We start from the raw sequence: 72,089 nt of genomic DNA, 5'->3' as shown, positions 1-72,089 counted from the left end.
CTATATTTGATTTTTTCTTGTTTTGTGAGAAAAACTAACATTTGAAAATGTCCGTGGCAACTCAGGCAATAATGAAATATATAATATAGCAGGGATGTTTCCCCTAAGTCTCGTCAAAATTTAGATATTTCAAACAAGATGAACAAGATAAGAAAATCAATATTTTAAGGGAAGCAAAACTACTGATGGAGATTTTTTAAAAACAAGACCAATTCATCTTGGATACAATTTCAAAAAGTTAAATTATTATTCAATTTCTTAAATTTAAAAGAGTCAATATATTCTTTATCTTTTTGTTATTTTTTTCTATATCTTATTTCAGCTTCTTTTCTGAAAATGAGTGGGATGGTTAGTTTTATGTGTCAATTTGATTGGGCTATGGGGTTTGGCCGAACATTATCTAAACAGAGATTATTCAGGTGTGTCTGTGAGGGTGTTTCTGGATGAGATTAAGATTCCACCAAGTAGATAGAGTAAAGCAGGTTGCCCTCCCTAAAGTGGGTGGACCTCCTTCAGTCAACTGAAGACCAGAATAGATCATAAAACCTAATAAATAAGAAGAAACTTCTCCTGCATGACTGCATGAGATGGAAGATTGGTCTTTTCTGGCCTTTGGACTGGGACTGGAACTGAAACACTGACTCTCACTTCTTGAACTTGCTGTTATTTGGGTTGGGACTTAAACCACCTGGGACTTACACCATGGGCTTTCTAAATGGACAGCAAACTAGATTCAAAGGATCAGGCTACTCAATAGTACCAATTAAAGAGAATATCATATGCAAAGAAAAGAGAAGGTAAGAGAATGGGATTTTGCAACTGGAAAGTGTGAAAAGTCGAACTGCTCAGGAAGGCCAATAAATAATGAATACCCTTTGGATTCCATATGGTTAGTCAACATTGCAAAACTCATTAGTTGATAGAAATGTTTTTTAAAAAAATCATAACATATTGGAGGAAAACATCCCAACATATGAGATAATACACATATTTGTATTATAGTAGACAAAAAAATAAATAAAAAGAGTCTTTGGGACTAATTACTCTGAGAATTAACAAATGTTTGAGTCATATGCTTTTAATTACAGTGTAATTTAATATCTAAAATATTTTTGAAATACTAAAATACATACTATAACCAAATAGACAATGTAATATGTAACAACTAAGACATTGTTGCTTCTGTCATCAATGCACAGACCTCGCGCATAAAATGATCTCCCATGCAATTTCCAAATGGTCTCTACTCTAGAAAGCCTTTTTTTAAGGTCATTATCATAGCATGATAATTGTAATTTTCTAACACATATGCTTTACATATCAGAAGGAAAAAAATTATATATGTTAGTCTTTTTCATAGAACATATGTTAACATATCACAAGGCAAATTATCCTGCGAAGGAATCTGGGAAATGCTACTGTAGGCAATGGGAAACTTCAGTTGGGGGAATAATATTATCAAATTATTATTTTAAAGAGTTCAGTGCAATGACTGTGTTTAGAAAGGGTAAGAGGCAGCTGAGACTTAACCCTTGGGAAATTAGCTAGAAAAAAATTGGGCAAATCCAAGGAAAGCAAGGTGAGCAGCTGGATTTTTTGGTTGTAGCAGTGGAAATAAGGCAAGGAAAGACATTGGAGAGATACTAACAAGTTAGAATAAAACTGATTTAATAACCATTTGGATCATAATAAGAAAAAAAAAGAACTAGGAACACTCATCCTCAGGTTTGTGTTTTGGAAGATGGATTGTGTTCTGTTCCTGTGTTTCTTTGTTGATGATGATGTTTATTTTGAGTTTTTGAGGAGGTGAGTGTTGAAAGCAGGAAAGGGAAATACAACAAATTAATGTATGGATACACAGAGTTTGAACCCTTGTGGATTGCCCAGCAAATTGCAAATGTTCAATAAATGTTCTTTGAATATGTGAATATTTTCTTTTGTGCCCAGAAAGGAAATTGAGTTAGAGATACAGATTTGGGGATTATGAACACTCAGTTGATAGCTGAAATCACCAGTTTAGGTGCATGAGAATATAAAACAATTGATACTTTGTAGTTCTTTGTAGCATGCCCATTGTATTTAGTAACTTAAAGTAAGACCTTTTAATGGAGTGATGAAGTAGAAGCAAATTGCTGTTGAAAGAAGAATGAGTAGATACAAATGAGGGGGCAGTGACAAGAATGTTGACCTGCATCTCTCAAAATACTCTGTGAGATTCTCATCCTGAGACCTTGTGATTTAATGGGTCTCACAGAGCAGTGAAACTCAAATCATAGTGTCATTCACACTGGTATGTTATCAGTATTATCAGGAGTAGTATGAGTAATCTTAGCTAAAGCTCTGAAGTTCATGAATGATTTACTTTTTTTTGTTAAAACAAACTTTTTTTTTTTTTTTTTTCCTGTTTAGCTCAGAGAGCACAGATTTTTCTGGGCATGTCAAGGAGAAGAACATGCCCATGAGGAATGAAAGACAATGTCCTATTTTAATGCTTTCTGTTTCTCTACTTTAATATGAATTTTAATGTTAAAATTTTAATGTTTTAATATTAAAATTACATCTGTAACATTTTTCACTCTCTTCCTTTCCACAATGCTCTTGTAAGTACTAAAAGGAGCCCACTTAATAGGGACTGTGCCTGGGCTTGTGCTGGGTGTGCAAAGATCAGCTGCTATGTAAGACCTCGTCAGTGAAAGTTCAAGTACTGTGAGTTGAAGACAGGTGGAGGAAGAAGCTACTGTGCGGGTGAAGATCTCTTTCCATTAGGAAGGGAAAGAAGGAAGTGAGAATGAACATTTTTGTTGATAAGTAAAAAAAATTCAGTAAACACAGCTTCATAAATAAAATACATTTTGCATGCCTCAATGAATAAAATCATAAACCTATATAGAGTGCTGAAAATAATATATTTACTAAGGAGTTTATGTAATAAATATAAATGATTTGTAATTTTCTTTTTTTTTTTAAAGATTTTTTAATTTATTTGACAGAGAGAAAGGGATCACAAGTAGGCAGAGAGGCAGGCAGAGAGAGAGGGGGAAGCAGGCTCCCTGCTGAGCAGAGAGCCCAATGCAGGGCTTGATCCCAGCACCCTGAGATCATGACCTGAGCCGAAGGCAGAGGCTTAACCCACTGAGCCCCTGTAATTTTCTATTTAAAGGAAAACTGTTATTTTCAGTTAAAAGGTTTAATGGTTTTATATTTTTATTCACTGCTAAAAATGTTAAAAGTGTCTCTTTAATAAATCATGTCCAGTTATGGTCTAGCTTCAGGATTCTGTACCAGGGTTTCTAAATGTGAGAAATTTTTGCATTGGTTGCTTATTGAACAATTGAAACAAAGCCTTGTTCTTATTGGGGAACACAAGGCCTTGAGGACATTTCACCTAAAAAGAGAAACTTCAGGAAGAGTAACAGCAAAATACTGGTATAATCTGAAGCCTCCTTAACAACATTTTCTAGACTCATTAGGTAGGTGCAAGGGGACCTGTGGAAAAGAGTGAGGGGGAATAGAAATTTGCAAAATCCTCTCTCTATTATTGATGTGACATAGTATAGAAAGAATTTTAAGGAGATTGTAAAAGAAAAGAAGGAAGGAAAGGAGAAATGATGGGGCTCGGAATATGCCACCCTAAAATATGGTGTCTTGGCATATTGAATACTTTAAGCTGAAGGAATCTGAGAGATAACAGGTACAGGGAGGACTCTAACCTCCCTCTTTCTCCCGTGGAACAGGTGAAGGGGCTCAGGACAAGTCTTTCCAAACTATGCCACTTTGGCATGTGGATTGTTTTGAGGTAAAGTCAAACGAAGGCCCTTTGGGCTTCAGAAAAACTTTTGCCCCTTCCTTAACTACCTGGAAAAATCTAAATTGGGAGTCTTTCCAAGAATAAGAGTTGTTACCAAAGATACATTTTATCTTAGTGACACATCTGAATGGAAGAGCAAGCATCTAATTACCACGCATCTGCTCTTCCTCCGTGGCCCTGTGAATTGCCCTCCTCCCCTTTGAAGCCCCAGGCCCCTAGCCCTTCCTTGGCTAAAGATGGCATGTGTATTTCATTTTACCTTTTTGTCTCTGAACCTCTCAAGCATGATGAGGTTCCTGTATGTATGAGATTAAATCTGATTTTTAATCTGTTAATCTGTCCCATGTCAATGTAAGACTAGCCAGAAGAACCTTCAAAGGGTAGATAAAATTTTTGATTCTGCAACACAGGTCAAAAGATCCTTAAGTGAGAACTGTCCCTATTCCCAGTGGGAAGCAGTATCCCAGTCTTCAAAGGTGAAGAGGCACCAAGAGAAATCTGAATAAGTAGGCCTTGTGAAGTCTCCCCAGTTTATTCCCTGTAGCTCATATCCTTTTGCCCTATCACATTTTCCCATGACTTTTCTCTCTTTATCAAACTGAGTATTAAAAACCCTGAAGTTTAATTGTTCTTTTGGATTTTCATTTCCCTCTGGAAGCTCCTGTCACATAAAACATATTAAATAAATGTGTATTTTTCTTTTCTTGTTAATCAGTCTAATTTACAGGGCCCCAATCAGATAATTTGGAAGGGGAGAGAGCAAAAGATATTTTTTCCTTCCACACAGGAAAAAAAAAAAGACAAGCAAACCAAAACAAAACCCACAAACGAATGTATACAAATGTAGAGATTGGAAATGAGAAGGGCCGGAATATGCTACCCCAACATATGCCACTTTGGCATAAGGATTGTTTTGAGCTGAAAGCATTTGAGAAATAGCAGAGATAGGAAAAGCTGTAAAAACAGAGAATGAGTTGCCCTTTTGTGAAAAATTCAGCACGTAAGAAGGAAATTTCCATTTGTGGAGATGTCTTCTCACATAACAGAGAGAGAAAGACTCTTAATAACTCTTAATCAACAAAACAGACATCACCCTGAGTCTGCCTGTCGAACTTTCTACACAACCCTTATGCTTCACACAGTTCCTAGTCACCTTCTCATACTCGCTTCTTACTCTCGAAGCGCCACATCCCTTTCCTTTGTCCAGCCTCTTCTCCACAGACAGTGGAGATATTTTGTCTCTCTTTTGATATTATATAAAATCCCAAATTCTGGCTCTCTCTTTGAGCCCATTTTTTTTTTCTGTGAACTCCTGTGTGTATAATTAAAACTGCTCCCCCCCCTTTTTTTTTTTATCAGTTTAATACACAGGGCCCCCAACCACTGAACCTGGCAATGCTACTGTTGTCATCATGCTGTTGTTACTCATTCTCATGGGCAAGTTATCTACATTTTTGTCTGTTAAAGACATGTTTATTATGCTCTTGCAAGCCCTTTAAAAGGTAAAAATAATTATTTTCTAGTACGATCAGGAAATTTATCAAAGCTCTATGTGATATATTTTAAATGTATTTTACTTTGAACATATGAAATGGGACCTAGGAATAAAATGTCAAAAAGATCAACTGCTATCTTAATAAGCTCTGTCTTTGGCATTGCCTATGTTGCTTGATGGCATTGTAAGCTTTTTATCTAATTGGCTTGGCTAATAGATTCTTAATGTGTTTTCAGATTTGTTTCTTTCTAGCAAAACCCTCTTTGAACCAGTTGTTCCCCCCACCTCCACCCCTGGCTCATGTGTTGAGGTGGGGAGCAATTATGGAAGGTTACTAGGAAAAGCACAATATGTAGGAGTAAGGCTTGTTATATAGATTTATGTGGTAACTTCTCCATTGTTAAGAGTTTCCTATGATTTACAGTTTTTAATTGTCTTCTTTGTAAAGAAAAGTCATCCTACAAATGGAGATCTCCTTTATAAATTAAAGGTTGATTTCCATTCTATTTTTAGAGATTCTCCTGTGTCTGCAGTTTTTCAAAATATTTAGCTCAAAATAATCCTTATACTAGAGAGGCATATTTTGGGGTGGCACATTCTGCTATCATTAGTTTGGGAGGGGGAAAACCTCCCCAATAGTAAAACATTCTTGAACTCTCTGGTCTCCTACACTTTCCTCTTAGGATGGGGAGAGGAGGGTGAAAGCTTGTTCATGCCATTTTGAATTAAGCTTAAAACAGATAAGCCCAAACACACCCCTTTAGAAAAAAATATATTAAGTCGACAAGTTACAGCTGTTTTATGTCCTAATCAAATAGTACCAGAAATAATCACAGCATATAATGTTTAGATAAACTGACTAGGCATAGTGAAGTTTTGTAAGAGAACCAAGTCGGCAAAGAGTGGCCTAGAATTTGATGACTGTAAAGAAAGAATTAGAAAACAATTGTGCCTCTGTAGAGTTTGTTATGACTGACTTACTGCAGTATGTGTGTGTATAAGTGTATGTGTATGTGCATAAATTTGAATGTGTTGTTTTAATTCTGGGTGACAGTGTGCTGTAAAAAAAATTAGACAACTAATAATTGTATAGAATTCAGTTCTTCAGAGTTCATAGTTTAATATGTTTTAATAGTCTAATTAATTTAGGTATGTTTGGCATTGGGGTGGAGAAAAACAATAGCAAAAAAATTAAGTCAAATCTTTTTTCCCCTTTGGAGTCTGAAATAATTGTGAGACCTGTGGGATAACCAGCAAAAGATTAGAACAATTACTCTCTGTCATTGAAAGGCCTATGTATACCTGTGGTTAGAAGAGGTCAGGTTCCCTGGAGGGAAGTCATTTGTCCACTTCCATGCAAACTAGTCTTCCAGAAAGTGATGGAAGTTCTTTGAATTTAAGTACAATTTCAATGAATTGGCACAACCTGAAATCAATGCCTGAACACGAGCAGTCAACAATTCAAAGGCCTAGAGCAAGACTGAGGCTGTTCAGAAACCAAACCACTCAAGTGAAGAAAATGAGAACGAAAAATAAACTTTCTGTGGGTTGTAAATGCACAACTGAGAATTTCATATTTTTAAGGATTCTCTCTTGTTAAAAGAAACAACTCCACATTATTAAAGGATTTGATAGACTTTGGTCAGGAGCTTTCATTCTTTCCAAAGCATACTTGCGCCAGCCCACATGCCCAAGTGGCCAGATGTGACTGGAAGTGGTTCCATGTGTCTAAATGGTAGCACTTGCAGTCACAAGTCAATGATTGGACTAATGGTTCTTGGCATGATGTCATCTAATCCAATTGAATGGGTGTTCTTGTCCTGCTGTGAAAAGAAGACCTGCCTTATTATTTCACTTGTTGGAGTATCTTCCCATGAATTCAAAACAACAGTTGTCTGTTCTTACCAACTGCCATTTCCTAAATAAATATCTAGCTTTTTATGTTGAAGTCAAGATAAAATGTCATATATATGTATATGTATATAATTTTATTTATTGGATATAAGAAATACTTCTTTGATGCTTTAGATAATTTTTAATATTAGTAATTAAGGATTCATTAACATTCTAAGTGTTTTACTGACCCTAGATTCCAAATTGTCTTTTATAATATGAAATCATTTTAGAACAAAACAAAACAATTATTATATCACCATGATTAGAAATATTTGAAAAATTGCTAATTTTCACATCAATTTCTGGAAAAAAAAAGGGGAGTAGGATTTGGAAAACCACTGGTATTTTTAGATTAGTTAGTGACAATAAACTTTTCACATAAAATATTTTTTGAAATATAATCAGAAATTCCCACAGTAATGTTTGGTCCATTTTTCTCTCTCCTTTCCTATTACAAATATTGTGCCTATATGCTCATTTGATAATTAAAGAAGCTATAACACAAATGAATTCCTTGCTTGAATTTCCAAAGAATGTCATCAACTAAATAATGATCAATATTGGAATCTCTGTCTTTTTACTCATGAGCACATTATCTGTGGAAGACTACATTCTAGTGACATATTGTTAATTTGCTTTTTCTACTTGGTTTTCAGTGGCACATTTGAAAGGTTGAAAGTACTTTTATAATCAGAAAACCTCATTATTAAGAAGATTGTTTTAACTAATTTTATCCACTTATCCTATTTTTGTGGATCTTCATACTTGGGCTTCATAGCAATTATAGATATTTCTGGTTGTTATAATGTTTCTTCTGGATTTTGCTAGCACCAGGAAATCACCTATATTCTGTGAAAACAGCTGGACACTTTTGACATAGCTTTCGAACACTCCTTGTCTCTCCTCACTTTTAGTGGAATGCTTTTCCTTTCCTGAAAATGATTAGGACTTGATTGTGCACAGCACCCTCACTGGCAAACGCGTCCTTAGCATTTTGTGTAATTACAAGTGCATGAATGTATACAAAAAAATAGTGCTTATAAACATCACATATGTAAAGCCCATACCTACTGCTTTCATTCTGTGTCTGATTAAAATACATATTGCCCTTCCAGTAAGCTTTGGAAAGTTTCAAAGATACTTTATAAGATCAAAATTTGGTGGTTGCTTTCCTCAAAAAAAAGAGGAGGTTTTGCTCACAAGGTTTTGCTCACCCTGTGTATGAAGAAAATGTCATTATAAAATCTTCATTAATATGTAAATTGCAGCATTTTGATTAGCACTTGCAGACCCCTTTTGTTAAGAAAAAAGACGGAAGGAGCTAACCAGATTGCAATAATTTACATAATAAAAACTCAGTGGTGGCAATGCCACCAAGTAGAGAACCTAAAGAAGGCTAGAATGTCTTTTTTAAACAGCTTAATAAAGTATTAGAATCACAAAGTACAAAAGGAGAGAAAATATTTTTCTTTTAACTGACAAACTCTATTTTAGGGGAAAATTACAGGTACTACAGATTGTATTAAGATGATATCAATGAGCATGTAGCCAACAATGTCAACACATGTGCATTTTTTCAATTTAGAAGTGCATGTTTCCATCATGTTGTATAGGGCTTTAAATATAAAATACAGGCATCTACTCATTAATTTGGTTTGATAAAGAGAAGACAGCCTAGGATGAGGCTTCAGTTTGTGGTGCAAATAACCAATTCATTGAAGTGATCAAAAGTTACATTTCAGTTTGATGTGAGAAACTTAAAGACATTGCATTTTTTTTAAACACTAGAAGAATTAAGATTTGACATTCAGTATATGGTATGTATTCTTTGGTATTTTGTAATCCATCGGGCAGTTTATGATTAGGTCATCAAAACTGAGAAAGCCAAAAAGAAATACTGAAACAGTATTCTGGGTACTTGGATAGAAAAGAACTTTTCTTGGAAACACATAGATGGTATTATAGAGAAGGATAAAAATTCCTTTCCCTTTACTCCATCTTAGGGTCCTTGATTGGGACCTTATAAATTAAGCCAATAAAAAACAGATTGGCAAGAGGAAAATGAACAAACGTTTATTAACTTGTACATCTTTAATATACATGGGAGTGCTTGGTGATGTGTAACTCAAAGTGGTGGTTAGAACTTGGGCTTCTGGATCATCTTAACGAAAGAACAATGCATTTTTAGTGAAACAAACAAAACAAAGGTAAATGGATTTTGAGTTTTTTGATAAATCTTGAAAGGCAAATTAATGAAAGATAAGAACTAGTTAATAAGGTTTTTTACATAGATTCTTCTGGTGCCATCATTGGGCTCTTAAAGTTCTAAAGTTATCTCCAGTGATTATCTCGTGTTCTTCCTGGTAGGAAGGGGAGAGGGAACAAATTTACAAATTTACAAATTTAGGTCCTGCTTTTATTTTCCTCTTTAAAGGTTTCATTTATTTATTTGAGGGGGGCTATGGGAGAGGGCCAGAGGGAGAAACAGACTCCCTGCTGAGCAGGGAGCCCGATATGGGACTCAGTCCTGGGACTCTGGGATCATAACCCAAGCTGAAGGCAGTTACTTAAACAACTGAGCCACCCAGGCACCCTTAGGTCCTGCTTTTTGGACAAATAAAGGTGGGGGGAGCAGTTTTTCTTATATCAACTTCTTCTCTATGGCTTTTAGAGCTCAAAATAATCCTTATGCCACAATGGCATATTTTGGGGTGGCACATTCTGCTACCCTGCAGCACAAATAGGACTAATGCATAGATTTTTCATATTAAGTGCCTTTTTTCCAATTCCATTTTTTATTTGTTAACTATACCTACAGATATATTTGATGTATGTCAAACAAAAATTTGAGACTATGGCATGTATGGAAATATGTTGCTATATCAAAGTGAAATATGGTAATATTAGAGTTTTTTAAAAAAGACTTTCTTTCTGAAGACATTTGATAAGAGAAACTGTGGAAAAATAGAAAACAGTTAGCTGGGTTTGAAGATTTTTTAATGAGACTGTCTTCTAGTTGAATCCAGCAAGGCAAAAACCATACTCCATGGCAGTAATTTGTTTATTGTTCAAAGGAGTTCAAAAATTGCCTTTAACAGCTGATTGCTACCTAGAAGGGAGGTAATTCTGGTCTCAATGCTTTATCTTCTGTAATGTTCTTGTCTTTAGTGTCATAGCAATTAGGTTAGCACCAGAGAAACCTATTAATCATTTCTGTTACCGCTAAATTGCATAAGTGTGTCGATTTGGAATCTTGGGGTGAAAATAGAAGATTAATGAGCTGACTTCAGTTCAGTGTGATAATCTAAGAACTAAATACCTGGTGCCTGTCTTGCTTTACGGAGTTGATAATATAAATTTTATTCTCTCCGAACTCTACTTTAATGTCAGTTAGGAAATGGGGTGGGAAGATTGGTTCAGAGTAGGGAAATAAAGAGGGATAAAGGAGGCATTAAACCAAGCAGCACCCAATCAATAGAGAGATATATTTTTGGTAGAGACTAAAATTAATAATAGCTTAATGTGTCGTGGGAACTACAAAGCGTCTTCCCTTCCATATTTACTGAGGCAGTTTGATGAGTTTTCTGAATAAGGCTGTCTTTTGTATCTGTGACACGATTACTTTCAAGGGTACTTGTGGGACACTTGGATTCTGAATCTTCATTAGCCTTTGTCAAGTGCAACCTAAAGAGTCCAAAATCAGGACGTTGATTCAATTTTCAGAAAAGTTTTTTACGATTCTTTCACATCTTTGGTCTCCCAGTGCTAATGACAACATCTAGCACTTATATATACTATAGTCCCCCAAAATTTCAACTCCTTAGTTAGAAAACCATTCAAACCAGGAGAAAAAAGACAGTATGTGATAGACAGATGTCAGTTGCCTAATTATTATTATTATTATCATTATTATTATTGAGATTACTCTGAATGTATCTCTGCTCAAATGTGTAGACATCTTTAAAAGTAACTAGCTTTGGAAGGATTTTTATTTTGTTACGATTTTAATTTTTTTCTCAACTTGTTTCTATAAAGTAAATTCTGTTATAATACAAAGAAAATATTGGTATAATATCTAAGAATAATAATAATAACATCTTTTAATTTCCTTGAACCAAAGGGCTGCTCTACTTCATTGGAAAAATAGTCCATATGAAGTTGCGCAGCCATGTGAAACTCAATATATGTAACAATAAAATAAAGAGAGAAAGGAGGAAAGAAAGAAAGAAACCTGTAGAAAGGATTGTGCTTTAATGAAACCCTCAGACCATTTACCAGCATTTTTGACATCTTAGCCATAGCACAACATTAGCAAACCTTTTGTTCAGTGAAAATTACTCATAGTGTGACTTAAAACAAGACCTTAGACAGAAATACAGAAAGAGAGAAAGAAAGAGAAGACCCTGCCACCTCCATCATCCTAAAGTCTGGTACATAAATCAAATGTTACTCTGCAACCATACACTAGGAAGGTAAAGTATGAAACTGTTTATTTAAAAAATATTTAAGGGGTCAGCTGGGTAGCAGAGTTTTTAAGTGGTTAAGAGTCAGACTCTTGATTTCAGCTCAGGTCATAATCTCAGAGTTGTGAAATTGAGCCCTGTATCAGACTCTGCACTGGGCATGGAGCCTACTTAAGATTCTCTCTCTCCCTCTGCCCCTCCTCTCTCTCAGTCTCTCTCTCTGTCTTCTTACCCCCAAATGTTTAAGGATAAATAAAGTTGGATGTTTGATTTGCAGAGTTCTGTGTACTCAAAGGGAGAGTTCAGATTAAAGTACTTGTAATAACTAACACTAAAAGTCAAAACAAAAAAATAGATAAATAAGAATCCTTCCTCTTCCCGGATGTTGAAATAATTCTCTAATGTTTATATTTGTGACAGAATTAATTGGATGTATATTTCTGTTCTCAACTTCAGCTTGCATGTTTAAGCATAAGCCATGACATTTATGATGATTAAGTACAGAGTGAATATATAAGAAACAATGCTAACATTCAGTTCTATATCTTTGCTTCAAATTGTGTATTTCTTTGGGAGCATGAGCTCTTGATACATTTGGAAAATTAATGAAATAAGTTATGATTTTACATCAGTCTTTTGCAAATTGTAGGCTATGAATCATTACATGCATCAAATAACAACTAGTGTCCTCCATTGTACCATAGCTGGAAGGCAATAGCTAAATTTTAAAACCAGGTTTCTCTAACTCCAAAGGGTCCCATCCTAACTTCTGTATCTGTACTGCCCACCAGTGCAGCTCAGTAATGGGTTGTTAGGAAAGAAAGAGCAACCCTCTCCTCTTGTCAGTTTCTTGTTTTGTTATCAAGTTCTTAAATTTATGCTGCTTGATAAGGATGAGAAGTTTTGTAATATATTTAGAATGCATTTGTAATTTGTAGGTATGTTTGTTTTTAAGTTAAATCATTTGATAATTGTGTATTATAGATTGCTACCAAGTGATTTGCTCCTGATACTTGTTTTATAAAGTACATTGTCTTTGGAATGCTGTGATCAAAAGCTGTTATCAACAATTTCTTATTACGTTATATCTGTTGTAGATATAGAAAGGCACATACAATTTGCAGTTTAAAAAAGTGGAGTACAATAGGAAAGTCCACTAATAGAAGCCAAAATAAAGGAAATGAGCTGATTCAATTTGAAGTACTTTCCAAGGTGATGGGGCATAATTTCCGGAGAAGATCATTGTTGAGCTGGGCTCTGAAGGGTGGGCATGGTGGTAATAGGTAGAGGTTCAGAAACACCATTGCAAGAAGTAGAGATAGCAGTAGTGACTAAAGAGGAGAGTGGTAAACCTTGTTTGGAATTGAGTGGATAATAAGGTTTATGAAAACTAGTTTGAGCAAATGGAATTCTTGAGATTTATATGTAGATAATTGAAGAACAATTGAAAATTTCTAGCAGAGCAGTAATAAAATGAGAGCTGGATGCAAGAATATTTTTGAAACTTTGTATGGGATATATTGCTCTTAGAAGAGAGAAGTGTCAAGGAAACAAGTATACTAACTCAGAACTCAAAGTTTGCATCCAAAATATTCTCCTAAACCAGTTATTTATCTAGAAAGCAAATAATTTGTATACAGTTTTAAAAACAAATGCTATGTTATCATTTTAATGATTATCATAAAGTCCATCATAATGACACAAATATATATTAGGCATGCCTTTCTTTTGTGTGATTTCTCAGTTCTTGAAAGTATATACTTAGGATCTCAGGAAAGTGCTAAAGAAGGAGGGAGAGACTGTTTAGTTTGGATTTATTATAACATAGATCCATCATTAAACACAGGAAATATTTTATAGTTATTTTATTAAAATATATTAGTTTCCATATCTGGGATAATTATACTCAGATCGTGAATAGAAAAACAATAACAATGCTGCAATATTCACACAAAGGCAGAAATCTAGTTTTCTTGATTTTATGGGACATTTGTAGAAATGAAAAACAAAGTCACAAACCCCTATTAGCCTTAGGTATAGAAATGCACATTCCTTAACTCAGTCATGGAGTTGAACTTTTCTGACCTGGGAAAGAAAAATAATAAGCTGGAGTAACAATGTGCTCAGAAAAATTGGAGTCAGCTAATCAATTTTCAGTAACTCTCTGATTTATGTGTCTAATAACATGACTGGCAATTTATAGTCCCTATCACTAAATCTCAAAACACAATTTGCTGCAGCCATAAGCAATTTGTTTAGTGTAAATGGCCTTTAATCCCATTGATGATTGATTAATCTATAAATCACCAAAAGAGCCACATGAGCCTGAAAAAAGGATGCCTTAGCTTTCTTATTTATTTTTAATTTTTAAGTTCTACATGATTAACATTAAAAAAATAGGTCAAGTCTTCCAAACATCCAAGATAAAAATGTTAATTAGTAAAAAATGAAAACCCTAGTTATTATTACTATTAAATCATTTTGAAACAAACTCAGCAAAACACGGGATTGTTTGAAGGTTTAATAATACTTTAAGATGATTTAACCTACTTGAAAATCCAACAAAAGTGTATGTGATTAGCTAGGCCAGAAAAAAATCATCTTATTTCTTCTCTAGAATCTGAAAGTTTTTGTCATTTTGGTGGGGGTAATCAACTTAAGATACAAGTTTTTTTAAGATAAAAATATTTTTTGAGGAATACAAAGTAGGATATTCATTTAGAAGTACAAAAGGTGGTCATTTGTACATTGGCAACATATAATGACAACTCAGTTTATTATATTTAGAGAGAAAAGGTAACTGAAAGCACAGGGTGACTAAAAGGAGGAAGAACATATTAAATGACATTGTTTCCTTCCAAAGGGATGTAAAGCACATAGAGTGGTATGTACATGGGATTTTCTAATGGTTTTGAGGAATGAGCTTGTAGGTAAGGACTGTTATTAGAGGAATGACCATTATAAAATACACTCATCAACTTTTCTCCATATTGAAAATCCCATTATCTTGTCACTATTTTACTTAAGGTAATCTGCGCGGGCAACTTACCTTTCCATCTTATACTCCAGTACCAGGTCAAGGATGTTTCCAGTTTTACACAACAATTAAAAAAAATGTATTTGTGTGAAACATGACTTGTTCAGTTATTGTCTGTTTCATTGTACAACACCCAATGTTTGCCTTCATCTTTTTCCCTCTCCATCAGAGTGGCTTCAAGTTAATGTCAGACTCGATGATAGTTAAAACCTGGTGAGTTTGGTTATCATACTTTTCCTTTCTGCTGAAAGCAAGTTGGAAAGAAATTTGATTCTGTTGCTTTCTGTTAGAACGTTTCAAAATACTCAGATGTCAAAGGGGAGAAATTGATTTTGATAGAGTTCTGGGCTCAGCTTGCGTAGGCATACTTTTGCAGGGCTGTATTTACTCCCATTCTAATCTTTCCGGTGAGCTGACTGCTAAGGCATTATTCATGCATGTCAAAGGAAGTTGGTAGTTCCATTTAGTGATTTACTGGCTTGGTTGCTTTTTGTTGAAGCTTGAATAAAGTGACAGGAATCTTTTTTTTACTTGGGATTGTTCTTGGCACAGCAAATGCAAGATATTCAGCTAAAATAAATACCCACGAGAGTCATAAATGCCATTAAGGACTTGTATTCAAAAGGAATGCTGAAGTTTGGCTTGAATAAAGAGAAAAAGAGGATTTCATTGTTACAGTTGCTGAAGTTGGCAGGTATAATTGTGTTCTCAGATACATTCCCTTTACTATCTATATGTTGTCTGTTCAAGAGTGAGCAAGAAAAGAAGGGAAAGGTTTTGCCCCTTCCTCACCCCAACACCCACCCCCAGCAGAGAGAAAAAAATATCTGAGACCCAGATATGGTGGGAAGTCATAGGGCTCCTCTGGGTGCTCTGGGGAATAGGCAGACCTTTAGGGACTCATCTCTTCTCTTCTTCCCCACCCCCTTTCTCCCCCTTGGAGTCAGTTGGCAGAGTACATTTTACTGTGTAATTATTCACTGGTTTCTTGTCTCTTCCTGTGCTTTTAAAAAAGAGAAACAAAATATTATTTTCTAGCAGGTGGTGACAGATTTTCGACAAGGCAATGAGGAAAGTGACAAGATAGAAAAAGTTTTTGTTTTTTTTTTTTCTTTTTCTTTTTCTTTTTTTGGCCTGCAGAACCAAGACTTTGGGCCTTGTGTGAATATATTAGGTTGGCTGGCAGAACATTATATCCAGGACGCCAAACCAGTGTAAAGACCTAGTCTATAACCTCTAATCTTACAGACATGAACTCTATTATTTCCCATTAAAATTAGAGGTTACCAAATTGTAACAGATGTCCTTAATAGACACGTCTTTATTACTGGGGAACATTAGGTAAATGAAAACTGAACCCCGTATTTTAAGTAGCAGCTCATGAAAATACAAAGCCCCATGGCTGGATCTGGCATTTTAAGCCTAAATTATAGAAGCCTTTATACAATTTGCATTAATTGATTCATCAGCAATTTTTCTAAATCACCGCAAGTATGAAATAGTAGGAATTAAAAAAAACAATTGAATCCTAGCTACTCTAAGCAAACTACAATATTTGACATCCCCTAATTCATAGAGACCATATAGTGCATTTCAATAGCAAGAATAATTAATTAACTGCTAGGAGAATAGGGCTGAGGGTGGAAATCTTCCAATAGACCTATAATGAAAACAAGCTGAGGGATGAATAACTTGATATAAAAGAGCTTTATGACTGCATTTGTTGCAGGTGTCTGAATATTTTAAAATAGAAAGATTAAGATGATGTCTATGTGTAGGACAGTTAAGCTATAGACACAAAATGGACAAAAAATAAAAGACAAAACTGCTTTGCTAAAGTCACTGAAATTATTTATTATGTCGCTATGAAATTACTCTCATAGACTAGTGAAATTTAAATACATTAATATTCTACATTGCATTAAGCCCTGTTTACCTCCAGAGGTTTGTTTTTTAAAGATTTTATTTATTTATTTGACAGAGAGAGATCACAAGTAGGCAGAGAGGCAGGCAGAGAGAGAGAGGAGGAAGCAGGCTCCCCGCTGAGCAGAGAGCCCGATGAGGGACTCGATCCCAGGACCCTGAGATCATGACCTGAGCCGAAGGCAGCGGCTTAACCCACTGAGCCACCCAGGCGCCCAACCTCCAGAGATTTTAATTTCACAGTTTAGTTTTCCTCTTTTTAACAAATGGCTTTCAAAAATAATTGAGAGTAGAATTAACTTTATCATAGTGCCTATGCATAGGTAGGTACAGCATTTAAAGAAATGGAAAGTATTTCATGCCTATGAATAAGAAATGGTTATTAAGTACATAGGTTTCTTTTTTTTTTTCACTTTGATAAGTCTTTGGGGAAAAACGGGCCATATTTGTAGAATTTTTCCATTAGTAGTAGTATTTTTATGGTATTCAATATAATGAAAAAATAGCATGTTTAGGAAAAAAGAGTTTTGCCAATTCTAGAAATGGCGATGGCAGTTCTGGATCTTTCTGGAGAAAATGCAGGGACAACATACAAGTGGTAATGTTTCACAGTAAAATCACAATAAAAACCATAGGGGGTTTCCAGTTGAGCACATAGGGAAATTGGAAGTCGTTACTCTGTCCTAACAAGTAAAAAGCTAACAAACTGAAAAAAATGAACAACTCTTCTTAGATCCATCAAGTAAGTGATGTTATAGGGCAAACTGCCTTGTAGAGAGTTGGAAAGACAGGCAGATAGAATCACAATTTACCGGAGCAGAAACCTAGGAGCAGAAGCCTCTGTGGGAACTAGTATCAGAGTGAAAAAAAAAACAACAACAACAAAAAATAAAAAACAAAACAAAGACAAAAAAAAAAAAAAACCAAAAAACAAAAAACAACCCCATGAGCTATAGTTGACAAATTGCAGGGACTCTGTGTACATAAGTCTAGAGATTAAAAACTCCAAGGGAACTTCGTCCTAAGGGGTCCACACAGTTTTGTGAATTTTGCCTCCAGGAGCCCTATCAGGTTCTCAGAGTAATTATTGGAGAAAAATGCCCTTTTGCTTCCAGCAGGTGGAGGGAACAACAAACCAATTTGAAATATGTCAGAGCATTCTTTTCTTCTTCTTTTTTTTAAAAGATTTTATTTATTTATTTGACAGATAGATCACAAGTAGGCAGAGAGGCAGGCAGAGAGAGGAAGGGAAGCAGGCTCCCTGCTGAGCAGAGAACCTGATGCGGGACTCGATCCCAGGACCCCGGGACCATGACCTGAGCCGAAAGCAGAGGCTTTAACCCACTGAGCCACCCAGGTGCCCCGCATTCTTTTCTTCTTAAAAAGACCTGCAGTCAAGAGAGACTGCTTTGCCAGAGCCTAAATTATTGGGGTTCTATCAGAGCTTAACTGCCCTGAGGAAAGGGAAATACTCAACCTCAGGCCCCTTGAGCCATCCTGTTCTACCTGGGAAATACAGAGACACAGGCGACTAATGGCCTAGAACCTAATTATAAGACTACAAAAGACTTATCCTACCCCGCTTCACCACCACATTACTTAAAACCTATTTACAGTTGTTCCTTTTACCTAGTATACTGTATCTGGCTAATAAGAAAAATAGGGCATATAAAAGACAAAACAAAACCCAAAATGAAAAACAAACAAAAAACAGTTTGGAGAGATAGAGAAAGTATCAGATCAGAATCAGACTCAAATATGGCAGGAATATTAAATTATCAGACCAGAAAATTTAAAAAACACCCCGTAATTAATGTTAGTGCTCTGTAATGATGGTAAGGGGTCTAATGGATAAAGTAGACACTGTGCAAGAACATATGGGCAAAGTAACAGATTTGAAAATTGGAAGAAAAAATAACAAAAGAAATATGAAAGATAAAACACACTAAACGAAAACAAAGAATGCTTATGATGGACTCAAAGTAGACTGGATACAGTTGAGGGAAAGAGTCTCTGAGCTTCATGGGGGCACCATGGTGGTTCAGTGGCTTAAAGCCTCTGCCTTCAGCTCAGGTCATGATTTCAGTGTCCTGAGATTGAGCCCCGCATCAGGCTCTCTGCTCGGTGGGGAATGTACTTACTCCTTTCTCTCTCTGCCTTCCTCTCCACTTATTTGTGATCTCTTTCTGTCAAATAAATTAATACAATCTTAAAAAAAAAAAAAGAATCTCTGAGCTTCATGATATTTCAATAGAAGCTTCCAAAAGAAAAGCAAAGAAAAAGAGAGACTAAAAAAAAAAAAAGAAAGAAAAAAGAAAAAGAAAAAAAAATACCAGGAAAGAATGGCTAAGAACCATGGGACAACTATGAAAGGTAAATATACACCAGGATATGTATCCACTTGACTGGATTTATGTATCAATTTGACTGGTATCCAGGTATTTGACTAAACGTTGTTTCTAAGTATGTCTGTGAGTGTTTCCGGGCTGAAATTAGCAACTGAATGAAGTGAAGCAGATTATGACCCTATCCAGTGTGGGCAGGCAGCACCCAATCATTGAGGGCCTAGATAGACCAAAAAGGCAGAGGAAAGGAGAATTTACCCTCTGTGCCTGGCTGCTTCTGGGACATCGGTCATCTCCTGTCTGTGGAATGAGACTTAAATCATCAGCCCTCCTAGTTCTCAGCCCTTCAGACTCAGACTGAAAACTACAACATTGCCTCCCCGGGTCTCCAGTTTACAGAGAGTAGATTGTGGAATTTCTCAGCCTACACAATTGCATGAGTCAAGTCCTCCTACTCTATCTATTGGTTCTGTTTCTCATGGGAATTCTTACTAATACATATGATTAATGGAAATGCCAGAGGGAGAAGAAAGGCGGGGGGAGAAGACAGAAGTATTTGAAGCAGTAATGACTGAAAATTTCTCCAAACGAATGTCAGACACAAAATTGTTCAGAGAATATCAAGCAGGATAAATGAAAACAACAACAAAACACAAACAAACAAAAAACTGTGCTTAGGCAAATCAAAGATAAAGGAAAAAAACATTGAAAGAAGCTAAAGAAGAATAACACTTTACCTGTAAAGGAACAAAGGCAAGAATTACATCAGACTTCTTGGGAACCATGCAAACAGAAAGAGAATGTAATAAAATACTTAAAACTTTGAAAGAAAAAGATCCACTCACCCAAACCAGTTAAAGACCCCACCAAAAAAGAGAATTTCAGACCAATATCCCTGAAGAATATGGATGCTAAGATTCTCAACAAGATCCTAGCTAATAGGATCCAACAGTACATTAAAAAAGATTATCCACCATGACTAGGTGGGATTTATCCCTGGGTTGCAAGGGTGGTTCAGCATTTGCAAATCAATCAGGGTGATAGAGCAAATCAATAAGAGAAGAGAGAAGAACCACATGGTCCTCTCAATTGATGTAGAAAAAGCGGTTGACAAGATCCAGCATCCATTCCTGATTAAAATGCTTCAAAGTATAGGGATGGAGGGAACATTCCTCAACTTCATAAAATCTATCTATGAAAAACCCACAGCGAATATCATCCTCAATGGGAAAAAGCGGACAGCCTTCCCTTTGAGATCAGGAACACGACAAGGATGTCCACTCTCACCACTCTTGTTCAACATAGTACTAGAAGTCAGCAATAGCAATCAGACAACAAAGAGAAATAAAAGGTATTCAAATTGGCAGTGAAGAAGTCAAACTCTCTCTCTTCGCAGATGACATGGTACTTTACATGGAAAATCCAAAAGATTCCACCCCCAAACTACTAGAACTCATTCAGCAGTTCAGTAATGTGGCAGGATACAAAGTCAATGTGCAGAAACCAGTTGCTTTCTTATGCACTAACAATGAAAATACAGAAAAGGGAAATTAGAGAATCAATTCCATTTACTATAGCACCAAGAACCGTAAGATACCTGGGAATAAACCTAACCAAAGAGGTAAAGGATCTGTACTCAGGGAATTACAGAACACTCATGGAAGAAATTGAAGAAGACACAAAAAGATGGAAGACCATTCCATGCTCATGGATCAGTAGAATAAACATTGTTAAAATGTCTGTACTGCCTAGAGCCATCTATACTTTCAGTGCCATCACAATCAAAATTCCACCAGCATTTTCCAAATAGCTGGAGCAAACAATCCTAAAATTGGTATGGAATCAGAAGAGACCCTGAATTGCTAAGGAAATGTTGAAAAAGCAAAACAAAACTGGGAACATCACATTGCCTGATTTCAAGCTTTACTCCAAAGCTGTGATCATCAAGACAGAATGGTACTGGCACAAAAACAGACATATAGACCAGTGGAACAGAGTAGAGAGCCTAGATATGGACCCTCAACTCCATGGTCAAATAATCTTTGACAAAGCAGGAAAAAAAATCCAGTGGAAAAAAGACAGTCTCTTCAATAAATGGTGGTGGGAAAATTGGACAGCTATGTGTAGAAGAATGAAACTCAACCATTCTCTTATACCATACACAAAGATAAACCCAAAATGCCTCAGTGTGAGGCAGGAATCCAACAGACTCCTAGAGGAGAACATAGGCAGTAACCCCTTCGACATCAGGCACAGCAACTTCTTTCAAGATGTGTCTCCAAAGGCAAAGGAAACAAAAGTGAAAATGAATTTTTGGGACTTCATCAAGATCAAAAGCTTCTGCACAGCAAAGGAAACAGTGAACAAAACAAAGAGGTAACCCACGGAATGGGAGAGGATATTCGCAGATGACAATACAAAGGGCTGATATACAGGATCTATAAAGAACTCCTCAAACTCAACACACACAAAACAGATAATCTTGTCAAAAAATGGGCAAAAGACGTGAACAGACACTTCTCCAAAGAAGACATACAAATGGCTAAAAGACAAATGAAAAAATGTTCATCACTTGCCATCAGGGAGATTCAAATCAAAACCACATTGAGATACCACTTTATACCAGTTAGAATGGCCAAAATTAGCAAGACAGTAAACAACTTTTGTTGGAGAGGATGTGGAGAAAGGGGAACCCTCTTAACTGTTGGTGGGAATGCAAGTAGGTGCAGCCACTTTGGAAAATAGTGTGGAGATTCCTTAAGAAATGAAAAATAGAGCTTCCCTATGACCCTGCAATTGCACTACTGGGTATTTACCCCAAAGATACAGATGTAGTGAAAAGAAGGACCATCTGTACCCCAATGTTCATAGCAGCAATGGCCACAGTCGCCAAACTGTGGAAAGAACCAAGATGCCCTTAAATGGACAAATGGATAAGGAAGATGTGGTTCATATATGCTATGGAGTATTATGCCTCCATCAGAAAGGATGAATACCCAACTTTTGTATCAACATGGACGGGACTGGAGAAGATTATGCTGAGTGAAATAAGTCAGACAGAGTCAGTTTTCATATGGTTTCACTTATTTGTGGAGCATTCAGTGTATTATAAAATTATCCTTCAAAAGTAAAGGAAGAATAAAGACATCTTGATATAAACAAAAGTTGAGGGAATTTGTTACCAGTAGACTTCCCTTATAAGAAATGTTACAGCTCTTCAGTGAGAAGGAAATGATATAGGTTAGAAATTCAGGTCTATATAAATTAGGGAACAGCACTGGGAAAGCAATTGGTGAACATAAAATAAAAACTTCAGTTTTTCCTGAGGCACCTGGCTGGCTCCTTTGGAAGAGTACGTGACTCTTGCTCTTGGGGGTCATGAGTTTGAGCTCCATGTTGGGTGTAGAGATCACTGCAATAAATAAGTAAACTTTAAAAAAAAAAAACCCTTTAATTTTTCTTATTCTTAATTGATCTAACAGATAGAAGTTTGTTAAAATATTAACAACAGCATTTAATTATAGACACACATTTAGGTATAAGTGAAATGAATAACAGCAATGATACCAGGAACAAGAAAGTGGATTTAGGATTGTTTTGTTATTATAAGGGCCTCACACTATTTGTGAAGCATGAGTTTTAAGTGTATATTGCAAATTTTAGGACAATCAAATACAAAAAGAAGTTTAAAATGCTGAGAAAGAGAAAATGGAATCACTTAAAAGTGGTAAATTAAAACATTTTACGAAAGGCAGGGAAAAGTGAAAGATAAAAAATAGGAACAAAGAACTATACAGCAAATAGAAAATAGTAGCTAAAGCATAATAACAATACCTGATGTCTACTGAGTACTTACTATGAAGAACTACAGATTTTTACACACTTTTTCTCATTTAATCTTTCACAACCGTATAGGATAATGACGATTTTAGCCCATTTTGTAGATAATAGTTATAATTTATTATGACGAAGGTGGTGATGATAAGATTGTATTCTCTGCCTAGCATTGCTCTAAGTGCTTTATTTCAATAATCTCATTTAATCCCCGCAATGGTCTCATCAGGTTAATGGAGTTACGATTCAGTTTAACAGATGAGAGAACTGAAACAGAACAAGTAACTTGTATGACCATAGGGTCAGGCAGATAGTTCTGGAATTCATTCCTAGAGGAATCCAGTGTCCATGTTCTTTCCAAGTATGATGCATGCTAATACCAAGTCATTTGTGAACCTCTGAATGTCATTTCCAATTTCTATTATTACATGCATTTTTCTGGAGGAATGTTTCCATTACTTTTATTATATCCCCCATAAGATATGGGGTCTCAACATAAATGTGTGATGTTATATGCTACATTACACTGAATGAGGGTCAGGTGGAGCTAGGTAGGGAGAAATAGATAGGGGCTATGTGATCAGGCTCACGGAAATCTGGAAAATGTGGCTGGTGTGAGGAAACCAGAAATAAGGGAACAAACCAGACCAAGCTGTCTTAGGTATGTAGGGTGGGTGTCTTTTCTTATGATAATCACCTATGATCTAGAAAGAATAACCAGATCCTAAAAAGTAAGCCATTGAAGATATTATCACTAGTCCTTGCTCAATGGTGATAGCAATAGAGATGTTAAAAGAATTTAAGATCCCTGGTTAGTTTTTTTTTTTTAATAAAAGACCAACTTTAAAGGCCCTCAGTGGCAACTCTGTTAGGACCCCTTTTACTCCTGAGAACTTTATCTGTATCCTTGCTTAATAAACTTCTATTGCTTTACTCACTCTCCTTTGTCCAGAAAATTTCATTCTTTTTTTTTTTAAGATTTTATTTACTTTTTTTTTTTTTTAAAGATTTTATTTATTTATTTGAGAGAGAGACAGTGAGAGAGAGCATGAGCAAGGAGAAGGTCAGAGAGCAAAGCAGACTCCCCATGGAGCTGGGAGCCTGATGTGGGACTCGATCCCGGGACTCCAGGATCACGCCCCGAGCCAGAGGCAGTCGTCCAACCAACTGAGCCACCCAGGCTTCACAGAGAGATCACAAGTAGGCAGAGAGGCAGGCAGAGAGAGAGAGGAGGAAGCAGGCTCCCCACTGAGCAGAGAGCCCGATGCGGGACTCGATCCTAGGACCCTGAGACCATGACCTGAACTGAAGGCAGAGGCTTAACCCATTGAGCCACCCAGGTGCCCGCAGAAAATCTCATTCTTTGACTCTGTGAGACAAGAACCTAGCTCTCCCGCTTCAGCGTGGCACCATTCTTCCTAACCTTTGTCAAAAAATAATAGGTTGGGGGAAAAAGCATGAAATTTTGTCTATTATAAAATTTCACAAAATACATAAATATAATTCACCTACATGTTTCTTAGATTTGTAACTGCATGCAAAACAGAGTGTTTATAACTTATGGAAAAGTCTGAAGTAGTGGTGATTTGGCAGTTATGAAGGGAACAGTTTTTGCACATTAGGGGACAAACTACAGTTAAAAGTATAATTATATACTATATATCTATCTTGCCATGCTTTTTAAATAAAATTTCAATCTCTTGCAATGCTGCTTCCTTTCTAACTTGGATTGTAATTAGCTTTCTATTTTATAATGTGATAATATAAGCTGCATGGAAAGGGGAAGAAAAAAGGACAGATGGTTGGACAGTAGGAAGGGAAGGAGAGAGCGAGGGAGGGAAGGAAGAAGGAATGAAGGAAGGTTGGAAGAAAGGAAGGAAGGAAGGAGGGAAGGAATACTGCAGTATAGTTCACTGGGTAAATACGCAATAATTTTCTAAGGAAATCCAGTATTGCTTTCCTAACTCAATAAGCCCCTATCAGTTATAATATTGTTTCTGCTATACCGGCTTGCATTTTCCCTTCCCTTTTTTGTAACTTTTGAAACTGTGATCATATTACTGTATATTAATTAGTGAGCCTTTGGATTTCAGTGCTGTATCTTATTTATCTGTGTATCCCTGGTACATAGTACGGTGCCGGTCACACAGTAGGTGCTAATGAATTGTGTTATAGAACCTCTTTACTATTTATGTTGAATGAGTCAAACCTGTAAAGTCCACTAATTTTAAAGCCATGTACATTTACAAACAATATGCTATGATGCAAAAATATACATGCACTGGCCTCATTACTGGGATTCCAATCTGGTAATTCTGGAATGCAGTTTAGCCCCTATATTTATATTAAGCTCAGACAATTTTGAGGCACATCGACTTCAGAGAAAAACTGGACTATGTGTTCTTGAAGTCTCTTACAGTTTGAGTATGTTTTCTTTTTCCTTTGGTGATTTTAACATGTATATAGGATATTGAATCCCTTTTTATTTCTCAGACTCTTTAATTTGCTGAGGTCATTTTGAATTTTAGTATTTGGTTCTGCAACATGTTAATTTTCAGTCTGGGAACATTATTATATGAAATATGTTCTTTTATCCATACATAATTATTTAAAAATATATCACTATTATTATTATTTTTAAAGATTTTATTTATTTATTTGACAGAGATTACAAGTAGGCATAGAGGCAGGTGGCAGGGGAGCGGCTCCCCGCTGAGCAGAAAGCCGAATGCAGGGCTCGATCCCAGGACCCTGAGACCATGACCCTAGCCAAAGGCAGAGGCTTAACCCACTGAGCCACCCAGGCACCCCTTAAAAATATATTAAAATAGGTCATTGTGTGACTATCCTGTGGAGCAACAAGACTTACAATCATTCTCTTCTGAGGCCAGAACTGTCCCCTACAGATATTTTGGGTTGTTGTTAAGTTTCAAGATCTACAGGCAGTTAGTGGGCAAGTGTCAGTGATGATAAATTCCTGCTATGCTTGGGATGATCCTATACAAAAAAGACTTGTCCTACCCAAAGAAGCAACAGCACTGCTTAGAGAAACAATATTAGAATTAGTTTTAATCAGAAAGGAGAAACAAGGATTTGATATGTCAACAGAAGTACGTTAAAGGAATCAGAAGTCTAGTTGAAGAGCCACTGGTTATTTTTTATTAAACTCTGCATGAACCCTCAGGAAAGGAAATCTTAAGACAATGCAAATATGATGCCCTGTTGTTTGTATTCACCTACTTGAATCTTAAAGTCCATTTATTTCTGAAGTGGTGTTTTAAATGACTGTATCCCAAATCCATTGCCAGACATTATGCTGAGTTTTTGTGCATTATTTCACTTAATCCTCACAACAGAATTTCCAACATACAGATGACCAACAGATAGTTATTACTCGTAGTAGTAGTAGTAGTAGTAGTAGTATGTGAAATAATTTGCCTGTTTACACAGCTTGTGCATAGCAGACTAAAATGAAATGCCCAGATCTATCTGAGTAGCTAGAATTTGTAGGGTTCAGGGTGGCAAACCACAAGAAACCAATCCTAGCTGAGTAAGCAGGAAAGAAGTTAAATAGTTGGGTATAAAGTAAATTGTAGCATCTACAGAAAAGCTATAGAATCAGAATCAGCATTTGGACTTGAACCAAAGGAGCCTAGGCCAATGAGGACAGAGCCAAGATCATGCCTTTTGACATTAAAGCTACTATTGCTAGGGGCACCTGGGTGGCTCAGTTGGTCAGCTCAGGCTTCCTGGAATTGAGCCCCACATTGGGCTCCCTGCTCGGCAGTGGTCTGCTTCTCCCTCCACCTCTGACCTTTCCTCCTGTTCCTGCTCTTGCTGACTCTGTCTCTCTCTCAAATAAATAAATAAATAATCTTAAAAAAAAAAAAAAAGAAGCTACTATTACTGAATACTTAGTACCACCGCAGCTCACACCACTAATACAGACACTAGCATCAGCTGGATTCTTAACCCCGCCTTCAACTGCTATGAGTGTTCTTTCTTTGTGACTTTGCTTTATTGTTTTAGGATTCACAACCCTAGGTATAAGTAGGCAGTTTGCTAGCTCAATGTTCCCAAGCTTCCAGAGAAGGAGGGACAGGGAATAAATACCTCCATTCTTCAACCTTTAGCTTCTTTCAGTGTCTGACATGAATTTACTTGCCACAAATATGGTATTTTTCCCGGACAGAGTGTTGGGATACCAGTAGTCTTAACACCCTAAATAATGCAGTAGGATTGGTTTGGTTATGGAGACATGATCTTCATTTATACTCTTCTGCCATTTTTTAAAGTTGTCACATTAGTTTTAAAATACGCATAAATATGTCAGCAGACTCCTATGTAAGAACAGGTGTATTAGAAACTTTTGTACTGAAATAGGTTGTTTGGAACACAAAGTAGGAAAGAGCTAGTAAATTATACAGGTCAGTTCACAAATGTCCTACTTAATTCTAATGCAGGGATTACTTCAATAATTTTTTATGTATGTGATGCTCCACAGTTACAAAGCTCCTTTTCACATATTATTTTTAGCTAGGCAGTCTTCTAACTTCTCTGCTTCCTTACCATTTTGACTTTTAAAAAATGTGGAGGATCCCAAGGAGTTTGTGTGTATGTAGGTTATAGTTATTAATAATAACTCTCTTAGAAATTTAAATTGAGAAATTTAAAAAATAGTATTTCATTCAAAAGAACTAATAAACTTATGACATATTAATAAAAACATAAATAAATAATAAAATAATTATGTTTTTATTACTTTAAATAATTTTAAATGATTTTCCAAAAGAAAAAAAATTCCTGAGAAGAATGGAATTTTTAATATTTGGAGAAGTTCTGGCTTAGTAGCTGGCTTAAAAAAGTAGCTGGCTTAAAAAAGACACTGTCTGGATTATCATCTCCTCTGTACTTAATCTGTTGTGATATCATGTGTCAGATAAGTTTCTAGAAAAATCTACCATACGCTCATGAGTGAATGAGTGAATAAGATAAACAACTCTTAGTGTGTTATTTTCAAAATAGTTTTAACCGCATGGTTCCCTACAGGGGACGGAGAGCCAACAAGGGTTGGCTTGGACCACAAGGGTTCCTGGACCACACTTTGAGAACTACTGTGTTAGCTGAACAGTTACGCTGGGAAGATTATAAGCATTGTTATTTCCAGTTTTTTAGAATGAAAGAATGGTTAATTTTTGAATGCTTTGTATTTATGTACTATTGTTAATTTTCAAATTAATTTCATATACATACTTAAGCCTTATGTTAACATTGTTAAGTAAACAAGAAATAGTATTATCCCTATTTTACCGATGAGGGAAATGAATGTTAGAGAAGTTTAAAACTTGCCTATTATCCGTTAGCTGTTAAGTGCAAGAACAGGAATCAGAACCCAGAGCTTTTGACTCCTGAGTTAAGATACTTTCTATACAGCGTATTAAAATTTGTAAGGATACTTCAAGTATATCCAAGAATTCTTAACTGAATCTATGCAAAAGTGTAGGTTCCTGTGAAATCCACATTCCATTTTGGGATAGTGGTAATAGGAAGGCATTGGTGGTGGCTCCTTCAAAGGGGAATTTGGGAATGTAGATAGGGAAAGCTGGTTTCTTATTGATGGTATGGGCTGTCCTCATGAGGAGTTTGTTAATTCTTTAGCCCAAGTAAAGGTGGACCACCTCCTTCTGGGTGTACAGAAATGGGAAACAAAGCAACATAGGTTTTGAAAGCTTCAGACATATTCTACAATTAGTTCTGCTTAGTTAATTACTTGTAAATTGGGAAGTGATGGCATTTTCTCATGAAAGAGAATGTTAGCTTCATGAGGCAGTGCCTGTCCTTGTTTACCATGGATTGCCAAACCTTGGAGCTCAAACCAGAGAATCAATAGGTATTTGCCTCATAAAGAAATGATTAGTAAATGTAATAGTCCATCCATTTTCTTCTGTGGAAGGAAAGCAAATGTGAACCTCTCTAGCCAACCCAACTGCTGAGTATAAGATGTGTCAATTAGGCTGTTTCAACCTGCTGTGAGCTAAGCCACACCTCCCTTTTACTCTGAAAGGCTTCACAAAAGGTGGTGACCCCAGGATAATTAACAATTCTGTTAACACCTAATTGGTTTCAAGTGGTTTGCATACACCTAGAGAGAATGAATAGGCTACTCTGTTCCTTTCTTTTTTAAAATACAGGTTTCACTCACATTATGAATTAACTGAATAAAAGTGAAAATGAATGAAGATTAAAGTGACACCCTTTTTCTCCTCCACCCCCCACTCCTGGGAACATGGCTGAAACTTCCAATGGGGCGGCAAATAGACTTTGGCATCTGAAATTCTGGATTGGTTCATTTACCAGTAGAGAGAGTGAGAGAGAGGGAGAGAGTGTTTAGTGTATGTGAATATATATATATATATATATCATACTCAGTAACCCAATATATCTTGAATTAGTGTTGTCTTTCAGGTGATATTAAATCATACTACTACTTTTTAAAAAAATTAACCTATAATGTATTACTTGTTTCAGGGGTAGTGGTCTGTGATTCATCAGTCTTACACAATTCACAACGCTTACCATAGCACATACCCTCCCCAGTGTCCATCACCCAGCCACCCTATCCCTCCCCCACCCCTCCAGCAACCTTCAGTTTGTTTCCTGAGATTAAGAGTCTCTTATGGTTTGTCTCCCTCTTCAGTCCCATCTTCTTTCATTTTTCCCTCCCTTCCCCCCATGTCCCTGTACCCTCCCAAAAAATTCGTGTCAGAGAGATCATATGATATATTCTTATCTCAATCTTGTCCATATTGCCAGATACTGACAAATAATTGACAAATAAAAAACATAAAATGTTTTAAGTCTGTAACAAAAATTCATATTGACATTAAGGGAGGAAAGCTCTACAGGTAAAGAAATGATTTTCTTATAAAATTCTATCAGAAGAGTAGAAGCAGGAGAAGAATCTGGGAGTTGCTCTTTGATAGTAAAGATATCCTATGAGAATTGTTCTTAAGAATTAAAGATTTTATCACTCATTACATACACCCTAAAAACAATATTGTGAAGAATCTTGATTATAACATTAAAAAAAACCCAACATTTTTAGATAGTCAACTTTATGATAAATCACTTTTCATATCCACAAAAATGTGTCCTCCTTTGATTTTGAACTTTTTTCTCTGTACAGTTTTTCTATATAAAGCATTAAATATATCAAGTACATAATATTGTATTTAAATGGCTTTTTATGGGACGAGGATATGAGGGTTTATAGAAATGTTTGGGGAAAAATGTGTTCTTTCTATAAATATAAACATTTACATTCAAATATATATTACATATATTTATAAATTGGAAGTAGGATTTAGGTATGCAAAGTATTAATGATTGAAATATTTTCTAGAACTAATCTGTACATTTTGTAATAAATATGGTCAATAATCATTTAATTGACTTGATATATTCTTATTTATGACATTTAAAAATTACTAATAGTTTTTTTTCTCTCATTTAAACTGATAATGTTCTTTATTTTGCCAGCCAAGAATAATTATTTCAGAACTTGCATACTTACTGGCATAAATATTGATCTCATGTTGAGATTGTTTAACATTGATGCATTCTATGAACTGCTAGGTGCAAGACAGCAATTCTAGCATAGATGGGTATTTTAAGTTAATTCTGTTAGGAATATCCTCTAGACAAGCATCTTCTAATTCATTTCTGTAACATGGATCTGAGTTTCCCTTTATCCCCCTGGCAATTCCAGCAAGTGTTCTCACACCTACATTTATTTTTTACTATTTTCTCCTTCTCATTAGTGAACAGTTCTCTGTATGTCACAGTACATGGAATATTTTGTACTGAATGGTTCTTGTTACCAAGTCCTCTGAGGATTTTTGACATTCAAAATGATGTTCTACTACAACACTGAAATCTTTCTTTATGTCAAATTCCCAGTGTATAAATTACATAGTTAAAAACAAGATCTCCAATATGTTAAGGTCCCATTCATTACAGACATTTTGTACATAAAAAAAAAAACTTTTAGCATACAGTGTTCAGTGTCTGATATATACTATACTGTCTTTCAGAAACTAAGCTTAGGAGAAAACAATTTCATTCAGCTCTGATACAGAGTTTGATATTTTAAAAAGCCTTTGTTATAATTAAACTCTTTTCCCATGCTGCGTGTAACCTTCATTAAATTATTTGTACATTTATTCACTTGATTCATTTGCCCAAGGTGATATGGTGGCATTAAAACAAAATTTTAAAAGACAAAACAAAACAAAACTTAAGAAAAAAACCCTCCCTATTTTATACTACAACATTATTTTCCTTATCTGTGGAGACATCAAAAAAATTTCATTGCTTTGGTCAACATAGCTTTGAAATTCCTGTGCAAATGCATCCATATTTGATCTTTTTTTTTTTAAAGATTTTTTTTTTAATGTATTTATTTGACAGAGAGAAATCACAAGTAGATGGAGAGGCAGGCAGAGAGAGAGAGGGAAGCAGGCTCCCTGCTGAGCAAGAGCCCAATGCGGGACTTGATCCCAGGACCCTGAGAACATGACCTGAGCCGAAGGCAGCGGCTTAACCCACTGAGCCACCCAGGTGCCCCACATCCATATTTGATCTTAATTAATGAAAGAATATTCTGAAATTCTTAGAGAAGTTTATCAGATTTCATTAGGCCCTTGCTAAGTAAATCCTTTTGTATTTCTGCACCCTTTTCATTTGGTCTACTTATGCCAGGGTTCTTAGGCCAAAGGAATTTCTTCCCGTTCAGGTGGAAATTAATAGAAAGATAGGCACGAAAGGGAACCACTACCTGCCAAGAGCAAGTAAAGAACAGAGAAGGTGAAATGAAGGTTTCTATGAAGGAAATGAATCAAATTAGATTAAGGTCAGTATGTGGGGCGCCTGGGTAGCTCAGTAGGTTAAGCCTTTGCCTTTGGCTCAGGTCATGGTCTCAGGGTCATGGTCTCAAGGTCCTGGGATGGAGCCCTGCATCGACTCCTTGCTCAGCAGAGAGCCTGCTTTTCCCCTCTCTCTAACTGCCTCTCTGCCTACTTATGATCACTCTCTGTCAAATAAATAAATAAAATCTAAAAAAAAAAAGAAGAAGAAAGTTGATATGTATTTCTGAGTATTTGTTGATTTTTAATTTGTTGCTGTTGTGATAGATTTAAATTGTAAAACTCATGCAGCAGGTAAAGCCCCAAAGAAAGCAATGGCTATTTAAGTTTTCAAAAGTGTCATTTCTCTTTTTTAACTCAATTTGATTTGCAGTGTCTCAGGACCAGGTTAGGTGAGCACTTATGCTTCCAAGGTACTTTTTCTATTTTTGCTCATTTTGCTTACCTACTGTTTTTCCTTTAAAAATCGGTGGATGCTCTGGGTATGCCTGCTTTATTATTAAGACATTTTTTGAGCTACTTTAAAAAGCTAAGACATGTAGAAAGATATAAACCCAAACTTTCCTAAATCTCACTAACAGAGCTATAGAGCTCTGCAAGGAGAGCTCCAACATCTTTGATTGAAAACTTAAAAAAACAAAAAACCAAACACAAAACACAAAACACAAATACCCTACCCCCTATTTTAGGGACATGTAAAGGGTTAATATCTATTAGGGAATTTGTTAGTATACAATGATCCCATGAAGAGTTATTTTTAAAAAATAAATGTTAGCCATTAACTCTTTAATGTGCCTTTTAAAACAATGATTTTAAATCTAAGACAGAAGTTTTAGATTCTTTGATACTCTGTGTCAAAAGGAGAGCTCGTACGATGTTCTTACCAGGAAAAGTTTATGCTGTAGAATGAAATATAAATATTAGTTTCGAGAGAAAAAGCATTTCAGTATTCCAAATTTATTTTAAATCCCATAAGAATAAAAGTAGGTATAAATGACCTTAATATAGAAAGAGCAGTGGTTGTAATCTCCAGGCCCCTGTTTTGGTAATGACTTCCGATAGTCACCCCTTGAAATTCAGGGAGCATTTTTTTATTCCCTGGATCATCTGCCTTTCTAAATGTTTGGAAATTTTGACTCTAGCTATTTTTTTTTTTTTTTTACCAGACTTGTGTTCTCAAAAAGGCACATGGCAATGTTGGGAAAATAGATATTAAAAATACAATTTTACTTAGCTGAGAAACTCCACCAATCCTTTGTACCTAAATTGTATACTTATATGTAAAAGCAGAATAAATATAGTTTCTACAAATATATTTTTTAAAAGAATGAAAAGCCTAATTTACTTGTTACATTTGCTTAAACATGGATGTAATTACTTGAACTCATATAAAAACCTTTATACTAAAAGCAAAGTCATCCACGATTAAAAATCTGTAGTTGCTGTATGTTATCCCCTCCAGGCCTCCTTTCATTTCTGTGCTCTATTCTCCCTTGCATAATGGTGCCACCAGAGAATTAGTTTCCATTTCCTCATCCGTGAGAAGACATCATCACATCTACAACATAAAGTTGCTCTGAGGATTAAATTAGACAATGCATATGAAATACTTAGTGCAATGCCTGGTGTACAATGGAATGCAATAAATGATAGATTTTATCCTCTGTTGTCCTACTTCATTTTAAGGCATAATCCACCATTTTTTATTAAATATATATGAAGGAGAGACATTCCTTTTGCAGACTTAAGAATTCCATTCTTTACCTATAAGAATAAAAAATATTGTGACGCTGTAGAGATACAGCTTTTAAATAGGAGTGAGTATTTCAATAGGACTTGGGGAAGCAGAACATTAACTTCTGGGGATATGATCAGTTATTTACATTTAAAAAGCAGCATCATAAATAGCACTGCCATTCAGAATTAGACTAAAATTGTGTTTCTTGCATTGTCAATTCAGATGTGTGCTAGTATAGCGCAACTTATGTTATTTTTGCATCATCTAAAAAAAGACTTTTTCAAGAGCAGCATTTCAGTAATATCTTAAAACTAGATACTGGTTCCTTATGAAATTGAATCAGCGTTTCTACAGAGATGGTACTATTAGAAAAAAAAAAAAACAGAAAATTAAATCCAAATTCTGGAAAATCTGTTGTATCAGTACCAGTAATAAGATATCTTGATTTAACTTTAGGTATTGTGTAAGACAAATCAGGGATTGTATTTTTATCTATAATGGTATCAAGGTGGCTAATCATCACTATTAAATTGAGGGCAGATGAGTCATGTGTGTGAAATGAACATGTGGACTCATTCCAATTCCTCTGAGAAAGACCCTGTAATTGGCATCAATTAGTCCTCTTGTTGGCAGTTTTAGTAAACCATCTGAAATTTAATAAACAGAGACTGAAATGCATTCTCAATGAAAGACCGTCATCTTGGACATTGATGAGAGCTGATTAACAAATTGGCAGTTGGTATTCACCCTCCCTCTTCAAATATTGACTTAGTTGACTTAATGTTTTTCCCCCTTTATCACTATAAGAATTCATTTTTAAGGCCTTCAGAAAAAAAATTAAGGTCCCCTAAATAAATATTTATGTGACAGTTTTCCTTGGCCCCTCTGCACATACACTGATATTAATACAAGTGTTGCAGAGAAATGGAGAAACCCCAGGGTCCCACCTACTACATTGATGTTCTGTATACATTAAACAAAACTATGACCTTAAAGTGTTGATGCATTATCTCACGTACTTAATTTTGTCAAGGAGAGTAGGGCTATTCATTGGGAAGTTCAGGGCAGCATTTCATGTTAAACTTGGAACTTTTTAAAGTAGGAGAGGATGATGGTTCCCTAACCCAACTGTGATGTAATATGAGGTGTCATCCGTAAGAGAAATTAGATCAAGAAAATACAGCAAGCTGTTTGTTTTAAAAATTAATTTTCTTTTTTTTTTTTAATGTCACAACCACGAAGTCTATGTTTTCAGACTTGACTAAGGTTCTTTAACTTAATATTAAGGTTAAACACATGTACATTGTATCAGTTTGAGAGGAATCATAATAATATGATTGATATGAATCATATATGAATAATATGAATCATAATAAGACAATAATAATATAAGGGTGAGTATGTAGTAAAAAGTATTAAGAAAAGTAATAAAATAGCTCTCTGACATGTTTTCTATTTTCATAATGTTGATTATTGAATAATTCAAAAATCTTTCTCTTGACCATCTCACATCTCTTTTAATAAACATATTAATTTATGATTTTCTGCGTGTTTTGTTTTACTTCCCTTAAAGTTTTATTCCCTCTTTTAGAAGTATAGATGCCAAAAATAAATCTGTTGAAATTCATATTTAATATTCACTTTTTAAAAATATCTGCTGACTATTGAACATTAAAAAATATGGCATAATGTGAACTAGTTTGGGATTCATTTGCTTCAGATATTTTTAATAAGGCATCATGGTGTTTATCAGTGGATAATATTTATCAAAGTTTTTGTTAGATATTGTATGTCCCAGGTACTTGTATTTGTACTAATCATATTCCAGAATGTTCTTCAGTTTATTCACTAGCCATTGCAGTGAGACCCAGGATACAGAACATATGAGTTGAAGTCCAGTTGAGGAGCCATTTTCTTTAAGTGGTTTTGGCCACATAAATACTTAAAGTTTCGACATGTAGGATAGTGACAAAAAAAAAAAAAAAAAAAGCCATTGTTAACCAGAAAGTAGCATAAAATATATAAAATATGATTCCCAATAATGCAGTGATATCCCAACTTAGTTAAAATTTTCTAGAGTGAAATAACTCTTCAGGAAGCTTATAACATAGAATGGTAATCTAGATATCACTTGAAGTCATCTTATCCTATGAAACTTGAATAAAATGAGCTGAACCCACTACCTCAGTAACATGGGAAGGTTCTGTCTAAATATATGTGATTTCTAGAGGCTCAAGGTCACAAGGACCCCTTTGACTCCAGGTTTTGACTTCCATTCCACTCCATTTTATTTCCATTTTATCTTCCAGGCTGTTATCCCTTCTCTTCCTGGATGCAGATATGGTAGATGCCTTTGTTTTGATTCTGCCCAAGTATTTGGCCTCATTCTTAAATCTCCCAACCTTCTTCTCTGAGATCTATCTCAATTTAATTGTGCGAAGTTCCTTAACTATCTCACCGTATATAGCCATAGATTCACTGTTTTGCTCATAGATTCTAAAGATTTCCTCCAGGGTTCTCAGAGGAGAATAAAAATGTTGATCTTTCATTTCTTAATTTCTCCACCAGTAACTGGAAATGGTACAGGAGAGAATTATAAGACAGAGTGACCTTCATCAGCTTTAGTTTTAAATGGTGTCACCCCACCCCCACCCCAAGATATCACATTGATTTTCAGAAGTTCCTCTGCTGTACCACAGAGGTCAGATTTCATAATAAGTGGCAAGTTATCATTTCTGTGGAGGGTATATTACCCTTTCATATGACAAAATCAGTGCTTCCTGTATTATAGCTTTGGTGATAAGAACACACACAAAAGGTTGCTAGAGTAGCTTCCACAAGATAGAATAAATCCTAAGACAAATATATCCATGGTATCACCAACAGTAAGATCCCGGAATTGGAGATAATATTACATTGTTTTAAGTTACTGAGCTTGTGGTGATTGTATATATAGCACTAGATAATGATTTTTTTGTTTTATTGTTCACCAATATAATAGTTGTTTCTCATTGGACAAATATTTACCAAGTTATACCTCCATTTCCTGGGTCAGCAGCTTTTTTATCTTTAATTTTTAAATTCTTTAATTCTAGTTCTTTTCATATTATGTCAGGTTTTTTTTCTCTTTATCTCCATGTACTCCTTTTCTTCTCTCTGGAACTGCCTCTCTTGTTCCTTGCAATCTTCTCTTCTTTAGGAACACGAGCTCTTTCGGTTTCTGAATGTATTTCATCTCCTGCTGCTTTGTTTTCTCTCTTCTGCCTGCCTCTGCTGTTGCTGTTCCTTCTCTCTGGCTTCCTCAACTTCCAGCCATCAGGATTTTTCCTCACCGTGAGACTTCTTTTCAGCCACCTTTAACCCAGGGGCAGTCACTTTGGCCGACCCGGCTGGGGCCAGAGTTGCAGCAGGGTTGGTCTCTGATTTGATGGGGGATCATTCTTCAACTCTGGCTTCTTTTGCCTTCACTTAAGAGCTGTTCTGCTCTTTAAGAGGTCTCACTGCCAACTTCCTTCATTTCTTTCTCTCAGTTTTCTCTCTCAGGCAACACTCTGACTTCTCTCTTGTTAGGGCAGATGCCTGGGGAGGGAGCCAGGCCTGAGAGGAAACAGCTTTAGCTGAGTTCAGGGCCAGGAGAAGGTTGGTCTGGGTGTGCCAGGCAAAGGAGAGAAGAACTTGGATGGGAGGCAGCTGGTCATCTAGCTTTGGGATTAAGTGGGATTAGACAAAGCCCGTCTGATGCCAGATGTAGAATGGAAGGGCATTCTCTCTGTCTCTCTCAGTCCTCCAACTCACAGATCCCTCAGGTCCTGTTAACAAATAGATTAATTACATTTGGGAACATGATGTCAAAACTGCTGTGAGGTCCTGCATCCCCAGGAAAGGTGGTTGTGTGCTTACCTCTGGCCAGGAACCAATCTGTGGGCACCAGGAATATATTAACAGCCGGAGGAAGAAAGCATGGGGTCATGGTGTCCGAAGTGATGCAAGGAAGGATACCGGCCATTGGACAGGAATTGGAGATTTTTCCTTAATCCCTCCTCTCATGTTCTCATAAGGTTTTGTGAGGACTGAAACTATGTGTCTCTTAGAATAGAGCCAGCATGTAGTAAAGGCCCAGATATTTAAGATGTTAATATTTAGTGTTGCCTACTAATAACTGTGGGAAAACAGAAAATCACAAGTAGCACCTCTCCCCCAAAAGTGAAAGTTTAATAATTTCTTCTGAAAAAGATTCCAGAGATTATAGTTCTTTTACTTGCACTAAGGTGGTAATTGGAAGCTTCTGGGGTTCTGGTCTAGGCTTTTATTACTGAAGATGAGATTTCTCAATCCGTTCACGTCACCTTTACGACACAGTTTACTGGGGTCAGAACAATGGATGTGGCTTTGTTTTGAGAGAGGAATTTGGATTTCTTTCATCTCAGCAGTACCTTATTCATTAAACCTGGGATAAGACCAGGAATGATTTACACTCTGTACTTACTTTAACTGAGCAAATGCTCAGTTAATTTAATTTCTTTAATTAAAAGAAAGATATTTAAAAGATTTTTTATTTTTTTGTTCTTTTATTACTTTTTTCCCATTTTTTGGAGTGTGTTGTATATGTTTGCACTACTACTAATAGATGCTGTTTGTGTACGTCAAGGGAGGAATGTGTTAGAAAAAGTTCACGCTAGATTAAGTATACCCTCAGGGACAGGAAATCAACTATCATTCAAAAAAAGTTTCTATATTTTGTGTTTTTAGCCAATTTAGTTCAATTTGAGGATGTACGTTTGGATCCTATGTCATGCAGTAAACCAGATGCTATTCAGCCTTTTTATTAAGTATTACATTAAAGAACTGGTTTGTATGTGAAGAAAATGCTTATAACTCGGCAAATGCTTTTCTGCCTTGTATATAGCTTAAAATGGAGTCATATTGTTACTGGTAAAATATAGTACAAATTAAGTCCATATGATTTATTCATACTGAAAATAGATGTATCATTTTCCCTTTACCTAAGGACATGTCAGTGGGTACTTTGTTATAAAATAAATATGTAATCCCATAGTAAATATTAAACCATTTTTACTTTTTCAATGTATCAGTGCTTCCATAGACTGAACACTCCAAATAGTAAAATATCAACATCAGAAATTCATGTTACTGAGATAATGCACAGGGTAAGACTTTGCAAGGGACTGGCATGTTCTATTTGTTTTTATTAAAAATGAATGTTCTTTATTACTGCACTCCTTAAGACCTTCCTTTGGGTTAGAGCTATAAATCGAGTAAATAAAACTGCAGGTAGCCCTGACTTTCAAAGATTTTGCAGTTCATTTTTCATCTTGTTCCAGGCTGCAGAGCAGATCAGAGCTGAAGCCTACAAAAGTACACCACACAGACCCCAGCTTCAGAGGGATCAGGCAGAGCAACAAAAGATAAGCAACTTTCGGAAATGAGATTCACCTAAAAGCTTAGACTCACCTTAGAGCTTAGACTGTTGATAAAAAACCTGAGTACATTTTAAAACTGCACCTAGTTAGAGGAGACAGCAGTAGTCAACACATTTTTTTATAAATATTTGCAACAATGTGTTTTTTATTTTAAACCTGTATAAGTTAGCATGTGTATCATATACCTGCTATTACTAAACTGTGAACTCCAGGCAAAGGGGAGGAACTCATTGCCCAGTCTTTGGATGCAGACAGTAGGTCTATTGTGACAACTGATCATGTCAACTAAAGAAAACCTAGTAACTTAAGGCACGTTCTCCATTTCCACCCTGACTAGGAGTGGAATGCTGGCTGAGACCTAGAAGATAATTGGCTCAGTTCTGAAATTCAAGTGCTTGGAATCTTACCATGGGAAGTAATAATTCTAAATAATCGAGTAGATGCTTTGTTTTTGGCAGGGTAAACATGACCCTAATTAGCAAGTTGGCTAATAGCAGGTCTCATTTTGTGAAAGATTCGGTAAATCTGTACAGGAAAACACACACACACACACACACACACACACCCCAATGATAAAATTTTTGACTGAGTGGCTTAAGGGAATTTTAAATGAAAGACCCAAATATATGCCTATCTCTTTTTAGGTTACACATTAATTGATTCTTAGGGTAAGGCCATGGGTGAAAGGTAGTCAGACATATGTTTCAGTAAAGTCTATTTTATTCTCAAGAATTAATAATAAAATTTTATTAATCTATTAATCCAAACGTGTAAGTTAAGGATCTCCAACACTGTGGTTAAAGCACATAGTCTGAGGCCACACTTTTTTGGTTCAGTTTGTAGCTTTATCATGTCCAGTTGTATGATTTCAAAGTACTTAACCACTCTGTGCTCAGGTTTCTCATATCTGAAATGGAGAAGTTAGTAGTATCTATTTCAATGCAAAATTAATCAGTGATGTAGGAAGAACTCTTAAGTGTCAATTATTGTAAGTAACACATGGCAGGCATTATTTAGATCCATGGCAAAATGATTGACCCTATCAAGACAAAAGAAACAAACAAACAAGGGCTAATAAAACGTAGGTTGGGATAACTGCTCTAAAGGAAGATAAAACAGGGATGAGTATGTGGTATGAGATGGGTGTGTGTGTGTGTGTGTGTGTGTGTGTGTGTGGTGGGGAGGTATGGCTCTAAGTTATTTACATTGGAGAATGAATTCTTCTCTGGAAAGATGGTATTAGAGAGGCAAATGGAGGAAGTGAGTCTTATTAATGCTCAGGTTAAGATAGTCTTTACTTCTTCCTTCCCTATCATTTTATCTTTGGCCATCTTGTACAGTACTTTTTAAAAAAGTGATGATTGATTTCTAAGTTGATTTATATCACAAACTGAATGAAGATTGATAGGTGTCAATGGAATATGCACGGATTTCACTTGAAAGCTCAAGGGAGAAGGGATGTGAACTTTAGTCATCTAATAATAATGAAGGGAGAACCGACACTTTCTTAATACCTCAGACAAGTAATGGGTAATAAAATGTGGAGTATGATCTATTTATAGAATCTCTCCAAAAGTTTTAGAAGAACAGTGCAGATGTACTGGTGGAAGGAGAGCCAATTAGAGCTGCCATGGTGGTCCAGTTCCCCTATGAGGGACACAAGAAAAGTATACTTGTCATGAGGACCCAGATTCTGTGACTGTTCCTATGATTTTGTTTTATTTGTTGTGAAAATTAAGTAAAATTAAAATTGTGAAGGCATGTTACAAGTCAGAGTACGTTCTGTATAAAAGTTACTTATTTAAAAAATGGAAGTCCAGTTATTCTTACTCATAAAATGAAGAGGAAAAAGGAGCTGGAAATCTTTTCATTTCATGCATCATTCAAGCTTAGGGTAAATTATCATAATGCCCTGCAGGTGGAGAGAATGTATAGTTCTTCCTGAAAGATAAAATAAATATCATCTCTTTTGTGTTCCTTTTCATGGCCAGAAAAAAAAAATTACAAATCAGGGTAGAATGTGCCCTATAATCATTCTTTCCTCTCTGAATCATTTTTGTTTCACTCCTATATCCTCGATAAAGCTGTAACCACGACAGAATATATTAGCCACTGAAATCTGAACAGAAGGGCAATTCCTAATCAAATTGGCACTAATTTCTTTCAGTACAAATTATCATCATTCACAGCAAATTTGCTTTCAGTGGGCTGTGCCAACTTGAGGTATGGTTCTCAGCACTTTAATCTCTGCCCACCGATACAACCGATCAGATAATTCTTTAATGGCTATGTCTTTTTTTCTTCTCGTTTTTTATGATGACCACTAAGGAGGAGTATCATTTTTTTCCAATTTATGGTAACTTTGTTCCACTTTAAAGAAAGCTACTAAAAGTGTAACTCTTATTCTTTATTATTATTATTATTTTGTTTAAACTAATTTGGATGAAATATGGAAACTTAGAAATTCATACTGAAATATTGCAATAATATTAAAAAATATGTTTGATTACTTAACCTATTGGGTCCTTGTAATATTATCTAGTCTAACCTAACACTTTGATCCAAAATGATGTGTGTGTGTGTGTGTGTGTATCAGTCATACTACAGATTCATATGTTCCCAAACGTTATGCTACTTTATATAAATTGTACAGACTTCCAGGTATCATCATAATATTTATATATGTTTCTCTGATTCCTCATCATCTACACTGTTGTAGTTTGCCGTGCCATCTGCTCAAAATATACATTTTTATAGGTTTATAATAATGCCATCATCGAAATAGCTTGCCAAATGACGAATATTGTTAAAATATATGAGAAAGATAGAAACACTAGGCAGTGCTCTGTGATTCTGCGGTCTCATCCCCGGAGGCATCTAATTACCTTTTGTTGTTGCTCAGGTGGAGAGCAGTCTCATGTGCAAACCTGTGGCTAGGAAATTTTCGTAATTATGGTTTTATTCTTTCAGTTTTGTAGTTTTAACCACAACAAGATGAAACACTTCATCTGAAAACAACCATCTTTACCAGTAAAAAGTGTTAATTACAACATAAATGATGTCAGTAAAAATATTGGAAAATTTCAGGTTTAATTAGGTCTGCCACAGAAATAGAACTGTCACAGACTTGGCATTTTGGCAGTTTTAATTCCTGTATGAGTTTTCCTCTTTAAGAGGATCACATATAGAGGGTGAGAAAATGAACGTGTCATTTGTTTAAAACATATTGTTCAAGCATGTTCCCAAGCTGAAGTGTAATATCCATTCACAATATGTTATAGTGACAAAATATTTTCAACCAAGGTTTCCACAGAGATACGTACTCATTCCTTATGCATTGCTGCCTTTTCTTTCCTTCTCCTATGTTATAAGAATCGGAGCCCATCTAGATAAAAACAGTTCCTCAGACACATTTTGAAGAATTGTGCCTTCTGTATATTACTAATCTTATGTTCAATAATTTCGGGATGGGAATAACCATAACCCAAAGAGTGGGATATATTCTAAGCCCAGTGGAATCACAGAAGCAAAACCTCAAGACTGCAAAGCAGTAGTCTTCCTGCCAATAAGAAGATCTTAATTGCTATAATTAAAAATAAGAGTCACTTTTATTAAAAACTGAACCCCCCGCTGTGCAAATCATTCTAGTAATGCTTTGCATAACACTCAGGAATTTATAATGCCTAAGGATAATACCAAACGTAACTTTCTCTGACTGCTTGCAACTGTAAATACATGGTTTGCCAGTGACAGTTTCAAATCACCAAGTAGAGATACTAATTAATAAGTTAAATAATAAAAGCCCCAAATAAGGATGAAGGAAAAAAGGGAAATTGGAATGTGATTAGGTAAGTATATTTTAAAAATATATGAGATTTCATTTTGCTTCCATTCCTAACAACAAAGCAATTCTAGCAGAGAAGCTTGTAAGATGCTACCATTGCCACAACACTAGCATTCAGCGGGAGCCATGCCAACGATTAAATGAGTAACCAGCAGGATTCCCCAAACAAAGCCAATGATGTGATGAAGAAAGTCCCGTTTGTGACATGGAACCCATGTCTTCATGATGCACAAGGGAATGCAATGTTGCATATGGATTTTGGTGATATTCCTTAACTCTAAAATGGCTTTGTTGTATTGTACACAAAATGGGGCAACCTTGGAAAGATTGGATATTGACAGCCCACGCAAGTAGCTGGTACCGATTATTAAGGCAGTATGCTCCCCAGTTCCCGTTTAGTTGTTTGTTTCTCACCCTAATTCTGTTGGGAGCCACTGCTTTCACTAAAAACATTGAACCTACTCCTTTCTGTTCTGTTCCAGTGTGCAAACGATAGCTTCTTTATATTTGCTCCACACCTAGTTTATTCTTCTTCCTGGTGAAGAAGTAGCCCAGTTCCCTCCAAAAAGACAGGGAGGAATCCTCCATTTTCTCATCAAAATAAGGCAGAACTGGCCCTGTTCTTCTTACCATTCAACCCTTCTATGTCTAAGATAAGGAGGCACCTGGGGAGTAGGGATGCAGAGAGGAGAACCAGAGCCTGGGGGCATCTGCATGGAGGGAGCAAAATTGTTGGGAAAGTATCTAACCTTTCTAACCCCTACACTTTCACTAGTCAGGGAAAGTTATACTCAGAATTACTAAGAGTGTTTAGTGACTCTTGGCCCCCGGCTGGATCTGTTTTGCAGTCTGCTGGCCCACTCGAGTTACAGCATGGAGGAGCAGGATGAAGAAGTTCTTGAGCAACTTTGATAGCTTTCCTTGGAGTTAAGTAAGTGTGTGTATGTGTGTGTCTGTGTGTGTGAGAGAGAATTTAGAATAGTATTTGTACGTCTCACCCAAAGATCTTACAGCCAGGAGGGCTACAGGGAAATTTTTCCCCTATTGTTTGTAACTTGGTGTAGAGCACTTGGGGAGAAAAGAATGGCTTTCCCACATCGTGTTTCTTAAAAAGATCTTAACAGCTGACATGTTTCTACAGGAAGGAGCATAGTGCATAAAGAAGGAAGCAAAAGCTTTTGAACTCTCTTGGTGGCAGAGAACAAAGCAGCATAATATCCATGAAAGGCTTGAGGGTAGACAGACTATTGTAGGGTCCCACAGAGATGTGGTTGCCATTCTCTCAGTGAATAACCAATTTGCGATGGGATTGAAATGAAGATGAATCATCCCCCAAGAGCCACCCAAGGCTACATGAGGCCACCATATTGGTAGAGCCCACCAGAGGTAGATGAAAAGAGCCAGTGTGAGACCAGGAATGAAATCCATTCCTAATACAGACAGATGACCAGGAATGCAAGCCAACAACTTCCCTCTCCTTAACACCATCCACTAGCTGAAGATACAGGTCTTGGAAGGAGAGAGCTTGTTCTCATTCTAAAACCAAACCAGGATGGACTCTGTATTGCAATGCAGTGATATAAGAGGAAGAATGAAATAATTGCCTTCTTTCCACTTCTGATCCTCTTCAACCATCAGTGCTTCATCTTTGTATAATATGCACTTCTAAATAAACTGTTGAACTCGATATATTATAGGTGTGTGTCAGTTAGGTGTCGGGTGCTGTACTACTTCATTTACATTTGCTTTATTCTCATCATAATCTAATGAAGTAGTTACTTTATTATATCTGTTGTAGAGCTGAGGGAACTGTGTGGAAGTGAAGTTGTATTTGAACACAGGTTTGTTTTTACTTATTTCAAATGAATTTTCCTTGATTGCCCATTGTTTCTAGGAACAGGTCCCAAATCCCTATAAAGGCTTAGAGGATTCTTTGTAATCAGTACCTTCTTGTCCTCTATGACTCAACAAGTGCCCCTGTCTTATTTTGCTATTTTTTATTCTAAAAATCTGGTACAAATACATAAAGGAAACCCAGGTACATTTTTTTTTAACCATGTTTGAAAGAACAATATAAAATTCATGACATTGTAGGGAGAATGATTTCTTTTCAATCTTGTGATCATGCAAGAGACTTTAGAGGTCAAAACATGAGCAGAAACATTTGTATGCTTAAAGTCATCTGCACAGTTGAGAAAGGGACAAAGACAAAGTGTCATCGGAAACCATTAAGGATCATTAATTCTTTTTTGGATGAGATAATGAGATCCTCTTAGGAATCTAAATGAATATGCATGAAACATTTTAGGTTATGAAGGGAACATCATCTGTTTTGAAAAAGTTCTAACCCAAAATACAACCAAGATTAGTACAAAAAAAATTTTTTTTTTTAAATAAGGAAAGGTTTCTATTTTACATTTTGATTTTCAGGTTTAGGCTCATTCTTTGACATCACATAAATAGCATGTTTCAGTTTCATTCAAACTTTTTTGGGGTCATGGTCAAATTTTTCTCTTTGCTCCTTAAAAAAAAAAAAAAAAGCCCATGCTCAATATTAGTGCTTTTTAAAATAATCTGAACCATATGTCCTCATCTCAAATAAGAATTTATAAGCAATTTTCAAAATAATAGGTATGCATCTTATATACAGACTTTTGACTTTTTTCATCTTTTTCTTCTACTATTTACATTTGTATATTAAAAATCAACCAGGTGGAATTGTTGGAGCATGGATGATTCATAAATCAGTGAATATGTTTTGAGACCTAACCTACGCCAGGTACTTTGGCATAAAGGAGTGACAGTCTAGTGTGGCAGATGGACATTGATCACATAATTAGAATATAGACCGATAAGTGTGTTAATGGGACATGTGCACAGAGCTGTGGACATGTAAACTTCAGCTGAATCAAACTGCCGGCATATTGAACAAAAACCCTGCTTTTTCTATGGATATGATAGAAACTATTCAGTAGATTTAGTGATTAGCCAAATCTGTCTGATTCATTGAGAAATTTGTTTAAAAACTTCAATTTGTTGAAAAAATGTGCAAAGAACTTGAAAATAAGCAAGTGATTTAAGGTAATCCCTTAAATGACTGACTCAGTCAGCTTGAATTACTTTCAATCTTTGGTTGGTCTGAATTAGTTCCAGCTTAATATTTAACCAAAAAAAGAAAAAAAAAAGGAATCGAAGCTTTTATTGCTCTAAATTATGGTGCTTTATTCAGTGATTCCAGATTACAGTGCGTGTGCATGCATGTGTGTGTGTAAAGACAATGTTATCTATATTTAATCCAAATACTTTTATAGGAACACTCTGTTACTGCAGCTGTATCTGAGAAACGTGACTTTAAGTCACTGTTAGTTTTGAATTTCTGCACATCTGTAAATGTTGTAATCTGTAAAAGGACTTTGCTTTTGATACATCCTCATGGGTCCTTTCTCAAGTCATTGCATATGCTTTGTCATTGTGGTCTTTTTTTTTGTGAAGATTTTATTTATTTATTTGTCAGAGAGCGAGAGCGAGCATGAGCGGGGGAGGGAAGGGGGTAAAGGGAGAAGCAGGTTCCTCTTCACCAGGCATGGAGCCTGATGCGGGACTCAATCCCACTACCCTGGGATCATGACCTGAGCTGAAGGCAGATGCTTAACCCACTGAGCCACCAAGGCATCTCTGTCATCATGCTCTTTATTGGGAATTATTTATCATTCATTTGAGGAAGTCAATATTTCTTTCTTTCTTTTTTTTTTTTTTTTAAAATAATAACTGTTCGCTTTTGTCTGTTTTAAATTGTTATCTAATGAAAAAGGCCTTTCTTGCTGGGAGTTGGCGGGGTGGGAGGGAAGGGCAGTCGAGTGCGTCTATGAGACAACCAGAAGAGTTAGCTGGATGAATTGGAAAGACCTGTCCTAAACAGCGCTCGGCTAGTTTCTGCTCTGAAAATGACTGCAGAATTGCAGTCAGTCCTCATCCTGTGAAAAGAAATTCTGCAGGAGGTTTCAGTGGAATAAAAGGGAAAGACAAGGTATTTGGACTGCTCTGTAGGAAAGGAATATTGCAACTACATTGGCCTCTGGGATCAGGACCCCATGACCTCTGGGAAAGATTCTGATATTACTATAGAACAACTGGCAAAGAAAACTGACATTTTCTAAGAGCAAAACTACTGGTGATTATACTAAAAAATGAAAGGTCAATGAAAATCAGTAATAGAAAAAGTTTACTTCCAAGGAACCAGCACTGTAGTTTTTTAGATTGATGGATTTGGCTGGGATAATAGTAATACCATTTATTGGTATCGGCACTCAGTATGTGCCAGTCCAAGACACTGTGCTGAGAATTTTACGTGCATCGTGTCAACCTTTTGCTGTAGATACTGTTATTATTATTTTTAATTAATGGTCAGAAAACTAGGCTGTAAGAGGTTATGTAACTGATCCATAGTAAGACCCCTAATCAAGGTTGAAACCAGGTAAAAAATCCAGGATGGACTTTAGAATGTGTAATCTTACTTGATATTAAATATTAAGAGTAATTTGATTTAAAATTTAGGGTACAGATATCAATGTCTTTATCAAACAGGAAGCCTAAGAACAAGAATTTAATTTCTAGCAGCCAAATCAGTGATTTTTCACCTGGAGCGGACCCCACACCCCCCTTTTCAGGGAGCACTTGAAAATGTCTAGAGACTTTTTTTTTTAAGATTTTATTTATTTATTTGACAGAGAGATCACAAGTAGGCAGAGAGGCAGGCAGAGAGAGCGGGGGAGACAGACTCCCTGCCGAGCAGAGACCCCGATGCGGGGCTCAATCCCAGGACCGTGAGATCATGACCTGAGCCAAAGGCAGAGGTTTCAACCTACTGAGCTACCCAGGTGCCCCTAGAGACATTTTTGGTTGCCACACAGAGGAGGGGCTCTTGGCCTCTAGTGGACATGGGGTAAGGATGCTTCTTAAACACCCTGCAACTCAGAGGATCATAACTCACAGCTAATCATTATCTGGCTCAAAAATGTCGAAAGTGCTGAATTTGAGAAATCTTGAACTAAAGTATCAGGGCCGGGGTGCCTGGGTGGCTTAGTCTGTTAAGTGTCTGCCTTCGGCTCAGGTAATGATCCCAGAGTCCTGGAATCAAGTCCTGAATCAAGTTCCCTGCCTGCTTCTCCCTCTCCCTCTACCTGCTGTTCTGCTTACTTGTGCTCTCTCTCTCTCCCCCTGTCAAATAAATAAATAAAATCTTAAATAAATAAATAAAGTAAGTAAGTACATATGTATGTACCAGGGCCAACTACATAATTTATAGGGCACGATACAACATGAAAATGTATGGAATGGCCAAAAAGCAGGGAAAATTTCTTTTTCCTTCTTTCTTCCTTTCTTTCTTCCTTCCTCCTTCCTTTCTTCTTTCTTTCTCCCTTCCTTCCTCCTTTTTCCTTCTTTCTTTCTCTCTCTCTCTTCCTTTCCTTCTTTCTGTAGCCGTCATGGTTATTTTTTATTTGCTAGTTAATGTCATGTTTCCTTGGGCAGGATTAGTGGCTGAGCAACCCAGATTCTCAGATGTGTCCGGGGAGCTCTCTCTTCATCCACTTCCAGGAGCTGCCAAGGGAGAAAGATGGTACAAAACACTGGGCAAGGATGGGGAAGCAGGTGACAGAGAACCCATCTCAGAGAGGTAGAGAAGCAACAGAAATCAAGATGAGATTGAGTCGAGACTCTAAGCCACCAGTGCATGCTTCAGTTGTCCCATCAGATTTTACTCACAGATCATAAATTCAAAGGTGGATTATAAAGATTTCAAGATGGTAACCACACAGCATTTAACCTCTAACATAGGGTCCTCTTCTCAGTGCGGCACCCTGTGTGACCACACTGGTCAATCATCCATGAAATTAACCCTGTAGATAATGACAACTGGGAGGGATTAAATAAAGGGCTGCATGGCTCATGCAGGAATCTCAAGAAAGAGAGTTTAGAAGGCAAGATAAGAATTGCTTTTTTAAGCACGAGTTTAGAAACCAGAGCAGGAAGCCAAAATTTGACTTTCAAGATTAATATTCATTAGGATTATACAGTAGATCATCAGAGTACAGCACCCGCTTAGAGTAACCAAAAAACCTGAAGGAGAAGAAACCAATAATGGAAAGCTAAATGGGGATTTGACAAGGTAGTCAGAAGGAGGCCATCGTTGGAATATAATTAGCCACGAGCTCTGAGTCCAAGTTGGGACAATAGAGATTCAGAATAGTTCCAGGAAGGAGTGGGGATTCTTGAAATATCTAACTTAAGAGATAGTGTGGCAGTGGCTTCAGAAGTGTATATCCCAGATCTTAATAGATTGAGGCTGAGTTGGGTCATTCCAGGGTGCTCTCTGAAACAAGAAAAGCAAGAAAAGAGGCAGAATATCTGATAACTTTGTGTCAGTTGGGTGCTCCCAGGTATAAAGTGCTTGTGTTAGTCAATAACAAGTGGTAGGCAGAATAATGGTCCCCCAGGATGCCTACCCCCTGTCAGTCAACTACCTGATGTGGCAAACGGGGTATTACAGAAGTTATTAATTTATAGACATTGATATCAGGAGATGATCCCAAGTCATGCAGACATGCCCAATCTGATCCCATGATTTCTTGGAAGTAGAGAACCTTTTCTGATTACAGTTGCTCAGAGAGATGCAAAGAGTGAAGGACTTCACCAGCTCCTTTCTGACTTTGGATTAGAGAAAAGGAGCAGGAACCAGGGGAGACTGTTTCCCTCAAAAGCTGGAAAGTGCAAGGCTATATATAGATCCTCCCCTAAAGTCTCCAGAAAGGACCGAAGCCCTGCTGGCAACCTGATTTTAGCCCAGTGACATCAGGTTGGACTTCCATTAGTACTGTAAGAGAATCAGTCTGTCTTGTTTTAGCCATTGCATGTGTAGTGGTTTGTTACAGCAGTAACAGGAAACTAATGCACAAGTACCGAGCGTGCTCGGTGGACGGAGTGCTGTGGGAAAGGGCAGGATCAAGGAGAAGTGGAGCTGGCGTCATCACTGAGATGATGGAACCTAATACAGCATTGTAAAGAGAAGACACTTGTTGTGTATGCAAGTCAGTTATGTGCCAAAGGTCACACAGTCGGATCCCTGTCAATAAAATCCCCACCGTTTCTAATCTACCACACATTTCCTGATAGGGGGGTTCCTAGGCAGGAGGTGAGCACTGATGAAAGTAGATGCAGCATTCACAATCAAGAGAAAAGCTGTAAGATTCAGGGAGACAATAAACAGAAATGAGGGGGGAAAAATGAGAGAGAGAAGTAAATCTTTTTGGTTGGTTCAAAGACAGGTTCCAACTAGCACTGGAAATACTTAAAGCATAGCATGGGGAGGGAAGAAGACAAATCGGCCCCCAGAAGAGGAGGAAAAGCATGAAAAACGATCCAATGAGACAGGAGGGCGCCTGCATTTCTCCACCATCTAAATCAGAATAGTTTCTTTTTGTAGTTGCTCCCAGAGTCAGCTTCTCTTTGATAAACTAGGTGGTGAGTCCACGAGGGGGCTAGTGTTTCAGACCTGTGTGCCTCATTAGTCCCACGAAGGGCGGCCGGGGAAGATGGACCCTCCCCCAGAGAAACGGGGCTGCCCTTGGGGAGTAATTCCACCTGAGTGGCTGACCGGAAAACAGACCTTTTCTTATAATACCACGTCTCAGAGGAGAGCTGCCTTTCTCACGACATTCTTTATGGGGCTTCTCTCGGTTAGAAATTAAAGAGAAATATGTCAGGTAGAGTCTAGGAACAAAGTATAAAACATGACTCTTACCAGGTTACTAATAGTGATCGTGCCACTGGAAATACCCAGACAAGAGCAAATTGTCAGGATTTAAAAGGTCACCAGGATCTTCAATCATATAAGTCTTGCTCTTATTTGCTAATTAATTCCTTTCACAGGAAAGAGTACACCTGAAATCCAGTAGTGGGCATTTTTTCCAGCAAAGATGCAATTTGCGTAAGAGGGAATTTGTACCCACACCATTGGTTTTCTGCCTCTGGCGATTAAACAACCAGAGCATCAGTGTAAGTGGATGCACATCATTAGTGAAGAAAGAACATTAGTTTTCACAATAGGTTATTTTGTATTGTTCATTTTGTTTTTAATTATTTTGGTTTTTTAAGTTCTAATCCCAGTACAGTTAACGTACAGTGTTATATTAGTTTCAGGTGTACGGTACAGTGATTCAGCAGTTTTGTGTATCTCTCGTGCTTATCCAAATAAATGTACTCTTTTCTTTCTTTTTTTTCTTTTAAGATTTCATTTATTTATTTTGACAGAGAAAGAGGAAGAGCAAGAGATAATCCTCAAGCAGACTCTGCCCTGAGCGCAGAGCCGAACTTCCCGGGCTCGGGGCTTGATCTCACCACCCTGAAGTCAGGACCTTAGCCCAGACAGAGATGGGACTGACCAGCACCCGGGAGTCCCAAGAGAGGTGTGCTCTTAATCCCTTTACCTATGTCACCCCTTCCCCCACTCCCCTCCCCGCCTCCCCTTCCCTCTGGTAACCTTCTGGTTATTGAGTATAGTTAAAAGTGTGTTTTGGGGGGACATCTGGGTGGCCCAGTGGGTTAAAGCCTCTTCCTTCAGCTCAGGTCATAATCTCAGGGTCCCAGGATCGAGCCCTGTATTGGGCTTCCTGCTTAGTGGGGAGTCTGTCTCTCTCTCTCACTCTTCCCCTTCCTGCTCCCCCAACTTGTGCTCTCTCTCAGATAAATCTTCAGAGAGAGAAAGAGAGTTCGTTTTTGGTTTTTCTTTCTCTTTTTTCCGTTGTTACTTTGGTTTGTTTTTTAAATTCTACATATGAGTGAAAATATGGCATTTGTATGGACAATGTTTGGTCTTTGTACGGTATTTATAGGGACAGTGAATGAATATGTATATATACACCAATTCTTTTTTTTTTTTTTTATCTTTTTTTTTTTTCCAATTTATTTATTTTCAGAAAAACAGTATTCTATACACCAATTCTTTATTCATTCATCCATCAGTGGACACTTGAGCAGTTCTGTAGTTCGGCTATTGTAAATAATGCTGCAGTAAACATAGGGGTGCGTATATCCCTTCGAATTAATGTTTTCCTATTCTTTGGGTAAATACCCAGTAGTGTGATTACTAGATTGTAGGCTAGTTCTATTTTTAACTTTTTGAAGAACGTCCTGCTGTCTTCCGCCGTGGCTGCCCCAGTCTGCATTCCTATGAGCAGGGCGCGAGGTCTCCTTTTTCTCCGCATCCTCACCTCACCAATACTTGCTTATTCATCATGATAGAGTATTTTGGTTATACTAACATAATACTCATATCTGGAAAAGTCGATGATGCAAACTTTAAAAATAGCATTTATCTTTGCATGTGTCTATCTTGTCTGGTTTTAGTTCAGTGACCTCACTTGCCATATGCTCTATGTCTTCCTTTTACTCTTTTCTGTAGCTTTTCTTCAGAATGCTGTTCTGTATTTTCCCCATCCCACCCAGTTGCGGTAGTGGAGACCTTGTGGTCTAAAACTGTCTCTGTAATGGCAATACAACATCTAGAAAATTCACAGTCTGCTCAGAGAAGAAAAGCTTTCTTCTGACAGGATTTCCTCCCACTTCCCGGCCAGCACCGAAAACCTCTGTTCCCAAGCCAGAGCTGCCGAATTTAACGTGGTGTGGACAAACCGTCAGTCAGACCAGTGAATCATCTCTTCTCCATGACATTCTGGGAGTCCGATTTTGGATAGGAATGAAACTCTTTCTCCTCCTGTCCAGATTTTACCCCTGGATTTCCAGTGTAGGAGCCAACGGCAGGCCAGCCCCAGTTGGGCCACTTTGCATGAAGATAATTCTGAACTGAAGTCAGTCAAGACCCTCTGGTCTTGAGAGAAACTTTTGCGCCTTCACTACCCAGAAGGATCTAAGTGGGAGGAGGGAGTCTCTCCCAGAATAAGGGTCATTAGCAGAGATCAATTTTATCCAAGTGACCTATCTGTATAGCCGGGCAAACATGTAATTACCAAACATCTACTCTTCTTTCCGCCGTTGAAGTGCACTCCCTTGCTCCCTACCCCTTGCTTAGTTCAGAATGGCACACGTGCCTTATTTTGCCTATCTTTGGAGTCCCGTGTCTATGTGGAGTCCCCACACATACACTATTAAATTTGATTTCCTCCTGTTAGCCTGTCTCATGACAGTTTGATTCTTTTTTTTTTTTTTTAAGATTTTATTTATTTATTTGACAGACAGAGATCACAAGTAGGAGAGGCAGGCATAGAGAGGAAGGGAAGCAGGCTCCCTGCTGAGCAGAGAGCCTGATGCGGGGCTCGATCCCAGAACCCCGGGATCATGACCTGAGTGGAAGGCAGAGGCTTTAACCCACTGAGCCACCCAGGCGCCCTGACAGTTTGATTCTTAGTTCAGCCAGAGGGACCCTTGAAGGGGCAGGAATTCTGGCTCCCTGACACCATGTAATTCCTCCATTGTAGGATTCTCTCTGATAGAGTGTAAGCCTTTATTCAGCACTGTTTCTTTTCACTCATTTTAGTGGTTGATTTTAGGCCTCCTGTATATTGTTGAACTTGATAAAGATGTCTTTTATTATTAGTATCCTTAATCAAAATAGGGTGGGTTTTTTTTTTTTTTGAGAAAAAAATGTGGTTTTATTTATGCTTATTTGCCTCTGAGAGTGTTTTTAAGATAATGTATTTGGTGAAGCTTTAAAAAAATTGTTTACCCATGTTTTTAAGGATTTAAGTTAATTTTGTTCTCTAAATTTACTTTCAGCTTTACCCAGAAAATGACTAAATCCATTTCATTTAGTTATGTTGTTTATCTGACACCCAATCTCTGTGTTGGTGTAAGGTAGAAATCAGAGTCCAAGGTATGACATTTCAAAGGCAGGAGAGGCCATTTGAAGTTACATAAGGCTCCCATTCCCTCTCCCCTTCTTCTGAACCTTCTCTTAGGGGATCATATCCCTCCCCTCCTACCACCTGAGTCTCACTGGGCTATAGCTACCCACATCTCTTTTTTATATCAGTGAATATAATTCTTGGCATGATCTTAATGCCTAAGGATGCCAGAGGGTAGGCCAGGATTGTGTTATTCCCATTTGAGGTTTAGAAACCTGGGTATAAAGAAGTTAAGAAATTTGCCCATAAAAAACTAGAAGCATCTCTCAAATACATGTCCATTAAAGACTTTGCACTTAACCACTCTACCGTGCAGCTCACATTCATCCTTTGAAACCTACAACCTTACTCTTAACGCTTTCAGAAATAACACAGAAATTCTGTAACAGGTACCAAAACAGGATAAAGAGCCAAGAGTCAGGACACAAAAGCAAGGTGATAAAAGAAAAAAGGCAATATAAATCTTTACGTTTTAAAGACAAATTCAGCTTAGCGCCTCCTCTCTAGGTTTTCTTTTCTACTTGGCCATTTCTCTTGCTACAGAAGCTTCTCAGAGAAGCTCATGCTGCCATTGGCCTTATTGGGTGCGGGCATCTGTCCCAGGCCGTTGCAGGCATATTGTACATGTGGCAGGTGCGGAGGTCAGTTCTAGAACGAAGTCTTCACTCTCCTCCTCTGCCCATCTAAATCAGCCTTTCTTCAGGGAGAATGTCAAGAAGGGTTCTCTCTACTTACTGTGAGTTTGGAAGCTGGTACACTCATTTACTACACTTATCACAATAAAGAAAGCAAATGAATTAATAGAAACAGGGAAAAGGGGAAAGACTGTGGAATAAATTACTTAAATCTCTGTGCTGGTTACTGGTGTATGTCACCTTGACTGGCCATAGGGTATCAGTTTAAGTGTTTTCTCTGGGTGTGTTTTACGTTTCCAGATGAGATTGGCACTGAATCAGGGGACTCAGTAGCTTCCCCACCCCAGTGTGGCTGGGTATCATCCAATCCACGGACAGACAAATTAAACAAAAGGCAGAGGATAGGGGAATTCACCTCCTTTTTTTCTGCTAGCTCTTAACCTGGGATGTCTCATTTTATCTTCTGCCCTCAGACTGGGATTTTTATACCATCAGTTCCCTTTGTTCTCAGATTTGCGGACTCCTACTGACTTACAGCATTAGCTTTCCTATTTCTTTAGCTGCAGGCACACATGGTGGGAGGTCTTGGCCATGTTAAATACTGTGCCAATTCCTTGTAATAAAGCTCCTTTTAGACGTAAAGTCTGAGTATATATGTTAGATAGAGGTTATATATGCATGTGTATGTATATATCATATACAGGCTCTTATTTCCTTTATTTTCCCATTTCCTAGCATAAGGCTCCATAACTATGGATTAACCTATAGCTGTCCATCTACAATCATATAGGTAGGGCAGATAATTAATAGACAATACCTCCAAAAGGTCTGAAGTACATTAGAGCAAAACTCTCCTATGTTTTCCTTGAGTTAATAGCAAAACTATTTCTGCATGTCCCTCAAAGATGCTTGAGTTTGATAGAAAAAGAGAAAATCTGATGGATGTAGAATGCCAAAAAGAAGCTAAATATTCAACAAAATATTGACATAGAGGTAATCTACAATGTTTTCTAAGCTATAATGTGCTTTTCCAAATAAAAATCTCATTATCAGATAAAATCCAAATGAGTTAAGCTCACATTTGGAAATAGAAAGCTGTTTTACCTCAATTACTTGATAAAAGAAAATTCCTCTCTGTGGTACATTTATTTAAATGCATTTACAGCCTACCAGTCAGCATTCTCTAAAGAAATAGAACCAACAAGATATATACTTTAAAACGATTATATGTAAGTATGAATTATAATAATTATAATATTGACTTTATTATATAAGGAAATACATATAGCAAGATATAAATATAAGTTATAAGGAATTACTTCATTTCATTGTGGAGGCTGAGAAGTCCCAAAATCTGCAGTTGGCAAGCAGGAGACCCAGGAGAGCCAATGGTATGTCTGAACCAAATCTTGAGAACTAGGAGAGCTAATGGTATTGCTCCACTCTGAAAGGTAACAGGCTTGTAGGGTGTGTGGGTGGCTCAGTAGGTTAAGCATCTGCCTTTGGCTTAGGTCATGATCCCAGGGTCCTGGGATTAAGCCCTGCATTGTTCTTCCATCTTCCTCTGCCCCTGGTTGTGTGTGCAAGCTCTCTCTCTCTCTCAAATAAATAAAAATAAAATAAATAAAAAAAGAAAGAAAGGTAACAGGCTTGAGCTGACAAGAGCTGATATTTCATTTCAAGTCTAAAAGCTGAAGAGTGATGTGTCCGCTCAGTAGTTGGGCAGGAGAAATTCCCTTTCACCTGTAGGGACCTCAGCCTCATTGTTCTAGTCAGGCCTTCAGCTGACTGGATGAGGACCACCCATATGAGGGGCACGTGGGAGGGGGTGATCTGCTTTCTCAGGCTCCTAATCTAAATGTTAATTAATCTCATCAAAACACACCTTGTGGACATACCCAGAATAATGTTTGAACAAATATCTGGGCACTCTGTGGCCCAGTCAAGCTGACACATAAAATTAACCATCACACTTACTAATAGGAGTGAAAGGTGAGGAAGGGTCTTTAGAGAGAAATTGATCACCAGGGTACTCTGGCAAAAACTACTTATCAGAACTACAAAGTGGGCATAATTGGTGGGAGAGGAAACAATATTTCTTGAGGAAAATGCCCCTAAGTAATGATGGATTCTTTTTATAACTTCAATTATGTATTAGTTTGCTTCAGGCTTCACATCTTTCTGGAAATCAGGAAACCTGAACTATATCGATATATTGATCCAGCACTCATCTTAGTAACTATATTTAACATTTCCTTCCACAAGGAAGAAACCGTTTCTTATTCTGGGGCATTTTGTGAATATATATGCTGTGGAAACCCTGGTCAAGCAACTGTTTCCTGTTTAGAGATAAAGCCCATTTTTAATGTAGATTTAATATGCCAAAGAGAAGTGTGCTCAGTAGTGGTCCTTCGGCTAAACTTGCACATTTCACAGACTTAAATTACAGTTTTTGTGCCTACAAGAGCAAGCATTCCTTTCTTCAATTCCTTTTTACAAAAAATTAATATTATCAGAATTCTACAGGGAATCCTCTCTTACCTTGTTCTTCTTTTTATAAGAAGAATAAATGTATTTTCAACCATCCTCAAATTATCCTACACTTGAAGGTGTTAAGGACTCAGGGTTCATCTTAATTTGGTCCTAGGTCAGCCTTGTTAGCACAGAGACTCTTTGAGAAACAGAAGCTGTCACTTGTGTCAGATATTGGACCACATGATTTACATATGGCTGAGGCCAAGGGAGAAAATGTCAGTTCTTCCAGATCACACAGCTGCAGCCCAAGCATGAGATGGCTCTCGTCTCAACCCCATCTCACGTTCTGATGACTCCAGATCAACTGGGAGTTGTGAGGGAATATCTGGCCAGTTTCCAGTCTGACGAAGGTTGTAATCAGGAATCTCATGTAGAGACAATTTGCTTTTTTTCACCTTCTAGGATCCCAAAATATTTGCTGTGCAGAAAGAGGAGCTTGAACATAGTATTTGCTGACCTAGTATTTGCTGACAGTATTTGAAGGGCAGAAAGGCAGAATACTGACTGATGACCAGAGGGCTGGCTGACTTGAGCATGGAGGGTGGTCTAACCCCGCAAGCAGTGACTGGCTCAGTTTATTCAAGGCAAGCAGTGTCAGAGTGTGTTCGCAAGGATACACCGTGAAGCCAGAGGCAAATGCTCGTTCTGCCACATTTTGGCTCTTGTTTAATCTCCCTTTGAACTGAATACTGTTAGGTATTACTTAGAAATGTCATATTTATTCATGTAAAACATAAAATGTGTACGACTTTTCTAACTGCAAGGGTGGATAGTTCAACCTGCCCTCTTTAGCACCTTCAAGTTCAACCCACTTACACCTGATGTTCGGGTCAACTGGACCACAGCTGTGGAGATCACAATTGTATACCTCTGCGAGGCAGTGTACTGGGGGCCTGCTAAATCTAATCCATTAGTCATGTGGATTTAAAAAAAAATGTCTCCTCTTAAAAAAAAAATTTGTTCTCCCTTGGGTGTATACGTTCATTTTATAATGAGGTACTAGTCAATTTATTGAAAACTATTGAGCTGGTCGTTGTCTGTTCAGACATTTCTTAATTCTAACAATGGCAAGGTCAAATAAAATCGGTAGGTGATATCATGAGGAATGTCATATGGTATGATTTGAAAATCAAATTTACTTGCACCCATCGCAAATAATCCGTTTGCTTGTCTCATTAAATAATCTTCATTCTATATCACTATGTTATATTTATGGGGGAAACATTGAAGAAAAAAGTTGGATGTATGTTGATATTTTTATCATAGTCATCCATCACCATAATGAGTAACCAAAGCCCCTTTGAAAATAATATATCTGGTGTTGCATAGATTTCAAAGCATTGACTTCTTGTGTAACACACTTTGAGAGGCATTAATATGAATGTTATGCTAATTTGTCTGCTTTTGACCTAGAGTTTATTTAAAATCCTAGAGGATTTTCAAGAGGCTATTGCTTCATTAAATTAACTCACAAAGCAAAGCTAACTTCAGCCTCTTATTTTATTAGGATGAATTAATCTAAAAAAATTATTTGAAGAGTGACTCAACACAAGCTCTTCAAGAAGTGTAGTTTAATTTAAGCATGAATTGGGATCTCCAATAGTGGTTTAAACCTAGAGTCAGACAGTCCTGAGTTTAATTCTCAGCTTTACTACTATGAACTCTGTGTCCTTATGTATGTTATTTACATTATTTTAGTCCATACTGTACATAACAGTAAATTTCAATAAATAATAATAATACCTATGTCACTTACTGTTATAAGGGTTAAGTATAATAATTATGTAAAGATTTAAGAACACTCTCTGGCACCGTAGTAAGCACTCAATATATAGTTATTATTAACTATCCCTTTATCATTGTTTTCAGAACCTGAATACATAACAGGAGTTGTGTGGGGCAAAATACATACTATTATCAAATTCAGAAATTTTCCTCTGAGAACAATCATAATGCTTTAGCAGTCTAAGGATATGGTTTCTTTATGATCATCTTTAAATGTTAAATAATTATGAAATTCAGCATTGAGCATTTTAAGATAAATATTTATGATAGCCATTCACTGAGTGAGTTCTATGATAAGTCCTGTAGCAAAGATGACATTAGTCTTGTTAGGCATTATGGTCCAGTTTTGCAGACAGAAAATGTACAGAATATGAGAAACATCCCAAATCAATGGGTAGCAAGTGATAAGTGGTAAAGAATCAGAAAGGAAATAAACCCGTTATGGACTCATGGAGATGGTAAACCATAAACTTAACTTTTAAGAAAGGAGAGAATTTAAACTCAGACTATTTCATAAAAATCATAAAAATTTAGATTTATGATGAAAACAAAGAATGGACTTTTCACTTAGGATGAAGTTCTTATTGGAAAGAAGAAGCTGAACATCTTTGGGAATTCTTGGATGGTAGGAAAGGAACATACAAGGCAATAGCACACAAAGGAACATACTTAGTCAATTTGATAAGATATTTAAATTACAACATAATAAGACAATGGGAGAAATAAATATGTAATAATAAATATTACAAACATCCACCTAATAGACTTTCCTGGATGGGCTTGCATGTATTTCATATCATGTAAATATATTATATATTCTCCATTCCTTATCCAGATATCCATTCCCCACCCATACATGTGGCTATCATTTTCCCTACACCTCACCAGTCCCTCTACCAGCTTCCATAACAGATTAATCACTTCAAGTACATCATGTTATTTTAATTTTTACTTCACAGGACCTATGACTTTTCTGAAAAGTCCCATTAGACATGTCTCTTCTTTCTTCTCTGCCACATCTCCACTTGGGAGGAGAGGTCTTCTCTGTATACTACCCTTCTCAATACACACACACACACACACACACACACACACACACCCCTTAGCTCTGCTAGCTCCTTCCTCTTTGCTTCTGGCCTTTTCCAATCTTCTTCTTTCTCTCTCTCTTTTTTTTTTTAAGATTTTTTTTTTTTAAGATTTTATTTATTTATTTGACAGACAGAGATCACAAGTAGGCAGAGAGGCAGGCAGAGAGAGAGGAAGGGAAGCAGGCTCCCCGCTAAGCAGAGAGCCTGATGTGGGACTTGATCCCAGGACCCTGGGATCATGACCTGAGCTGAAGGCAGAGGCTTTAACCCACAGAGCCACCCAGGCGCCCCTCAATCTTCTTCTCTTAAGAGCATCCATATCCTCTTCTTGTTTCAGGAAGAGGAGATAGCCGCTTTCTTTGAACATCCAATTACAACCCGACACCCAGGATGCCACTCTCCATCTTACGGTGGGGTTATCATAGCATTTTCTTTACTTTTTTTTTTTTTAAAGGGTTTATTTATTTATTTGTCAGAGAGAGAGGGAGAGAGAGTGAGCACAGGCAGACAGAGTGGCAGGCAGAGGCAGAGGGAGAAGCAGGCTCCCTGCCGAGCAAGGAGCCCGATGTGGGACTCGATCCCAGGACGCTGTGATCATGACCTGAGCTGAAGGCAGCTGCTCAACCAACTGAGCCACCCAGGCATCTCTATCACAGCATTTTCTTAACAAAAGCTGTCTTCTCTCTCTTTCTAGGATTCTTGAACTGGTTATAAAAAAAAAAAGAATCCATAAATTAAGTTATAAACACAATTAAGTGCTCAGTTGCTATTAAAGATGGCTGGGTGACTAGAGAAAAAATTTATTAAAAATTAAGTGAAAAACAGTTATAGAATAATATATATAATTAAACTATCTTTTTGGTAAAAAACAAATATACTCAAAAATATCTGACAGCATTTATAGCAAATAGTTAATAATAACTATCATCTTCAGAATATGTGGGACTTTCTCTTATTATTCATACTTCTAAATTGTGTAAAAATTTTATAATATGCATATATTAATTTTATGAGAAAATAATAGTGTTTCATTTGAAAATAAATCAGATTATACAGTGCAAATGTAGTATGTATTTATATTTTGAGCAAATTATGAAGACCCTGCTATTTTATTGTGTATATAATAAATACCAGGCTCTGTAGTAGGCACTTAAAATACACATTTACATTTGCTCCATGCCACCCTAAACTTAAATATTCTTTTCTAATTTTGTTAATAAAGAAATCTAAACTCAGCGCATCTAAGTAACTTGTCAAGTCACACAGTTGGGAAGGAGTGAATCCAGGATTCAAATCAAGTTTTTGTTATTGTTGTTCAACATTATACCCACCTCTTCTTTAGGAAAATTCACTTGGCTAGAAATAAAAGGTTTTGTGTGTGTGTGTGAATTTGGTAGCTAAGCAATAGTTATTATTCAAATTATGGGAATATACTGTGGTCGAGGAAGGAGTAATCCATTTAGAAGTTTCAAAATCCAGGGACACCTGGGTGGCTCAGTTGGTTAAGCAGCTGCCTTCAGCTCAGGTCATGATCCCAGCGTCCTGGGATCGAGTCCCACATCGGGCTCCTTGCTCCACAGGGAGCCTGCTTCTCCCTCTGACTCTGCCTGTCACTCTGCCTGTGCTGGCTCTCGCTCGCTTGCTCTCTCTCTGACGAATAAATAAATAAAATCTTAAAAAAAAAAAAAGAAGTTTTAAAATCCAGGGCAAATTATATGAAATTTAATTTATTCAATTCGTTGTGGCTCATGGTTGTGTCACATAGAAAACTCAACTTGCTATATATGCCACTGACTCAGCCCCAAGAAAGTTAATGCAACTAAATGTTACAGTAATTTTGTAATTTGCCGATTCCACAAACCCCAGAGGACTATGTTAAAAGTCCATGAAGAGGTTGTTGGCATTACCAGGATCTGCTGTGCTGCACATTATGCCCAGATGGCATCGTTGTCCACACAAGTGGACAAGTTATGGTCAAGTGGGAGTGTTGAACATATCAAGAAAGCAGACTTTTCCATCCTATTGTTTGGAAGAAATTGACTCTATCACCTTTAGGTTTATAATTTTCTGAGTGTCCAGAGGGAAGATCATTAGGAGCTAGAGCTAAAGAATTTTTTTAAACTGTAGCCAATAGGTCCCTACCTTCTAAGCTGGAGTTTCATTCGGGAATTCAGATTTAATGGGGTGGTAAAGGCAAAACACAATCATATTCGCTGACTCAAAAATTAACTTAGTTTCACTGAGTAACTAACATGTGCCAACCACCGTGTCATTTGCTAGCCATCCACGATTTTCCTTCTCGGGGAGATTATAGGAAAAACAAGTTTAAAAATTACAGCATACCTGGTTTAAGAAAAATTACATCAGAGTCAGGAATTGTTCCACTGAGACCTGACACTTGATTTGCAGCCTAGAGATGTGCTGGGAATTATTCTGTAAACAAGTGCAACTATAACAGGACAGAGAAACATCCCCAGAGAAGGAGTCATTAGAAGAAATGTTAAGAGTAGTTTGGAGAATTGATGAGGAATGGAGTTAGTTTAAAAATTCATGAAGACATTCGAAGACCGTGCAAAAAACTTAAAATTATGTCCAAAACGAATCCTCTCTTTTTTTTTTTGTAAAACTATCACTACTATTTATGGAGATGATTAGGAAGAAAAACCGACTGATTTTTGCCCGCACCCCAAATTGGCCATGTACTGATTGCCAAATTCTTTTGATACTTCAACATTTTTTTAAGATTTTTTTTCAATCTTCATTGTTAAGATCTTATTTTGAGATACTACTCTCCTATGATCTAGCATAAAACTGTCCTCGTTTTTAGACACTTGTCTATTCCTTTCTAAGTTCTGGCCCTTGTGATCTGACTATACATGTTGAAGGAAAGAAACTAGAAAGGAGAGAAGGGGCAGGATAAGAACAAAGAAAAAAGTAAAATAGCAAGATTCCGAGAGAAATAGGAAGAAATAGAGGACAGAACAGAAGTGAACAAATTTGTCAGATGCAGCAGTGCCTTGTTTCTAAATGACTGGAAAACAGTTAAGAATGAGTTCAGAAGTATAGCCTTGTCACTGTAATGTGACTTAAATGTCCCTAAAAATCGTCAGCTGTTTCAGTATAGATTCTCCAGAAAAAGAACCAGTAGAATCTGTCATCTATCTAATGAGAAAGTGAGAGAGAGAGAAATTTTTTTTGAAAGATTTTATTTATTTATTTGACATGGAGAGAGAGAGAGAGAGAGAGAGGAGGAGGAAGCAGGCTCTCCGCGGAGCAGAGAGCCCAATGCACGGCTCAATCCCAGGACCCTGGGATCATGACCTGAGCCGATGGCAGAGGCTTTACCCCACTGAGCCACCCAGGTGCCCCGAGAGAGATTTTTAAGTAATTGTCTTACATAATTATGGAGGCTGGCAGGTCCATCATTTACAGGGCAGGTCAGGCTGGAGACTCAGGGAAGAGTTGACTTTGCAATTTAAATCCAAAGACAGTCTAGAGGCTGAATTCCCTCTTCCTCTGGGAATCAGTCTGTTTTCTTCTAAGGCCTTCAACTGATTGATTGATGCCCACTCACATTATGGAGGGCAATTTTCTTTACTAAAAGTCCTCAGATTTAAACAGTATTTTCGTATAAAATATACCTTTACAGCAACATCCAGACTGGTGTTTGACAAATATCTGGATACTGTGGCCTAACCAAGGAGACACATAAAGTTAACCATCCCTCCCGGATATGCAAAAGCGTGCAATCAAAAGGACAGGAGTTAGGGAAAAAGTGGAATTAGGATGACCACATTCAGAAACTTCATCAATGACACACGCACAACTGATGGATATGTGTGTGTTTAAATTGATGCCAGGTTTATTAAATGCTAACAAAGTTTTATACCTCCCTTAAATGGGTAAGTAATACATAAATACTACAGTAAAGAAGACACCTCACCTGAAAAAAACAGAGGTTTACTTGTGGGAGTGGGTGTTGGAAGGACTGTAGTTTGTGAGTTACCAGGAAGTGGTAGAAGAAGGATTAGCTTAACTTAGCCAGAAAGTAGCAATGCCAGGTGTGGATGGTGTGGCTTGTAACACACTGGGGGACTGAGCTGGTAAATATTTGTGTGTGCATTTCTTTTTTTTTTTTTCTTCTGGGCAACTCAGTTCAATTTAGTTCAGCTTTCTGTGTTTACCTAGTGTTTCCCATGGATGAAGCATGGCTAAACCAGTATCAAATTTGAGTTATGCTTAAATTGTTTCTTAGTCTATCAACCATGTTGAAACAAGTTCCCTTTTTAAAAATTTTCTTATTCTTATTAGTATTTTTTAGAGTAGGAGAGGAATAGGGGCGGGGGGGGGAGAAAGAATCTAAAGCAGACTCCATGCCCAGTGTGGAGCCCAACACAGGTCTTGATCTCACAACCCCGGGATTGTGACCTGAGTTGAAATCAAGAGTCACACTTAACCGACTGAGCCACCCAGGGGCCCCAAAACAAATTACCATTTTGAAAACCGAAATAATTGTGCTTAAATTTATGGCAAGAGGTAGATAGAATTATAATTCCTGCTATCATCCATGTTCTTTTCAAAGATCTAGTTCATCTGCTGAAAAGGAAAGTGATGGATAGGAGAATCCGAGAATGCATAGAAACTTTAGGTACTAAGTAGTTAGTCGGTAAAGATTTACTGAATGAGTGAATAAGTGAGTAAACAAAGGGGGTTTTATGGTGAATGGAAAGGGGAGCAATTTTTGCATCATTATAATTCTATTTGGTATTAATCGCTTGTCTGGGTTAAAAGGAAAGTTGTTGAAATCATTTTTGATTTTTTACATTTTATAGTGTTATTTAATAGCTGAATCACAAACAACAGAATGTTTTACTGTTTCCTCATACATATATGTACACTACTGTTTGGCTCATTGGGGATGACTTTTTACGTATGTAAAGTCAAAATAGAGAAAATCTTAAGACTTCTTCAGGTAAATGCATGCCGGGCTGCATTTAATGTGTGAAAGAACGTCTAGAATTACTAAACCTTTAGCAAGCTCCATTCCACTCTTCCATGGCTTAGTTAGCATCAAGGATCTCACCTATCTCCACCTATAATAGACCTCAGGTCTCATTATAATGTTATTCCCTAAAATGTGAGGTTCAGGAATACCTCGACTGCCCTTCACTAGCATCGCCTACCACCAACTATAGTTTTCCAACTGGACCGGACATAAGAATCATCTGGAATGCTTATTTAACATGCCCTAGCCTGAGAAATGCTCACACTGCAGATTTGGGATTAGAAGAAGAATGTGTACATTTATTCAGCATTGTGAAGATTCTAGTGCAAGACAGTTTGTGGGCCACAGTCTGAGAAACACCAGCCTGGAATGATCAATCCTAACTGCTGGTCAATTTGATCCCGTGTCAGTTTGGCTGATTAATTTTTCATTCAATCAACACATTTGAACGGAAAGATAAGTTAAATCAAATGATACTCTGGTTATAAGCATAAGCATAACCTCCTTGTAAGGTCTTAGATCGATATTTCAGCTTTCTGACAGCCCAATTGCTAGATCTATAAAATGGTAACTATATTTCCTCACTGTGTTGTTTAAAGAAAGAACTATTAAAACATTACAAAACAAGTTTTAAATGTGAACACTTAATGGCAGAAGACTGTCAGCGTATTATGGAAATTAAATAATTAGTATGAGGGGAATTGATTTCAGTGTTATATAAAAGTACACGTTTCTGCTCGACAAGGAGTAGCTTGAGTTCGGATATGATTTGATCTACTATTTTTATACTGAATATGCATTACTGGAAATAGGTCACAGCAGGAAGACAGATTAAGGCAGTTTAAAGGAAAATAGAAACTGTAGAAACTATAAAAAATAAATTTGCAATTACAATAAGAGAGCAGAGCTGTCTCCTTTTCTTTGTTTACGAAGAGGCCAATATAATCATCCTCAAATTCACATACATGGTTAACCCCTGCTTTACCTGACATCTTCTTCCACATTCTCAAAAGGAAGTAGACATTTTCCTTCTGGCTTCACTATTAGAATGAAATGTATTTAGCACTCCGTGAGCAAACATGGGGCCAAATGTTCCATAAATACTCAACTTAATAAAGCATAATACCCTGCCAATGTTACTGAGAAGAGAGTTGAGTGAAGTCTGACACCAACAGCAATAAGAAGCAGCAGAGAGGGCAAAACATGTAAATAAATGTGAGGGGATATATGTGGGGAAGTATGGGGAAACATACAGTATTAAGACTTTTTGATGGGTGAATATTGAAGTATAATCATGAATTATAGAATTCTTGTATTTTAATAGTTCCTCCTTTAAACACTGTATTGGAAATAGCAACTTCCTACCACCTTCACCCCACTCCAGTCTTGCTGGTTTCTTTACTGTTCCCCTATTATACACAACAGGCTCTTCCCTCAGGGTCCTTGAACTTGTCTCTTTACTGAACAATTCCCCCAAATACCTACCTGGCTCACTTTTATACTTTAATCAGGTCCTTCTAAAATATCATCTCCTTGGCCAAGCCTTCCCTGACCTCTCTATCTGAAATCGTGTTTCAGGGTTTTCTGTAGTGGATCCTGTGTGCTCTAGAGGAGCTTTGGCCTTCTTAGAGAGATTTTCCTGAGACAGATGGTGTTTCATCTGTAAATGACATTCTGCCCAGTATTCTGAGGCAACAGGGAGAGTTGGGTCTGTAATATTGCTGCATGTCCCTCACTAGAGGATGAGAAATGACCCAAATATATCTAGATAAATTCTTGTGGTCAGCATTGTCCCCTGGAAAATCCCACTAGACTTTACATGAAAAATCAGATGAGATCGAAGAGATGTTATCTTGATGATGTGGCAGCAAATACCCTCAATTAAGGTGGGCTCCCTAAGGAAAAGCCCGAGTGGAACTTGAGTCGGCCCAAAGGGCCCTGCAGCTCCAACAGAAAGCAGTGTGGCCGTGGCTGTTGGGTTGGAGTCCCCCGGGCTGACACAAAGGGTGGCAGTAACAGTGACTGTGGGCTTTGGGTGGACAGACAGTATGGGGAGCTTTTTAGATTGAGCCATAAGCTGTCCCAGCTTGCTTGAAACTACAGGTAAGGGCGTCTGGGTGGCTCAGTCATTAAGTGTCTGCCTTCAGCTCAGATCATGATCTCAGAGTCCTGGGATGGAGCCCCGCATCATGCTCCCTGCTCAGCAGGAAGCCTGCTTCTCCCTCTCCCATTCCCCCTGCTTGTGTTTCCTCTCTTGTTGTATCTCTGTGTCAAATAAATAAAATCTTAAAAAAAAAAAAAAAAGAAACTACAAGTAAATGTTCCTCATTGTCTTAGTCCATTTGGGCTGAGATAATAAAATACCGCAGACTTACAGCAACAGAAATTTATTTTGCACAGCTCTAGAGGCTGGAGGTATGAGGTTAGGTGCCAGTGTGGCTAGATGAGGGCTTCTTTTGGTTGCAGACTTTTTGATGTGTTCTCACATCAAAAAGGGGGAGGAGTGAGGCAGCTCTGTGGGTTCTCTTAGAAGAACACCATTTATGAGGTTCCACCTCCAAGATTTAAAACACCTCCCAGCAACTTCTCATATCTTCTAAAACCCTCACACTGGGCATGAGGCTTTCAACGGAGGAACTTGGAGAGGGCATAAACATTCAGACAATAGCACTTGCTTGCTAGCAAGGTCAGTTTCTCCCTCCTTTACTCTCTAATCCAATTTTAGCTGCTTTAAGGAGGAAGACCTTTGGTCTGAGACCAAGATCTGCCTGTCCCAAAAGGGCAACAAAGGCCATAATCATCTACCCAGATATGCTGGAGAACTTCTAGCAGGGGAGATACTCAGATTTTTAAGATTCTTTTGGGTGAAGGTGCCAGTCATCATCCTAGTGTGCCCGATAGACGAGTTACCCTCTTTCAACTGATGGAGAAAGGAGGCTAATGAGACTTTTGGACAAAGCAATTTGGCTTCTCTAGTGTCCCCATGTGACTTCCACGGCTGAATGTATAATGATTCTCCCAATCTGAAGAGCTGCATGTAGGAAGTGGTAGTTGGACAGATCTGTCATTTCCTAGCCCATCTTTCAGTCCTTTTCTGAGTGGTACAACAGGATGTGTAGAATCCTAGGTAGAGACAGGAAAATTAGAACTTTGATTAAGGACATAAAGGTAACAGAGGTTTTGCATCTATTACCAGGTATGGAAGGAAGGAAGAAAATAAAAGAAGGGAGGGAGGGATGGAGGGAGGAAAGGAAACAGAAGGGAAAGGAAGGGAAGGGAAGGGAATAGGTAGGGAAAGGAAGGGAAGGAGAAGGAAGAGAAGGGAAGGAGTGGGAAAGGGAGCAAAGGGGGAGGGAAGGAAAAGAAGGACGGAGGGAGGAAGAGGAAAAGAGAAGAAAGAAATGGGAAGGAAAGGAAAGGGAAGGAGAGGAGAGAGAAGAAGTAGTAAGGGTGATAGGAGATTCAGTGTGTTAACACAGCTGCTGTGTATGGCCAGTAAAAGGAAGCTGGAGGATTATGGTCAGTTGAATTCAGTTGTTTCTCTCATAGACTTGGTTGTTCTAAACACAGTGATTATAACTGAAGCTCTTGCATTCTGGGATGGTGTTTCATAGACTTAACATCTTGGACAATACTGATGCCTTCTTTTCTATTTCACTGGCACCAAAGTATCAAGATCAGTTGATGGTCATTAGCATGGCTGTCACGCTGAGCATGGCCATTAGACGGCCCCTGGTCTTAGCCAGATCGCTGAGGAAGAACTTTCAGTAATGTGGAAAATGTGTTTTGTTTTTCCAGCTTGACCCAGGTGCTTTCTTTCTAAACAAATGGTTTTGTTTTTTTGTCATTTACCCTCTAATCGAGCTCACAAATATCCATGTTTGTTCCTGCCAGTCTCTGTCTCTAGTAGTAGAATTAGACAAAGAAGAGAGATGATGACGGCTGAGTTAAGGCAATAGATGTAAAATGTAAAGGGAGGGTTGGTTAAAATGCTGGTGCTCCCAAGATAATGTGCTGGAATGGATAAACCACACTTAGATAACAGGCATGAGGAAGGAGGGAAAATTTAAAATAGTTTCCAGGAGACTAGCTCTAGTGCCTGCTACACCATGGTGCCATTTTCTGAACTAGGAATGCTAAAGAAAGAGCTGATTTAGGAGGGGGCAGATGGTTAGTTTAGGTTTGACCTATGAGAATAGATGGGCTTGCATTGTCTCCTGCATCAGCTACAACTGTCCCTGTCACTGAGTGCACTAAGAACTATATATTTTCACAGGGGCATTGTTATTTTTTAAGGTAGAAAAAACTGCAAAAGAAACTCACTTGGGAAGACTCTCCTTGACCCACTCTATGCCCAGAGCTTTGTTTCTTGAGGTAATCCGCTTATGTGCATTTTACGAAGCTCCGTGTTCCTTGAACCTAGAAATATAGCAAGGTTATCCAAGATAAACTATTCATTATGCCTTTTATTTTCCCAAAAGAACTTTATGTAGGGCAAGAATGGTCACCTCTAAAACAATAACTCATGATGAGATATTTACTTGACTTTGATATCTCTGTAGCACATTTCCTTAGCCTCTATATCGGTGACCTAAACAAGCTCACTTGAATCTGTGAAAAGGACTTGTATAACGGAAGGTTTCTCCTCTGCATTTCTTCTCTCTCCGTGAAAACGGTTTAATGATTTTTGAAAGAAAACCAGATAATTTGCTCTGAAATCAAGTTTTCAGGTTTTATTTGTTAATTCAGTAACTATTAATTATACATTTCATGTGTTTCTTCATGTTTAAACTTTAACTTTTATCCATAGATCTATAGTTCCTCTGTTCTAAATAATCAGTTCTCCTGGGCTCTCATTGCGTTTTATGTGCTGCTTTGTACAGACCAGTACATTGGGCACGCCCGTCTGCTCCATTGCCATTGCCAGTGCTCTAAAACTGCCTTGAGAGCAGAGCTCTGGCCTTTGAGATCCATTCATATTAATCAGGGCTTGTTCAGTTGGAAGGGAAAAGCCAAAATGCAATTCAAAGTATTTTAGGAAAGAAGAGTAGAAGAAATTAGCAAGTTTTGCCTCACTTAAGGTGAAGACCAAGGTGTATGAACTGCTTCTGGTATAAATAGAATAAAGTGTTCAAGAGGTTCTAAGAGTCTATGTCTCCAGGGTACCTGGGTGGTTCAGTGGGTTAATCCTCTACCTTTGGCTTAAGTCATGATCTCAGGGTCCTGAGATCGAGCCCCACATGGGGCTCTCTGCTCAGTGGGGAGCTTGATTCCCCTCTCTCTCTCTGCCTGCCTCTGCCTACTTGTGATCTCTCTGTCAAATAAACAAATAAAATCTTTAGAAAAAAGAGTCTGTGTTTTTCTACCTTGACTCTGCCTCTACCTGGGTTCACTTTACTACTTGTACCTCCATGTGATAAATATACACCTAGCAATACCAGTGAGACAAAAAGATGGCATTCTGTCTGATCTCTCGGAAGGAGGTTTCATGTCATTGCCTATTTCCTGAGTCATGACTTGCCTACGGTTTGGACTAGCTTCACTTCCACTGGGGTTACGTCCAGTTTAACCACGTACTCAAGGCACATTGACTCTGAATGATGAAGTAGGGGCTGTGTGACTCCCCAGAGGAAGGGATGTTGAACGTACAAACATTAAACATATAAAATCTATCTCAAACCGTTAGCAACTCAAACACTGTTGTAAGCTTAGTAGATATTAAAAAATGTTGCTAACTGAAAAAGAAGTAAACATTTTCTTGACTTTTCAGCAATTACATAAACTCATTCTTTGGGGCAGGCCAAAAGAGTACAAAATGGTTTTGAAAAGAATGTAACCCAACTGAAGTGAAGTATAAACATGTATTTAGTATATACTGTGGGTGGTGGTATTTGGAAGAAAGAAGCGAGAAAAAGAGAGAGAGGAGCTTAGTTATTATGTATGAATGTCACAAAGAAAAAAAATAGATTGTATGTATGTATGTATTATGTATTAGAGAAGAGCTAAGTATCAACACATGCTTTGAATGATGTTCTAGATGTCACTCTCACTCTTAAGTATTAGCGACAGACTCCGTTAGCTTAAGGAATTGTATTGGCTTATATAGCAGAGAGGTTTCGGGGGGGGGATACAATTTCAGACACACCTGGTTTTAGAGTTCATACAAGATCATCAGGACTCTCCTTACTTCTCAGATTCTGCCTTTCATATCTCCTTCTACAGACAGATATTTCCTCCGTGTGGCTAGTGGTGATAGCTGCTACCATCAGCCGCAAATTGACATTTCTCCAACTTAGCAACCTGTATGGAAAAGAATGTCTCACTCTTACTTTCACATCTTGGCCTAAGGTCAAATTCATATTGGCCTTGCTTTGCTCAAGCATCCATCTCTGAACTAAACATTGTGTCCAAAGCAATGGGTTCCATGATTAGACAGGCTGGAATTATCTTCAGCCTTGGGAACAAAAGAGTTAAGATGGGAAATAAAACAAGCCAAGCAGTCCAAATTTTTCCAAAATGTGGAGGATATTCATTGAGAGATAGAAGTTAAACTGTCCAGATAAAATATCAGAATGTTCAGAAGTATAAAATAGTTCAATAAATATTTTAAAAACCTTCTACTTTTTCCAGACTTTATGCTAAGTGCTGAGACTATAAAGATGAATAAGAAACAGTACCTACCCTTAAGTAATGAATTTTCTACTTAGATATTTAGGGATAAACAGATATTTATAGGACAGTGTGGCAAATGCAGTAACAAACATATACTTAGGACACTGAGAGTACCAAATCGGCATCTCATCCCTGTGGCAGACACAAAACCATAGAGAAGTCAGAGAAGATGTCTTAGAAAAGATGATTTCTGTGGTGAGTTAGAAGGTCTAAATAAGAATTTGCCAGAACTGGGCTGGGAAGGGTATATGGTTATATATAATAATATTCCTGGCATAGATCTATGTAGTGTACAAGGTAAAAACAAGAGACAAAAGTGTCTGAAAACTTAGGCAGGAGGAAAATATGGTGTGGCACTTTACCCCATAGAGAAGGTATTAAGAGGAGAGGTGACTGGGACAGATACTGTTCTTTCCATATGTCACTTTGACAGTTCTGAACAAAGAGAAGCAGTTTGCCAGGCTGGAGAAGAAGGCCCAAGACAGTATAAAGGCAGTAGAAATGGACAAGAAAAAGATGAGGGGAATATTTATGGGGATCATTCAGTGGGACTTACTGATTTCTTGGATATGGGACGTGTGGGAGCAGAAAGAATCATAAATGTCTACAGGTTACTAACTAGGAATATTGGACAGATATTGGAAGAGTAACCAGATAAAGTATGTTGAGTTTTAGGCGCTACAGAACTTCTAGATGAAACTAGAT

This window comes from Neovison vison, chromosome 6 (assembly GCF_020171115.1).
Source record: "Neovison vison isolate M4711 chromosome 6, ASM_NN_V1, whole genome shotgun sequence".
Taxonomy (NCBI): Eukaryota; Metazoa; Chordata; class Mammalia; order Carnivora; family Mustelidae; genus Neogale; species Neogale vison.
Note: the sequence above shows the minus strand (reverse complement) of the source record.